We start from the raw sequence: 72,089 nt of genomic DNA on the forward strand, positions 1-72,089 counted from the left end.
TGTGAAACACGATCATTCCACTATTACTGCAGATATTATGGACATTTTATTTAAAACATGGAATTAAATTATGATTGTAGCTCCTTTAATTCAGACCCAAAATGTATTTGCTATAATGTGTGCCATTGCCCAGCTATTAAAATGGACAGGCGACTATTTGAGACTCAGCCTTGAATTTAAATTTTATGGAATGTTAACTTTGATTGTCTTCAATGAAAATTATAGACCTTTCAAACACGGAATGCAACGTTGTATGAAACATTATGGTCAAGTGACTTGATGTCTACGGTGCCAAAGACATTGATAGTTGGGAGTGTCAAGTGTGTTGATATAACGGTAATAATGTCAAAATCACACTTTTAACAAACATCAGAATTGGTAAAAAAAAACAAGGTTATACCCGAGTAGTGCAGCAGTCTAAGGTACTGCATCAAAGGACATGAGGAATCACTACAGACCCGGGTTTGATCCCGGGTTGTACCACAACCTGCTGTGATCGGGAGTCCCATAGGGCAGCACACCAAAGGCCAAGCGTTGCCCAGGTTAGGGGAGGGTTTGGCCGGGGGGGGGGGGGCTTTACTACTCTAGCGACTCCTTGTGGCTCCTGCAGGCTGACCTCGGTCGTCAGGTGAACAGTGTTTCCTCCGACATATTGGTGCATCTGGCTTCCGGGTTAAGCGGGCAGCTGTTAAGAAGCTCGGTTTGGCTGGTCATGTTTCAAAGGACGCATGACTCGACAATATTTGTATTTTTTATTTTACCTTTATTTATACAGGTTTTTCTCATTGAGAACATCTCTTTTCCAAGAGAGACCTGGTCCAATAGCAGCAGGGGAAACAACGTTTCAGACAAAACAACTTACGTACACTAACACAACATTAAACAAAGCTATAAACACTCACACAGTACAACAATAACATTTTACGTTAAAAACACGAAAGTCTTGACTAAAAACAGCTGTCCTAAAAACAATTACACTCTTCTATGATATATACATCGATCAAGTGTTTAAGCTCCACCAACGAAACTAGATCATCAAATTTTAAAATGTTCAGGAGAGAATTCCAGGACCACGGAGCTGAGTAACTAAAACAATTTCTACCATGACCTGTTCTAATTTTTGGTACTGTTAGAAGCAAATGAGAAGGGGACCGTAATTTATATTTATTTACCGACCTGACTAAAAAAGAACAGAGATAAAATGGCATTTTACCCAATATGGCCTTAAAAATCAGTGTACACCAGTGTTTAAGCCTACGCAAGGTCAATGACGAACAGCAAACAGCACTGTAGACATCACAATATCGAAAATGTGGAGAAAAAACGGGGGTAAAATTATTTAAAAAATGCTGAAATTGGTTGTTCCCCACCATTTGCAACATCACTGAGCACCATCACTATCTTTCCTTCATGGATCTCCTGCATGTTTGCATACTCATTACTCATCTCATATGTATATATGTATTCTATCCTATTCTACTGTATCTTAGTCTATGCATTACTCATCTCATATGTATATACTGTATTCTATCCTATTCTACTGTATCTGTCTATGCCGCTCTGACATCGCTCGTCCATATATTTATATATTCTTATTCCTTTACTTAGATTTGTGTGTATTAGGTATTTGTTGTGAAATTGTTAGATATTACTGCACTGTTGGAGTTATGAACACAACCATTTAGTTTGATATTAATGCACTGTTGGAGCTAGAAACACTAGCATTAAGTTAGATATTACTGCACTGTTGGAGCTATGAACACAAGCATTTAGTCAGATATTACTGCACTGTTGGAGCTAGGAACACAAGCATTTAGTTAGAAACACCCCATCGCTTTACATTACTTATGCATTTTCAGTGGCCTGTCTGTGTCCAGACTATGTCAAAGGCCCATCCTGGTAGATCTGACCCTAATGCAGCTTGGAGTGATCAGAGGACAGAAGTCACATTTAGGTGCCAGGTGTAACTGAGGCCATAGATGCTCCTTATCCATTACTTTGAGTGTTTTATATAATGTGACTAAATGTGTTTCTGTGTTGCAGGGGCAGTCAAGAAATGGAACAGCAAGGCCACAGAACATGACATAAGCAGAGCTGTGGGAGACCACCTCAGGCCCCTGGTAGAGCCGGGGGTGGTGTTTACCACTCCACCACGCCTTCAGCAGGCTGGGAAAGTGTGACTGATACCGATTTTCATACTAAGAGGGACCAAGAGCCTGTTGATTGGTCAGTCACTGGGTTAATTTGTTTTACAATAAGCTTTATTTATACAGCACATTTCAGACATGGATGCAACACAATGGCTTCACAGGAAAAAACAATGAAAATAAACAAATATTGAGGATAAAAAAACAACTGAAAGACTAATGAGCATTTCAAAGGAAATGCCATTGATTAAAATATTAACAATATGATGCTACATCCACCCAAAACATAACTTGTTTTTTAGGAGGGGCTCTGAAAGACACTACGGGGGCATCGATTGAAAATTGACTGGTAACAACTGGGACTTAAAAGACACCTACCATGATACCCACTAAATCTGCCCAAGAAGAGGCAAACAAAAGAAAAACCCACACCAAACTTAAAGACAGGAAGCAAACCAAAAAGGTGGTTAAAATAATTTATTACAATCAATACCATTCATACTATTACAAAATCATAATTCTCATTCATTCTTAATTCTATTTACAAAAACATCAAACAAAAACAAACCTCAGGGGAGCATCGTCCCTCCCCGTCATACCTAACCCTTTCCCTATCTCCCCTTCCCTAATCTATCCCCTTACCAAACTCACTCTAACACTCCCAGCCCTAAACCCCCTTTCCACCTCTCCCGTGCCGCATGCTTCCCCCACTTCCTCTCCTCCCTCTTCATCTTCCCCCTCAAATCACCTTCCACCCTTCTCACTATCCCTTCCACCCCCAATCTCTCCCTGTCTTGACTAAATTCTGCCTGGCTTCCCACAGTCCCCTTTTAAAGAGACTCATGAGAAGCCAGAGCAGAAACCTGTCCCTATCTGTTCCCTTTGCTCTCCCTACGCCTCTCTCTAGCCTAGCCCATGTCAAAACAAAATCACTCCTAACCACACCTAGCATCACCCGTGCCCTAGCCCAGACTAGTCCGGCAAAGGCACAGTCCCAGAAGGCATGGCGCACAGTCTCCTCCCTGCCACAAGCAGATCTTGGACAGGTGGGGGATCGCACCAAACTATACCGGTACAAGATGGAAAGTACCGGCAAACGCTTATGAAGGCTCAACCAATTCAGGTCCTTGAGCCCGTTGTCCAGGCCCCGCGCCTGCACTCCCTCCCAGACCACTGACGAGATGCCCGCTACGGGCGCAGGACTCCCTGCCTGCCTGACCTCCTCGTACAGGTGCCTGTGGTCTAAACCTACTCGGGCAACTTCAACCTCGGGGTGCGCACGCAGCCACTTGGCCGCAGGACCAAAGTGCCACGGCAGCTGTTCCGCCCGAGGACCCGTGTTAGACCACACCATTACGCTTCTCGCCTGATACGAGAAGAACACCCGCAGGAGGTAACCGGACGGGTGTATCACTGGCTGAGCAAGCTCCGTCAACAAGAAAGAAACAAAAATGGCATCCAGCTTGAGGGGGAAATGTGGTACCCCCCTACCTCCCTCCCCGATGGGACAGATCATGCGTGCCCTGGCGACCCACTCGCACCTGCCACTCCACATAAACTGAAACACAAGCCTCACTAGAGGCCTCCTCAGACAAGCCGGCAATGGGTAGATGTATGCCAAATACAAAAGAGACGGCAACACATCCACCTTTAGGACCAGGACTTTCCCCATAAAAGACAAATACCTAGCCTTCCACATTGCTAGCTTCCTCTGTACCACTGCGATACGCATGTTCCAGTTTAGCGTCGCTGAGCCGGAGGTCTCAAAATGAACCCCGAGAATCCTCAGGGCCCCTTCACAGAGAGATAACCCCCCAGGCACATCCGTTTTACCGCGCCATCTTCCGAAAAACTTGACGGAAGACTTTGCATGGTTCAGAACTGCTCCCGACGCTCAGGTGAAATCCCCAAAGATGGCAAGGGACCTTGTCAGGCACGAGTCCTTGCACAACAGCAAGGAAGTGTCGTCGGCGTACTGCGTCATCTTAACACGCAGCCCACCACTTCCAGGGATCAACAAGCCTTCCACCCCTGTGTCTGCCCTAATGGCAGCCCCCAGAGGCTCCATGTACAGAACGAAGAGGAGAGCCGAGAGTGGGCATCCCTGCCTGACCCCAGACGAGAGGTCAAAAACGTCACCTAAGTGACTATTTACACTAACTCGACACCCCGCTCCGACATATAAAGTACGGATCCATCCTATAAACTTCTCCCCAAATCCTAATCTACCTAACACCCTGAATAGAAAAGATCTATTCACGCGATCAAAAGCTTTCGCCTGATCTAGCGCTGCTACCATTAAAGGCAGCCCTCTATCTTCAACCCAAGCGATGGAATCCCTGATCAACTGTAGGTTCCATCTTATAGAGCGGCCCTCTACCCCGCACGTCTGATCCTCGTGGACGACGTAGGGAAGGGCTGTGCGCAACCGGTCTGCTAAAACCTTTGCAAGAATCTTGTAATCTACGCACAGCATGGTCAATGGCCGCCAGTTGCCAAGGTCAGTTGCTTCCCCCTTCTTATAAAGAAGTGACAGCACACCAACAGCCATTGATCCCCCCGGGACCCCCGTCTCAAGGATGGCCTTCAAGACTTCGAGAACCACTGGTCCAAGTATACCCCAAAACTTGAGGTAAAACTCAGCCGGCAGCCCATCCATCCCAGGCACCTTCCCTTTTCCCATCCTCCTAAGAGCGCTCTCAACCTCTTCTAGTGAGATCTGGGCTTCCATCACGTCTCTAATGTCCTCTGGCAACCGCCGGGACAAGTGTTCTAAAAACACGTTTCCCTGCTCTACATCTATTTCCTTTCCTTAAATAAACCTTGGAAATGATCAGTTGTCACCCTGACCATTTCCTCTGGTTTACTTACTATACTACCATTTTCTTCCCTAACTCCATGCATTACCTTCCTACTCTGCCTGGCCCTAACCGACTTAAAGAACATAGCGGAACAAGTCTCATTATGTTCTAGAAAGCCACTATGCGCACGCTCCAGGAAAGCTCGAGCCTTCTGCTCCTGCAGCTCCCTGAGCTGCGCCTTTAGGGCTGCGAATCTCTCCCAGTCAATCGACCCGCCGAGGTTGCCTGCCTCGTACTCGAGTTCAATTAACCTTTGGATACGATCCACCTCCCTCCTTTCCTCCCTTTTTTTCCTTCTACAATATCCTATGATAAAAGCCCTAATCCTCACCTTAACTAAATCCCACCACTCTAACACCCCTCGCACATGGACCGGAGGCCGTCAAGCCTCCGAAAGAAACAAAAAAATGCGTCAACGAAAGCCTGCTCCTCCAGTATATCCCGATCTAACTTCCAGTACCCCCTACCGAAGAGGCAGACTGGCGACCCCACCTGCAGGAACACCCCGTCGTGATCCGTGAAGAAAACAGGCAACAGCCGCCCAGACAACTGACCCAAAGACCTGGATACAAAAATGTAGTCGAGCCTCCGCGCAACCCCCCTGGAGTTGCGCCATGTAGGACCGACCATTGCCGGAGTAGTGTGCAGGCCACCATCAACCAGACCATGGCAAGCCATTAGCCCAGAGATGGCACCTGCACTGCTATCACCGCCTACCCCTAAATCTATATTAAAGTCTCCTCCTATCACCAAGTGCCTGTTTGTAACACACAGGGGCGCCAGACAGTCCACCATCTCCCTCCTGTCTGCCGCCACCTGTGGCCCATACACCCCAATTAACCTATATCTAGCTTCTCTAAACTTAACATCTATCCCCAAAACTCTACCCTGCATTATTACAAAAGTGTTCTCTATTTTAACCTCTCTATGCCCACACAAAATCCCTACTCCTGTTGAGTGCACCCCTCCTATGCCCCAAAAAGATTCCCCTTATCCCACTCCCTCTTAAATCTACACACATCCCCACCATCCCTCAGGTGAACCTCCTGTAAAAAACAGAAATCAAACCCCACACCCTCTAAATAACAAAAACCGCCCTCCTTTTAACATTATTCCTTAACCCCTAACATTTAGACTAAAAAAGAAACAGAACTATTAATTTAATTATTAACAACAAATAAAAAAAAAAAAACCAAAAAAAAAAAACAGGAGACTCACCCGATGCTCCCCTGGTCCATCTCCACCGGCGGGGACGTCCTCTCCTCTCCTGACGCCCCCCGTCCTCCATCCCAACCCATGACCCAGGCAGTGTGTTGGGTCCTCCCTCCCCACCCACCATCCCCCTCCCTGTTTGCCTCGGGGCTGCATGTAGGGGACCCCATCTCCTCAAACAGGAGTTGGGATCCCTCTAGCAAACAGCCCACCGACCCCTCACTGGAGTCATCCACTAAAATGCAAGGGGCTGAGGCAAACCGGGAGGACAAATTACCCTCCCCCCCCGCCACTCTCTTAGCCCCCCCTCCCCCTCCACACCCCCTCCCTCTCACTTCCTGCCAAGCTCCCCCTCTTCATCCCTTTCCTCTTTGGTGAAGGAGGTAGCGGGGAGACACAATGTCCCATCCCCGCTAACTCCTCCACCAAATCCCTCATTTCGACCTCGAGGAAGCCTGGCAGGCTGTCCCCCACTCCTTCCCCCCCCCCCCCCTCCCCTCCCAACTCCACTCCTCCCTCCTTCTCCGTCACTGTCCCCGTTCCTTCTTCCACTCCTTCTCGCACCACTGTCCCCTTCTCCCTCTTCTCAGCTCCTCCACGTTCTTCCACCTTTTTAATCTCCTTTTTCCTTCTTTCCATCTTCTCTCCTCTTTCTTTTCGCCTCTTCCTTCTTCCCTTCTTCGTCCTTCTCCTTCCTTTCCCCTGTGCCATCCGTACAATCCGCATGCGTCCTCTCTTTCCTCCCCCCATCCCCCACTCCCCCCCCAGCTGCAGACGCGTATGACCTGTGACGAGCCGGGCAATCATGCCACAGGTGTACTTTCGAGCCACACCCGTGGCAAGCCTTGGGCTCGTCACACTCCTTGGCCTCGTGCTCTTCTGACCCACAAAAACGACATTTCTTGGCGCTGCACGAGGCCAGGATATGGCCGTAGGCCATACAACGCCTGCAGAACGGGGGCTGACGTGCATAGTAGAGTGTTCCCCTGTCAGCCCCCAGAGAGAACATCGCCGGAGGATGGAGGTAGCCATCCACACTCTTCGGGGACTCCCTGAGTAACGCCTGGAAGCCTCTCCTCCCGTTCCAGAAACCCAGGGAGTCCCTGAGGTACCTCGCTGAGGAGACATTGTCCATGTACCTCCCCAGAAAGGCCCTCACTTCTTCGTCCTTCACGTGCGGATTGTACATGGTTACGGTGACCACCCTGAAGTTGTTTCTTGCCAGGCTGGTCACCGTGTAATGACACAGGGGACCTTCTTCTTTCCCTTCCGTCACCGTCTTCATAATCTCATTGTGTTTTTCTTCCAAATATAGGGTTACATCAAACCCCTTCTCCATTGGGTTCCCCTGAAGGCATAGCACATCTTTAACCTTCAATTTTAGGTGCCCAATTAGGATGTTCCTCCCGAAGGTTTCTCTCCCCCAAGGCTCCATCTCTTTTCCCCGCCAAGAAAAGCGCACCGTGTTGGCCAGTCCAATTCCCGGAACCGACGGTCCAGATGTACTTTGCGCCATCTCCTCACGGACGATGGCGCACCCGTCCCACCACCTCAAACTTATAAACAGGAAGCAAAATAACCAAAAAGGTGGAGCAACTGAAGGTGTTGACTCTCCACATCTATCAAGACAACTGGAGCACTGGGCTCTTAAATAGAACCTGGACCAGCTCAGGTGAAACACCTTCCCATTAACGAGATGGACAAGCCAGCACAGGTGTAACACATACTGACTAAGGAGGTGACACCAATCAGTGCGTGCTAACAAGCTATACGTGTTAAAGTTCAACCTCAAAACATAAATGGTAAAACCAAAGGCTGTAACACCTTCCCCCTTAAGAAAAATATATCCTATATTTCTGTTGGACAAGTTTGCTCACCACCAACAGAAAACTTCATTTAAAAAATATTTTTCCCCCACAAGCTTCTAGAACTCTCGTCCACTTGGAACAAAATAAATTGCGATCCCTGGCAGAGCACTGGCTAAACGCAGAACTTGCTGACTGCCCACACTTGAGATAATCAGCAACCAACACCTGCAATATCTGTAGTAACTTTCCACCTCACTGCGGAGCATCTCTCTCTTTTCAGGGTTCACTCGATAGGCATGTTGTTGGATCAGGGCCAAGTCCCCAATGTCATGCATTTGGATTAGCACATCTGAGAATGAATCCTGAAATTCTAAAATAAGGGTAACAACAACAATATAATTATATCTAAAAGCAGGGCAACAATGTCAATATAATTGTACCCAGAAATGGTCAGCTGGTTGCATAAATAATTATGATTACTAAATGTTGTAAATATGGAAATCAAAACCAAATGTACACCCCTTTGTTAATATGTATTGGCAATACTTCACTTAATGGTGAGGCATGGAATAATAAAACATGTCTTTTGTCAGGCTGAATGTTTGAAATATGAGGTGATTTGAGACATGCTTCTTCAGTAGTGGAATAAAGACAATTAGCACTTGAATGTTGTAAAGAAATACTGGAGTGATGTCAGATTGTTAATAAAATTGATTTATAGTCCAATTTATTATACTGCTTTCATGTGTGTATACACACAAACATCTGCAACAATTATCATATTACGTCTTTTTTTTAAAAAGCAGCTTTTTCAACTTGTAGAAAACAGCTAGCTACATTTTGATTAAAGTGGTTCACCAACGCAGTAAGTGTAACACAGCTCTTTTTTTGTTAGTCACCTTTTGTTAAATCTTTTAATTCAGAGACTAGATTTCCCCTGAGGCTAATATCCATATCATTCTGCAATCAATTGAATAGGGCAATAGATAAGGTAGAATATCATTAAAATACTCCTACTACAATGTTAAAACATTCTACATTGTGACATCATTAAAATAATCCCACTACAATGGGTATAGGGGGCAGCATTTTCACTTTTGGATAAATAGCGTGCCCAATTTCAACTTCCTGCTACTCATGCCAGGAATATATGATATGCATATGATTGGTATGTGTGGATAGAAAACACTCTGAAGTTTCTAAAACCATTTCAATCATGTCTGTGACTATAACAGAACTTATGTAGCAGGCAAAACCCCGAGGACTAACTATTCAGAATTGTTTTCTTTTTTGCCTCTGACCGTTCCCTCTGTTGTCTTTGCCAATGGATATTTGATAGGAACCATTTTACAGTTCCTACCACTTCCACTGGATGTCACCAGTCTTTGGAATTTGGTTGAGGTTATTCATTTGTGCAAAGAAGAAGAAGCACATCCTGGAACAAGGTTGCCCTATTGAGAGTTGTACAAGACGTAAAAAGGAGCATGGTTTGTTTACTTGCTGTATTGAATACAGATTGCCCCGTCTACAATTTGATAGATTATTAACGTTTAAAAATATAAAATTTAACGAACGTTTGATTTTATATCATTTGAATTTGCCGCGCTGCATTTTCCCTGTTTTTTTTCTTCAAGTGGGATGCAAGCGTCCCCTATACCATAAGAAGTTAAAACATTCTACATTGTGACATCATTAAAATACTCCTACTACAATGTTAAAACATTCTACATTGTAACATCATTAAAATACTCCTACTACAATGTTAAAAAATTCTACATTGTGACATTATTTCATTGATATCATGAAACAACTCCTTCATGAATGTATTTTCTGATGTTTGATCAGAGATCTTTTATCAGAGTATCTCTTCCCACATTGATCACAGCTATGAGGTTTCTCTCCTGTGTGTGTTCTCTGGTGTATAGTCAGATAGCTAGATGAAGTAAAACTCTTCCCACATTGATCACAGCTATAAGATTTCTCTCCTGTGTGTGTTCTCTGGTGTACAATCAGATGGCTTGATGTAGTAAAACTCATCCCACATTGATCACAACTATAAGATGTCTCTCCTGTGTGTGTTCTCTGGTGTATAGTCAGAGAGTTAGATGTCATAAAACTCTTCCCACATTGATCACAGCTATAAGGCTTCTCTCCTGTGTGTGTTCTCTGGTGTCGAATCAGATGGCTTGATGTAGTAAAACTCCTCCCACATTGATCACAGCTATAAGGTTTCTCTCCTGTGTGTGTTCTCTGGTGTCGAATCAGATGGCTTGATGTAGTAAAACTCATCCCACATTGATCACAGCTATAAGGTTTCTCTCCTGTGTGTGTTCTCTGGTGTGAAGTCAGAGAGCTAGATGTAGTAAAACTCTTTCCACATTGATCACAGCTATAAGGTTTCTCTCCTGTGTGTATTCTCTTATGTAGTTTAAGTGAATCTGATCTTGAGTAACTCTTCCCACAGTCAGAGCAGAAGTGAGATTTCTTCCCTGTGGGTCTTTGCTGGTGTTTCGATGTGGAGAGACTCTTCTCTGCCTCGTCAGCATCATGAGGTTGTTGAGGTCCCCTGGAGGATCCACGACAGTCATGTCTCTCTCCTGTGTGAACAAAAAGTCGGACAGATGGTTTAAGGCCCACAACAGCAAAAATATACTGTAAAAAGGTGATGCCAACAGCGTAGCCATTATGTTGTACAAACAATGACGTCTGTAATGAATGTTCAATATTTGACATTTGTCTTAAGACAGTCAAGTGAACAACAAGTCATATTGTCTTGTTGTCCTCCACTAAGCCTGTGTTGTTGTCGGGCGGGCGGAGTTACGTTGTCCTACAGTAAGCCTGTGTTGTTGTCGGGCGGGCGGGCGAGTTACGTTGTCCTACAGTAAGCCTGTGTTGTTGGCGGGCGGGCAGAGTTACGTTGTCCTACAGTAAGCATGTGTTGTTGTCGGGCGGGCGGAGTTACGTTGTCCTACAGTAAGCCTGTGTTGTTGGCGGGCGGGAGGGCCGAGTTAGGTTGTCCTACAGTAAGCCTGTGTTGTTGTCGGGCGGGCGGAGTTACGTTGTCCTACAGTAAGCCTGTGTTGTTGTCGGGCGGGCGGGCGGAGTTACGTTGTCCCTACAGTAAGCCTGTGTTGTTGTCGGGCGGGCGGAGTTATGTCGTCCTAATGTAAGCCTGTGTTGTTGTCGGGCGGGCGGAGTTATGTCGTCCTACAGTAAGCCTGTGTTGTTGTCGGGCGGGCGGAGTTATGTCGTCCTACAGTAAGCCTGTGTCGTTGTCGGGCGGGCGGGCGGAGTTATGTCGTCCTACAGTAAGCCTGTGTCGTTGTCGGGCGGGCGGAGTTATGTCGTCCTACAGTAAGCCTGTGTCGTTGTCGGGCGGGCGGAGTTATGTCGTCCCTACAGTAAGCCTGTGTCGTTGTCGGGCGGGCGGAGTTATGTCGTCCTACAGTAAGCCTGTGTTGTTGTCGGGCGGAGTTATGTCGTCCTACAGTAAGCCTGTGTTGTTGTCGGGCGGGCGGGCGGGCGGAGTTATGTCGTCCTACAGTAAGCCTGTGTTGTTGTCGGGCGGGCGGAGTTACGTTGTCCTACAGTAAGCCTGTGTTGTTTGTCGGGCGGGCGGAGTTACGTTGTCCTACAGTAAGCCTGTGTTGTTGGCGGGCGGAGTTACGTTGTCCCACAGTAAGCCTGTGTTGTTGTCGGGCGGGCGGAGTTACGTTGTCCTACAGTAAGCCTGTGTTGTTGGCGGGAAGCAGAGTTACGTTGTCCTACAGTAAGCCTGTGTTGTTGGCGGGCGGGCGGAGTTACGTTGTCCTACAGTAAGCCTGTGTTGTTGGCGGGCGGGAGGGCCGAGTTAGGTTGTCCTACAGTAAGCCTGTGTTGTTGTCGGGCGGGCGGAGTTACGTTGTCCTACAGTAAGCCTGTGTTGTTGTCGGGCGGGCGGGCGGAGTTACGTTGTCCTACAGTAAGCCTGTGTTGTTGTCGCGCGGGCGGAGTTATGTCATCCTACAGTAAGCCTGTGTTGTTGTCGGGCGGGCGGAGTTATGTCGTCCTAATGTAAGCCTGTGTTGTTGTCGGGCGGGCGGAGTTATGTCGTCCTACAGTAAGCCTGTGTTGTTGTCGGGCGGGCGGAGTTATGTCATCCTACAGTAAGCCTGTGTTGTTGTCGGGCGGGTGGGCAGGCGGAGTTATGTCGTCCTACAGTAAGCCTGTGTTGTTGTCGGGCGGGCGGAGGAGTTATGTCGTCCTACAGTAAGCCTGTGTTGATGTCGGGCAGGCGGGGTTATGTCGGCCTACAGTAAGCCTGTGTTGTTGTCGGGCGGGTGGGCGGAGTTATGTCGTCCTACAGTAAGCCTGTGTTGTTGTCGGGCGGGCGGACGGAGTTATGTCGTCCTACAGTAAGCCTGTGTTGATGTCGGGCGGGCGGGGTTATGTCGTCCTACAGTAAGCCTGTGTTGTTGTCGGGCGGGCGGAGTTATGTCGTCCTACAGTAAGCCTGTGTTGTTGTCGGGCGGGCGGAGTTACGTCGTCCTACAGTAAGCCTGTGTTGTTGTCGGGCGGGCGGAGTTACGTTGTCCTACAGTAAGCCTGTGTTGTTGGCGGGCGGGAGGGCCGGTAAGTTAGGTTGTCCTACAGTAAGCCTGTGTTGTTGTCGGGCGGGCGGAGTTACGTTGTCCTACAGTAAGCCTGTGTTGTTGTCGGGCGGGCGGGCGGAGTTACGTTGTCCTACAGTAAGCCTGTGTTGTTGTCGCGGGGCGGAGTTATGTCATCCTACAGTAAGCCTGTGTTGTTGTCGGGCGGGCGGAGTTATGTCGTCCTAATGTAAGCCTGTGTTGTTGTCGGGCGGGCGGAGTTATGTCGTCCTACAGTAAGCCTGTGTTGTTGTCGGGCGGGCGGAGTTATGTCATCCTACAGTAAGCCTGTGTTGTTGTCGGGCGGGTGGGCGGGCGGAGTTATGTCGTCCTACAGTAAGCCTGTGTTGTTGTCGGGCGGAGTTATGTCGTCCTACAGTAAGCCTGTGTTGTTGGCGGGCGGAGTTATGTCGGCCTACAGTAAGCCTGTGTTGTTGTCGGGCGGGCGGGCGGAGTTATGTCGTCCTACAGTAAGCCTGTGTTGTTGTCGGGCGGGTGGGCGGGCGGAGTTATGTCGTCCTACAGTAAGCCTGTGTTGTTGTCGGGCGGAGTTATGTCATCCTACAGTAAGCCTGTGTTGTTGTCGGGCGGGCGGAGTTACGTTGTCCTACAGTAAGCCTGTGTTGTTGGCGGGCGGGCAGAGTTACGTTGTCCTACAGTAATCCTGTGTTGTTGTCGGGCGGGCGGAGTTACGTTGTCCTACAGTAAGCCTGTGTTGTTGGCGGGCGGGAGGGCCGAGTTAGGTTGTCCTACAGTAAGCCTGTGTTGTTGTCTGTCGGGCGGGCGGAGTTACGTTGTCCTACAGTAAGCCTGTGTTGTTGTCGGGCGGGCGGAGTTACGTTGTCCTACAGTAAGCCTGTGTTGTTGTCGGGCGGGCGGAGTTATGTCGTCCTAATGTAAGCCTGTGTTGTTGTCGGGCGGGCGGAGTTATGTCGTCCTACAGTAAGCCTGTGTTGTTGTCGGGCGGGCGGAGTTATGTCGTCCTACAGTAAGCCTGTGTTGTTGTCGGGCGGGCGGGCAGAGTTATGTCATCCTACAGTAAGCCTGTGTTGTTGTCGGGCGGGCGGAGTTATGTCGTCCTACAGTAAGCCTGTGTTTGTCGGGCGGGTGGAGTTATGTCGTCCTACAGTAAGCCTGTGTCGTTGTCGGGCGGGCGGAGTTCTGTCGTCCTACAGTAAGCCTGTGTCGTTGTCGGGCGGGCGGCGGAGTTATGTCGTCCTACAGTAAGCCTGTGTCGTTGTCGGGCGGGCGGAGTTATGTGGTCCTACAGTAAGCCTGTGTTGCTGTCGGGCGGGCGGAGTTATGTCGTCCTACAGTAAACCTGTGTTGTTGTCGGGCGGGCGGGCGGACGGAGTTATGTCGTCCTACAGTAAGCCTGTGTTGTTGACGGGCGGGTGGAGTTCTGTCGTCCTACAGTAAGCCTGTGTCGTTGTCGGGCGGGCGGCCGGAGTTATGTCGTCCCACAGTAAGCCTGTGTCGTTGTCGGGCGGGCGGAGTTATGTGGTCCTACAGTAAGCCTGTGTTGCTGTCGGGCGGGCGGAGTTATGTCGTCCTACAGTAAACCTGTGTTGTTGTCGGGCGGGCGGACGGAGTTATGTCGTCCTACAGTAAGCCTGTGTTGTTGTCGGGCGGGCGGGGTTATGTCGTCCTACAGTAAGCCTGTGTTGTTGTCGGGCGGGCGGAGTTATGTTGTCCTACAGTAAGCCTGTGTTGTTGTCGGGCGGGCGGGCGGAGTTATGTCATCCTACAGTAAGCCTGTGTTGCGGGCGGGCGGAGTTATGTGGTCCTACAGTAAGCCTGTGTTGCTGTCGGGCGGGCGGAGTTATGTCGTCCTACAGTAAACCTGTGTTGTTGTCGGGCGGGCGGACGGAATTATGTCGTCCTACAGTAAGCCTGTGTTGTTGTCGGGCGGGCGGGGTTATGTCGTCCTACAGTAAGCCTGTGTTGTTGTCGGGCGGGTGGGCGGAGTTATGTTGTCCTACAGTAAGCCTGTGTTGTTGTCGGGCGGGCGGGCGGAGTTATGTCGTCCTACAGTAAGCCTGTGTTGTTGTCGTGGCGGGCGGAGTTATGTCGTCCTACAGTAAGCCTGTGTTGTTGTCGGGCGGAGTTATGTCGTCCTACAGTAAGCCTGTGTTGTTGTCGGGCGGGCGGGCGGAGTTATGTCGTCCTACAGTAAGCCTGTGTTGTTGTCGGGCGGGCGGAGTTATGTCGTCCTACAGTAAGCCTGTGTTGTTGTCGGGCGGGCGGGCGGAGTTATGTGTCCTACAGTAAGCCTGTGTTGTTGTCGGGCGGGCGGAGTTATGTCGTCCTACAGTAAGCCTGTGTTGTTGTCGGGTGGGTGGGCGGGTGGAGTTATGTCGTCCTACAGTAAGCCTGTGTTGTTGTCGGGCGGAGTTATGTCGGCCTACAGTAAGCCTGTGTTGTTGTCGGGTGGGTGGGCGGGTGGAGTTATGTCGTCCTACAGTAAGCCTGTGTTGTTGTCGGGCGGGCGGGGTTATGTTGTCCTACAGTAAGCCTGTGTTGTTGTCGGGTGGGCGGGCGGAGTTATGTTGTCCTACAGTAAGCCTGTGTTGTGTCGTTGTCGGGCGGGCGGGCGGGTTATGTCGTCCTACAGTAAGCCTGTGTTGTTGTCGGGCGGAGTTATGTCATCCTACAGTAAGCCTGTGTTGTTGTCGTGCGGGCGGAGTTATGTCGTCCTACAGTAAGCCTGTGTTGTTGTCGGGCGGGTTTATGTCGGCCTACAGTAAGCCTGTGTTGTTGTCGGGCGGGCGGACGGAGTTATGTCGTCCCACAGTAAGCCTGTGTTGTTGTCGGGCGGGCGGGGGTTATGTCGTCCTACAGTAAGCCTGTGTCGTTGTCGGGCGGGCGGAGTTATGTTGTCCTACAGTAAGCCTGTGTTGTTGTCGGGCGGGCGGAGTTATGTCGTCCTACAGTAAGCCTGTGTTGCGGGCGGGCGGAGTTATGTGGTCCTACAGTAAGCCTGTGTTGTCTGTCGGGCGGGCGGAGTTATGTCGTCCTACAGTAAACCTTTGTTGTTGTCGGGCGGGCGGACGGAGTTATGTCGTCCTACAGTAAGCCTGTGTTGTTGTCGGGCGGGCGGGGTTATGTCGTCCTACAGTAAGCCTGTGTTGTTGTCGGGCGGGTGGGCGGAGTTATGTCATCCTACAGTAAGCCTGTGTTGTTGTCGGGCGGGCGGGCGGAGTTATGTCGTCCTACAGTAAGCCTGTGTTGTTGTCGGGTGGAGTTATGTCGTCCTACAGTAAGCCTGTGTTGTTGGCGGGCGGGCGGAGTTATGTCGTCCTACAGTAAGCCTGTGTTGTTGTCGGGCGGGCGGAGTTATGTCGTCCTACAGTAAGCCTGTGTTGTTGTCGGGCGGGCGGAGTTATGTCGTCCTACAGTAAGCCTGTGTTGTTGTCGGGTGGGTGGGCGGGTGGAGTTATGTCGTCCTACAGTAAGCCTGTGTTGTTGTCGGGCGGGCGGAGTTATGTCGGCCTACAGTAAGCCTGTGTTGTTGTCGGGTGGGTGGGCGGGTGGAGTTATGTCGTCCTACAGTAAGCCTGTGTTGTTGTCGGGCGGGCGGGGTTATGTTGTCCTACAGTAAGCCTGTGTTGTTGTCGGGCGGGCGGGCGGAGTTATGTCGTCCTACAGTAAGCCTGTGTTGTTGTCGGGCGGAGTTATGTCGGCCTACAGTAAGCCTGTGTTGTTGTCGGGCGGGCGGACGGAGTTATGTCGTCCTACAGTAAGCCTGTGTTGTTGTCGGGCGGGCGGGGTTATGTCGTCCTACAGTAAACCTGTGTTGTTGTCGGGCGGGCGGAGTTATGTCGTCCTACAGTTAGCCTGTGTTGTTGTCGGGCGGGCGGGGTTATGTCATCCTACAGTAAGCCTGTGTCGTTGTCGGGCGGGCGGAGTTATGTGGTCCTACAGTAAGCCTGTGTCGTCGTCGGGTGGGCGGAGTTATGTCGTCCTACAGTAAGCCTGTGTTGCGGGCGGGCGGAGTTATGTGGTCCTACAGTAAGCCTGTGTTGCTGGCGGGCGGGCGGAGTTATGTCGTCCTACAGTAAACCTGTGTTGTTGTCGGGCGGGCGGAGTTATGTCGTCCTACAGTAAGCCTGTGTTGTTGTCGGGCGGGCGGGGTTATGTCGTCCTACAGTAAGCCTGTGTTGTTGTCGGGCGGGTGGGCGGAGTTATGTCATCCTACAGTAAGCCTGTGTTGTTGTCGTGCGGGCGGGCGGAGTTATGTCGTCCTACAGTAAGCCTGTGTTGTTGTCGGGTGGAGTTATGTCGTCCTACAGTAAGCCTGTGTTGTTGGCGGGCGGGCGGGCGGAGTTATGTCGTCCTACAGTAAGCCTGTGTTGTTGTCGGGCGGAGTTATGTCGTCCTACAGTAAGCCTGTGTTGTTGTCGGGCGGAGTTATGTCGTCCTACAGTAAGCCTGTGTTGTTGTCGGGCGGAGTTATGTCGGCCTACAGTAAGCCTGTGTTGTTGTCGGGCGGGCGGACGGAGTTATGTCATCCTACAGTAAGCCTGTGTTGTTGTCGGGCGGGCGGGGTTATGTCGTCCTACAGTAAGCCTGTGTCGTTGTCGGGCGGGCGGGCGGAGTTATGTTGTCCTACAGTAAGCCTGTGTCGTTGTCGGGCAGGCGGAGTTATGTCGTCCTACAGTAAGCCTGTGTTGCGGGCGGGCGGAGTTATGTGGTCCTACAGTAAGCCTGTGTTGCTGTCGGGCGGGCGGAGTTATGTCGTCCTACAGTAAACCTGTGCTGTTGTCGGGCGGGCGGACGGAGTTATGTCGTCCTACAGTAAGCCTGTGTTGTTGTCGGGCGGGCGGGCGGAGTTACGTTGTCCTACAGTAAGCCTGTGTTGTTTGTCGGGCGGGCGGAGTTACGTTGTCCTACAGTAAGCCTGTGTTGTTGGCGGGCGGGCGGAGTTACGTTGTCCTACAGTAAGCCTGTGTTGTTGTCGGGCGGGCGGAGTTACGTTGTCCTACAGTAAGCCTGTGTTGTTGGCGGGAAGCAGAGTTACGTTGTCCTACAGTAAGCCTGTGTTGTTGGCGGGCGGGCGGAGTTACGTTGTCCCTACAGTAAGCCTGTGTTGTTGTCGGGCGGGCGGACGGAGTTATGTCGTCCTACAGTAAGCCTGTGTTGTTGTCGGGCGGGCGGGGTTATGTTGTCCTACAGTAAGCCTGTGTTGTTGTCGGGCGGGCGGGCGGAGTTATGTCGTCCTACAGTAAGCCTGTGTTGTTGTCGGGCGGAGTTATGTCGGCCTACAGTAAGCCTGTGTTGTTGTCGGGCGGGCGGACGGAGTTATGTCGTCCTACAGTTAGCCTGTGTTGTTGTCGGGCGGGCGGGGTTATGTCATCCTACAGTAAGCCTGTGTTGTTGTCGGGCGGGCGGAGTTATGTGGTCCTACAGTAAGCCTGTGTCGTCGTCGGGTGGGCGGAGTTATGTCGTCCTACAGTAAGCCTGTGTTGCGGGCGGGCGGAGTTATGTGGTCCTACAGTAAGCCTGTGTTGTTGGCGGGCGGGCGGAGTTATGTCGTCCTACAGTAAACCTGTGTTGTTGTCGGGCGGGCGGACGGAGTTATGTTGTCCTACAGTAAGCCTGTGTTGTTTGTCGGGCGGGCGGAGTTATGTTGTCCTACAGTAAACCTGTGTTGTTGTCGGGCGGGCGGGCGGAGTTACGTTGTCCTACAGTAAGCCTGTGTTGTTTGTCGGGCGGGCGGAGTTATGTTGTCCTACAGTAAACCTGTGTTGTTGTCGGGCGGGCGGAGTTATGTCGTCCTACAGTAAGCCTGTGTTGTTGTCGGGCGGGCGGGGTTATGTCGTCCTACAGTAAGCCTGTGTTGTTGTCGGGCGGGTGGGCGGAGTTATGTCATCCTACAGTAAGCCTGTGTTGTTGTCGTGCGGGCGGGCGGAGTTATGTCCTACAGTAAGCCTACAGTAAGCCTGTGTTGTTGTCGGGTGGAGTTATGTCGTCCTACAGTAAGCCTGTGTTGTTGGCGGGCGGGCGGGCGGAGTTATGTCGTCCTACAGTAAGCCTGTGTTGTTGTCGGGCGGAGTTATGTCGTCCTACAGTAAGCCTGTGTTGTTGTCGGGCGGAGTTATGTCGTCCTACAGTAAGCCTGTGTTGTTGTCGGGCGGAGTTATGTCGTCCTACAGTAAGCCTGTGTTGTTGTCGGGCGGAGTTATGTCGGCCTACAGTAAGCCTGTGTTGTTGTCGGGCGGGCAGAGTTATGTCATCCTACAGTAAGCCTGTGTTGTTGTCGGGCGGGCGGGGTTATGTCGTCCTACAGTAAGCCTGTGTCGTTGTCGGGCGGGCGGGCGGAGTTATGTTGTCCTACAGTAAGCCTGTGTCGTTGTCGGGCAGGCGGAGTTATGTCGTCCTACAGTAAGCCTGTGTTGCGGGCGGGCGGAGTTATGTGGTCCTACAGTAAGCCTGTGTTGCTGTCGGGCGGGCGGAGTTATGTCGTCCTACAGTAAACCTGTGCTGTTGTCGGGCGGGCGGACGGAGTTATGTCGTCCTACAGTAAGCCTGTGTTGTTGTTGGGCGGGCGGGCGGAGTTATGTCGTCCTACAGTAAGCCTGTGTTGTTGTCGGGCGGGCGGGCGGAGTTACGTTGTCCTACAGTAAGCCTGTGTTGTTTGTCGGGCGGGCGGAGTTACGTTGTCCTACAGTAAGCCTGTGTTGTTGGCGGGCGGGCGGAGTTACGTTGTCCTACAGTAAGCCTGTGTTGTTGTCGGGCGGGCGGAGTTACGTTGTCCTACAGTAAGCCTGTGTTGTTGGCGGGAAGCAGAGTTACGTTGTCCTACAGTAAGCCTGTGTTGTTGGCGGGCGGGCGGAGTTACGTTGTCCTACAGTAAGCCTGTGTTGTTGTCGGGCGGGCGGACGGAGTTATGTCGTCCCACAGTAAGCCTGTGTTGTTGTCGGGCGGGCGGGGTTATGTTGTCCTACAGTAAGCCTGTGTTGTTGTCGGGCGGGCGGGCGGAGTTATGTCGTCCTACAGTAAGCCTGTGTTGTTGTCGGGCGGGCGGGCGGGTTATGTTGTCCTACAGTAAGCCTGTGTTGTTTGTCGGGCGGGCGGAGTTACGTTGTCCTACAGTAAGCCTGTGTTGTTGGCGGGCGGAGTTACGTTGTCCTACAGTAAGCCTGTGTTGTTGTCGGGCGGGCGGAGTTACGTTGTCCTACAGTAAGCCTGTGTTGTTGGCGGGAAGCAGAGTTACGTTGTCCTACAGTAAGCCTGTGTTGTTGGCGGGCGGGCGGAGTTACGTTGTCCTACAGTAAGCCTGTGTTGTTGGCGGGCGGGAGGGCGGAGTTAGGTTGTCCTACAGTAAGCCTGTGTTGTTGTCGGGCGGGCGGAGTTACGTTGTCCTACAGTAAGCCTGTGTTGTTGTCGGGCGGGCGGAGTTATGTCATCCTACAGTAAGCCTGTGTTGTTGTCGGGCGGGCGGAGTTATGTCGTCCTAATGTAAGCCTGTGTTGTTGTCGGGCGGGCGGAGTTATGTCGTCCTACAGTAAGCCTGTGTTGTTGTCGGGCGGGCGGAGTTATGTCATCCTACAGTAAGCCTGTGTTGTTGTCGGGCGGGTGGGCGGGCGGAGTTATGTCGTCCTACAGTAAGCCTGTGTTGTTGTCGGGCGGAGTTATGTCGTCCTACAGTAAGCCTGTGTTGTTGGCGGGCGGGCGGAGTTATGTCGTCCTACAGTAAGCCTGTGTTGTTGTCGGGCGGGCGGGGTTATGTTGTCCTACAGTAAGCCTGTGTTGTTGTCGGGCGGGTTATGTCGGCCTACAGTAAGCCTGTGTTGTTGTCGGGCGGGCGGAGTTATGTCGTCCTACAGTAAGCCTGTGTTGTTGTCGGGCGGGCGGGGTTATGTTGTCCTACAGTAAGCCTGTGTTGTTGTCGGGCGGAGTTATGTCGGCCTACAGTAAGCCTGTGTTGTTGTCGGGCGGGCGGACGGAGTTATGTCGTCCTACAGTAAGCCTGTGTTGTTGTCGGGCGGGCGGGGTTATGTCGTCCTACAGTAAGCCTGTGTTGTTGTCGGGCGGGCGGAGTTATGTCGTCCTACAGTAAGCCTGTGTTGTTGTCGGGTGGGCGGGCGGAGTTATGTTGTCCTACAGTAAGCCTGTGTTGTTGTCGGGCGGGCGGAGTTATGTCGTCCTACAGTAAGCCTGTGTTGTTGTCGGGCGGGGGAGTTATGTCATCCTACAGTAAGCCTGTGTTGTTGTCGGGCGGGCGGAGTTATGTTGTCCTACAGTAAGCCTGTGTTGTTGTCGGGCGGGCGGGCGGAGTTACGTTGTCCTACAGTAAGCCTGTGTTGTTGTCGGGCGGGCGGAGTTACGTTGTCCTACAGTAAGCCTGTGTTGTTGGCGGGCGGGCGGAGTTACGTTGTCCTACAGTAAGCCTGTGTTGTTGTCGGGCGGGCGGAGTTATTGTCCTACAGTAAGCCTGTGTTGTTGTCGGGCGGGCGGGGTTATGTTGTCCTACAGTAAGCCTGTGTTGTTGTCGGGTGGGCGGGCGGAGTTATGTTGTCCTACAGTAAGCCTGTGTTGTTGTCGGGCGGGCGGGCAGAGTTATGTCGTCCTACAGTAAGCCTGTGTTGTTGTCGGGCGGAGTTATGTCGTCCTACAGTAAGCCTGTGTTGCTGTCGGGCGGGCGGAGTTATGTCGTCCTACAGTAAGCCTGTGTTGTTGTCGGGCGGGCGGACGGAGTTATGTCGTCCTACAGTAAACCTGTGTTGTTGTCGGGCGGGGGGGTTATGTCGTCCTACAGTAAGCCTGTGTCGTTGTCGGGCGGGCGGAGTTATGTTGTCCTACAGTAAGCCTGTGTTGTTGTCGGGCGGGCGGAGTTATGTCATCCTACAGTAAGCCTGTGTTGTCGGGCGGCGGGCGGAGTTATGTCGTCCTACAGTAAGCCTGTGTTGTTGTCGGGCGGGCGGAGTTATGTCGTCCTACAGTAAGCCTGTGTTGTTGTCGGGGGCGGGCGGAGTTATGTCGTCCTACAGTAAGCCTGTGTTGTTGTCGGGCGGGCGGAGTTATGTCGTCCTACAGTAAGCCTGTGTTGTTGTCGGGCGGGCGGGCGGAGTTATGTCGTCCTACAGTAAGCCTGTGTTGTTGTCGGGCGGGCGGAGTTATGTTCCTACAGTAAGCCTGTGTTGTTGTCGGGCGGGCGGAGTTATGTTATGTCGTCCTACAGTAAGCCTGTGTTGTTGTCGGGCGGAGTTATGTCGTCCTACAGTAAGCCTGTGTTGTTGTCGGGCGGACGGAGTTATGTCGTCCTACAGTAAGCCTGTGTTGTTGTCGGGCGGGCGGAGTTATGTCGTCCTACAGTAAGCCTGTGTTGTTGTCGGGCGGGCGGGGTTATGTTGTCCTACAGTAAGCCTGTGTTGTTGTCGGGCGGAGTTATGTCGGCCTACAGTAAGCCTGTGTTGTTGTCGGGCGGGCGGACGGAGTTATGTCGTCCTACAGTAAGCCTGTGTTGTTGTCGGGCGGGCGGGGTTATGTCGTCCTACAGTAAGCCTGTGTTGTTGTCGGGCGGGCGGAGTTATGTCGTCCTACAGTAAGCCTGTGTTGTTGTCGGGCGGGCGGGCGGAGTTATGTTGTCCTACAGTAAGCCTGTGTTGTTGTCGGGCGGGCGGGCGGAGTTATGTCGTCCTACAGTAAGCCTGTGTTGTTACGTCATCCTACAGTAAGCCTGTGTTGTTGTCGGGCGGGCGGAGTTACGTTGTCCTACAGTAAGCCTGTGTTGTTGTCGGGCGGGCGGGCGGAGTTACGTTGTCCTACAGTAAGCCTGTGTTGTTTGTCGGGCGGGCGGAGTTACGTTGTCCTACAGTAAGCCTGTGTTGTTGGCGGGCGGGCGGAGTTACGTTGTCCTACAGTAAGCCTGTGTTGTTGTCGGGCGGGCGGAGTTACGTTGTCCTACAGTAAGCCTGTGTTGTTGGCGGGCGGGAGGGCCGAGTTAGGTTGTCCTACAGTAAGCCTGTGTTGTTGTCGGGCGGGCGGAGTTACGTTGTCCTACAGTAAGCCTGTGTTGTTGGCGGGCGGAGTTACGTTGTCCTACAGTAAGCCTGTGTTGTTGGCGGGCGGGCGGAGTTATGTCGTCCTACAGTAAGCCTGTGTTGTTGTCGGGCGGGCGGAGTTATGTCGTCCTACAGTAAGCCTGTGTTGTTGTCCTGTGTTGTTGTCGGGCGGGCGGGGTTATGTTGTCCTACAGTAAGCCTGTGTTGTTGTCGGGTGGGCGGGCGGAGTTATGTTGTCCTACAGTAAGCCTGTGTTGTTGTCGGGCGGGCGGGCGGAGTTATGTCGTCCCTACAGTAAGCCTGTGTTGTTGTCGGGCGGAGTTATGTCGTCCTACAGTAAGCCTGTGTTGTTGTCGGGCGGGCGGAGTTATGTCGTCCTACAGTAAACCTGTGTTGTTGTCGGGCGGGCGGACGGAGTTATGTCGTCCTACAGTAAACCTGTGTTGTTGTCGGGCGGGGGGGGTTATGTCGTCCTACAGTAAGCCTGTGTCGTTGTCGGGCGGGCGGAGTTATGTTGTCCTACAGTAAGCCTGTGTTGTTGTCGGGCGGGCGGAGTTATGTCATCCTACAGTAAGCCTGTGTTGTCGGGCAGGCGGGCGGAGTTATGTCGTCCTACAGTAAGCCTGTGTTGTTGTCGGGCGGGCGGAGTTATGTCGTCCCTACAGTAAGCCTGTGTTGTTGTCGGGCGGGCGGAGTTATGTCGTCCTACAGTAAGCCTGTGTTGTTGTCGGGCGGGCGGAGTTATGTCGTCCTACAGTAAGCCTGTGTTGTTGTCGGGCAGGCGGGCGGAGTTATGTCGTCCTACAGTAAGCCTGTGTTGTTGTCGGGCGGGCGGAGTTATGTCGTCCTACAGTAAGCCTGTGTTGTTGTCGGGCGGGCGGAGTTATGTCGTCCTACAGTAAGCCTGTGTTGTTGTCGGGCGGAGTTATGTCGTCCTACAGTAAGCCTGTGTTGTTGTCGGGCGGGCGGAGTTATGTCGTCCTACAGTAAGCCTGTGTTGTTGTCGGACGGGCGGAGTTATGTCGTCCTACAGTAAGCCTGTGTTGTTGTCGGGCGGGCGGAGTTATGTCGTCCTACAGTAAGCCTGTTTTGTTGTCGGGCGGGTGGGCGGGCGGAGTTATGTCGTCCTACAGTAAGCCTGTGTTGTTGTCGGGCGGAGTTATGTTGTCCTACAGTAAGCCTGTGTTGTTGTCGGGCGGAGTTATGTCGTCCTACAGTAAGCCTGTGTTGTTGTCGGGCGGAGTTATGTCGTCCTACAGTAAGCCTGTGTTGTTGTCGGGCGGGCGGAGTTATGTCGTCCTACAGTAAGCCTGTGTTGTTGTCGGGCGGGCGGAGTTATGTCGTCCTACAGTAAGCCTGTGTTGTTGTCGGGCGGGCGGGCGGAGTTATGTTGTCCTACAGTAAGCCTGTGTTGTTGTCGGGTAAGCCTGTGGTTGTCGGGCGGGCGGGCGGAGTTATGTCGTCCTACAGTAAGCCTGTGTTGTTGTCGGGCGGAGTTATGTCATCCTACAGTAAGCCTGTGTTGTTGTCGGGCGGGCGGAGTTACGTTGTCCTACAGTAAGCCTGTGTTGTTGTCGGGCGGGCGGAGTTACGTTGTCCTACAGTAAGCCTGTGTTGTTTGTCGGGCGGGCGGAGTTACGTTGTCCTACAGTAAGCCTGTGTTGTTGGCGGGCGGGCAGAGTTACGTTGTCCTACAGTAAGCCTGTGTTGTTGTCGGGCGGGCGGAGTTACGTTGTCCTACAGTAAGCCTGTGTTGTTGGCGGGCGGGAGGGCGGAGTTAGGTTGTCCTACAGTAAGCCTGTGTTGTTGTCGGGCGGGCGGAGTTACGTTGTCCTACAGTAAGCCTGTGTTGTTGGCGGGCGGAGTTATGTCGTCCTACAGTAAGCCTGTGTTGTTGTCGGGCGGGCGGAGTTATGTCGTCCTACAGTAAGCCTGTGTTGTTGTCGGGCGGGCGGGGTTATGTCGTCCTACAGTAAGCCTGTGTTGTTGTCGGTAAGCCTGGCGCGGGCGGAGTTATGTTGTCCTACAGTAAGCCTGTGTTGTTGTCGGGCGGGCGGGCGGAGTTATGTCGTCCTACAGTAAGCCTGTGTTGTTGTCGGGCGGAGTTATGTCGTCCTACAGTAAGCCTGTGTTGTTGTCGGGCGGGCGGAGTTACGTTGTCCTACAGTAAGCCTGTGTTGTTGTCGGGCGGGCGGGCGGAGTTATGTCATCCTACAGTTACGTTGTCCTACGGTAAGCCTGTGTTGTTTGTCGGGCGGGCGGAGTTACGTTGTCCTACAGTAAGCCTGTGTTGTTGGCGGGCGGGCAGAGTTACGTTGTCCTACAGTAAGCCTGTGTTGTTGTCGGGCGGGCGGAGTTACGTTGTCCTACAGTAAGCCTGTGTTGTTGTCGGGCGGGAGGGCCGAGTTAGGTTGTCCTACAGTAAGCCTGTGTTGTTGTCGGGCGGGCGGAGTTACGTTGTCCTACAGTAAGCCTGTGTTGTTGGCGGGCGGAGTTACGTTGTCCTACAGTAAGCCTGTGTTGTTGGCGGGCGGAGTTATGTCGGCCTACAGTAAGCCTGTGTTGTTGTCGGGCGGGCGGAGTTATGTCGTCCTACAGTAAGCCTGTGTTGTTGTCGGGCGGGCGGGGTTATGTTGTCCTACAGTAAGCCTGTGTTGTTGTCGGGTGGGCGGGCGGAGTTATGTTGTCCTACAGTAAGCCTGTGTTGTTGTCGGGCGGGCGGGCAGAGTTATGTCGTCCTACAGTAAGCCTGTGTCGTTGTCGGGCGGAGTTATGTCGTCCTACAGTAAGCCTGTGTTGCTGTCGGGCGGGCGGAGTTATGTCGTCCTACAGTAAACCTGTGTTGTTGTCGGGCGGGCGGACGGAGTTATGTCGTCCTACAGTAAACCTGTGTTGTTGTCGGGCGGGGGGGGTTATGTCGTCCTACAGTAAGCCTGTGTCGTTGTCGGGCGGGCGGAGTTATGTTGTCCTACAGTAAGCCTGTGTCGTTGTCGGGCGGGCGGAGTTATGTCATCCTACAGTAAGCCTGTGTTGTCGGGCAGGCGGGCGGAGTTATGTCGTCCTACAGTAAGCCTGTGTTGTTGTCGGGCGGGCGGAGTTATGTCGTCCTACAGTAAGCCTGTGTTGTTGTCGGGCGGGCGGAGTTATGTCGTCCTACAGTAAGCCTGTGTTGTTGTCGGGCGGGCGGAGTTATGTCGTCCTACAGTAAGCCTGTGTTGTTGTCGGGCAGGCGGGCGGAGTTATGTCGTCCTACAGTAAGCCTGTGTTGTTGTCGGGCGGGCGGAGTTATGTCGTCCTACAGTAAGCCTGTGTTGTTGTCGGGCGGGCGGAGTTATGTCGTCCTACAGTAAGCCTGTGTTGTTGTCGGGCGGAGTTATGTCGTCCTACAGTAAGCCTGTGTTGTTGTCGGGCGGACGGAGTTATGTCGTCCTACAGTAAGCCTGTGTTGTTGTCGGACGGGCGGAGTTATGTCGTCCTACAGTAAGCCTGTGTTGTTGTCGGGCGGGCGGAGTTATGTCGTCCTACAGAAAGCCTGTTTTGTTGTCGGGTGGGTGGGCGGGCGGAGTTATGTCGTCCTACAGTAAGCCTCTGTTGTTGTCGGGCGGAGTTATGTTGTCCTACAGTAAGCCTGTGTTGTTGTCGGGCTGAGTTATGTCGTCCTACAGTAAGCCTGTGTTGTTGTCGGGCGGAGTTATGTCGTCCTACAGTAAGCCTGTGTTGTTGTCGGGCGGGCGGAGTTATGTCGTCCTACAATAAGCCTGTGTTGTTGTCGGGCGGGCGGAGTTATGTCGTCCTACAGTAAGCCTGTGTTGTTGTCGGGTGGGCGGGCGGAGTTATGTTGTCCTACAGTAAGCCTGTGTTGTTGTCGGGCGGGCGGGCGGAGTTATGTCGTCCTACAGTAAGCCTGTGTTGTTGTCGGGCGGAGTTATGTCATCCTACAGTAAGCCTGTGTTGTTGTCGGGCGGGCGGAGTTACGTTGTCCTACAGTAAGCCTGTGTTGTTGTCGGGCGGGCGGGGTTACGTTGTCCTACGGTAAGCCTGTGTTGTTTGTCGGGCGGGCGGAGTTACGTTGTCCTACAGTAAGCCTGTGTTGTTGGCGGGCGGGCAGAGTTACGTTGTCCTACAGTAAGCCTGTGTTGTTGTCGGGCGGGCGGAGTTACGTTGTCCTACAGTAAGCCTGTGTTGTTGGCGGGCGGGAGGGCCGAGTTAGGTTGTCCTACAGTAAGCCTGTGTTGTTGTCGGGCGGGCGGAGTTACGTTGTCCTACAGTAAGCCTGTGTTGTTGGCGGGCGGAGTTATGTCGGCCTACAGTAAGCCTGTGTTGTTGTCGGGCGGGCGGAGTTATGTCGTCCTACAGTAAGCCTGTGTTGTTGTCGGGCGGGCGGGGTTATGTTGTCCTACAGTAAGCCTGTGTTGTTGTCGGGTGGGCGGGCGGAGTTATGTTGTCCTACAGTAAGCCTGTGTTGTTGTCGGGCGGGCGGGCGGAGTTATGTCGTCCTACAGTAAGCCTGTGTCGTTGTCGGGCGGAGTTATGTCGTCCTACAGTAAGCCTGTGTTGCTGTCGGGCGGGCGGGAGTTATGTCGTCCTACAGTAAACCTGTGTTGTTGTCCGGGCGGGCGGACGGACGGAGTTATGTCGTCCTACAGTAAACCTGTGTTGTTGTCGGGCGGGGGGGGTTATGTCGTCCTACAGTAAGCCTGTGTCGTTGTCGGGCGGGCGGAGTTATGTTGTCCTACAGTAAGCCTGTGTCGTTGTCGGGCGGGCGGAGTTATGTCATCCTACAGTAAGCCTGTGTTGTCGGGCAGGCGGGCGGAGTTATGTCGTCCTACAGTAAGCCTGTGTTGTTGTCGGGCGGGCGGAGTTATGTCGTCCTACAGTAAGCCTGTGTTGTTGTCGGGCGGGCGGAGTTATGTCGTCCTACAGTAAGCCTGTGTTGTTGTCGGGCGGGCGGAGTTATGTCGTCCTACAGTAAGCCTGTGTTGTTGTCGGGCGGGCGGAGTTATGTCGTCCTACAGTAAGCCTGTGTTGTTGTCGGGCGGAGTTATGTCGTCCTACAGTAAGCCTGTGTTGTTGTCGGGTTATGTCGTCCTACAGAAAGCCTGTTTTGTTGTCGGAGGCGGGCGGAGTTATGTCGTCCTACAGTAAGCCTCTGTTGTTGTCGGGCGGAGTTATGTTGTCCTACAGTAAGCCTGTGTTGTTGTCGGGCGGAGTTATGTCGTCCTACAGTAAGCCTGTGTTGTTGTCGGGCGGAGTTATGTCGTCCTACAGTAAGCCTGTGTTGTTGTCGGGCGGGCGGAGTTATGTCGTCCTACAGTAAGCCTGTGTTGTTGTCGGACGGGCGGAGTTATGTCGTCCTACAGTAAGCCTGTGTTGTTGTCGGGCGGGCGGAGTTATGTCGTCCTACAGAAAGCCTGTTTTGTTGTCGGGTGGGTGGGCGGGCGGAGTTATGTCGTCCTACAGTAAGCCTCTGTTGTTGTCGGGCGGAGTTATGTTGTCCTACAGTAAGCCTGTGTTGTTGTCGGGCGGAGTTATGTCGTCCTACAGTAAGCCTGTGTTGTTGTCGGGCGGAGTTATGTCGTCCTACAGTAATCCTGTGTTGTTGTCGGGCGGAGTTATGTCGTCCTACAGTAAGCCTGTGTTGTTGTCGGGCGGGCGGAGTTATGTCGTCCTACAGTAAGCCTGTGTTGTTGTCGGGCGGGCGGGCGGAGTTATGTCGTCCTACAGTAAGCCTGTGTTGTTGTCAGACGGGCGGAGTTATGTCGTCCTACAGTAAGCCTGTGTTGTTGTCGGGCGGGCGGAGTTGTCGTCCTACAGTAAGCATATGAAAATCATAATTGGCACACAGATTAGCAGAAATGGTCAGATAAATTGGCATTCCAACTGGAAAAGGTTGCAGACTGCTGGTGTAGTCTGTCTATCTGTAGTCTATAAGTCTATTACTGCAAACTTCAGGAGCAGAACGTTAGAATTTACGAAGTCCAGCAGCCGGAGGGGGGACAAACTACCTGCCCTCCAGGACACCTACACCACCCGATGTTACAGGAAGGCCATAAAGATCATCAAGGACAACAACCACCCGAGCCACTGCCTGTTCACCCCGCTATCATCCAGAAGGCGAGGTCAGTACAGGTGCATCAAAGCTGGGACCGAGAGACTGAAAAACAGCTTCTATCTCAAGGCCATCAGACTGTTAAACAGCCACCACTAACATTGAGTGGCTGCTGCCAACACACTGATACTGACACTGACTCAACTCCAGCCACTTTAATGATGTAAAATATATCACTAGCCACTTTAAACAATGCTACCTTATATAATGTTACATACCCTACATTATTCATCTCATATGCATACGTATATACTGTACTCTATATCATCTACTGCATCCTTATGTAACACATGTATCACTAGCCACTTTAACTATGCCACTTTGTTTACATACTCATCTCATATGTATATACTGTACTCGATACCATCTACTGTATCTTGCCTATGCTGCTCTGTACCATCACTCATTCATATATCTTTATGTACATATTCTTATCCCCTTACACTGTGTATAAGACAGTAGTTTTGGAATTGTTAGTTAGATTACTTGTTGGTTATTACTGCATTGTCGGAACTAGAAGCACAAGCATTTCGCTACACTCGCATTAACATCTGCTAACCATGTGTATGTGACAAATAAAATTTGATTTGATTTGATTCATGCATGGCCAGTCCTTATATTCATAGTGTAGTGAATTCTGGGGGTAGCCTTGAGCTGAACTCAAACCTCGGTCCAGCGACTGTCAAGTCAACACCTTATAACTGTTATGCCAAGATGTCTGAACTTCTTGACGAGGTAGCTAGGTGTTGGTTTACGGTTGCTACAATAGCTTTCTCTATGAATGTGAGAGTGGTTACATTTCTCCAGCCCCCATCCCTCAGCTGTTTTCCAAACAGCCATTTTGTTGCTGTTTAAATACTAGGTTCCCTTTAAAAAACTACACATCAATCAACCAATCTGCAGTTGAAACAATAACAAAGCAGTCATTCCACAACTTTTGGTAATTAGATGATGGTGGGCCTGGAGAAATGTAACTACTCTCAAATTCATAGACAGATCTATGGATGCAAGGACTGACCATCCAAGATATCAACATGATAGTTTTAACCATGTTGAGGCTGTTGATTTACATTTTTTCTAAACATTGGAGTAAACATTTTGGGTTCTGATGGGGTATAACAGTTGAACTAAGCTCATGAGGCATGTATTATATTCTTCAATAATTAATGGCTATAAATAAATAATTTAAAAGTCGAAATATGGATGTAGCAATTGCAGATTTCCCCTTTAACACCAAACATCAGTTCAACAACTGCAGAGTTTGTACCTCTGTATTTAAGATAGTACTTACCAGTGGTAATCACGGCCCGGTTTCTCAAAACCATCTTATGGCTAAGTTCATATTTAGAACCACTGGATGCCTTAAATTGAGTTTGGGAAATCGGGCCCAGATATCCAGTTTCCTCCTCTTCCGATGAGTCCGTAATCTCCCTCTCCTCTTTCACTTCAACAACTGAATCCTCCTCATCTTTTACTGTAACATCCTCCTCCTCTTTCACTCTGAACGCCTCTTCTTTCACTGTAACGTCTTTCTCTTCTTCTTTCCCTGTAACAGCCTCACCCTCTACTTGTTTTTGTATTGTAACATCCTTCTCTTCCTCCTCCTCTTTGACGAGAACTTCTTTCTCAGTCCAGCAGACCGCCTCTTCTTCAGCAGGAAGAGAGTAACTTAGTGAACTCATGGTCGGAGATGTTAGCTAGCTAGGCTAATGCTAATGCTAACTTAACCAGCCCGGCAGCTGAATAATAACAACAACACCGTAAATATAACATGAAATAGGATTACTAACTAGACGACATACGAGGGTTTAAAACACAGTGGGTAATATACACTAAAGCGTCTAAAGAGCTTTATTGGTTCGGCTATTTTGTCTAACAAGCTACCGAGGTGTCTGACCAAGTTTTGCTGCTGCTGAAAGAAGCGTTCCGTCCACTAGATTTTACGTCACACCAGCAGCATCGCCTTAAATTCCCAGACCGCCATCTGCTGACTGGAGTGGGTAACGCAGTTGTCTGAACCTCTGTGATGGAGATGTGCGACTTTAAGACAATGACGCTGGTATGACGTAAAATATATATTATAATGTTCAGACAAAAAGTTAGTGTAGGAAGCATGAGTTTTTACTCACCTGTGTAACAACACAGTGTGGTTAAAGACGTAATAACTGAGTTGTATTGAAGATCTGGTTACCTATACGCACAACCAGTTATGTTTTTGTGTTATCACATATGTATTAATTTATTTCGGGATTCTGGGTAATCCACAGCAGATTTATGGAGAATTGCTGTGGGTGAGTTCAAAATGGAAAAGTCCCGGGATAGAAATATCACTCAGTGATAAAGGTATGGGATTCTGGGTAATCCACAGCAGATTTTTGGAGAATTTGAAAATTGAGTGGTCCTGGGATAGAAATGTATAAAGTTGACATTACATCATAAAATCCACCTTTTAAATAATACATTAGCTATTTATGTTTTAGTAACTACTGTTGTTGGTTTGGCGTCAAATAAGCCTCTCATTATATGTTTCTTGCCAAATCTCAGTTTTCCATGTGGGTTTTATGCTAAAGTTCCCTCTTTCAAATTGGTATCTAACTGGAAAATGCATCTTCTTTAGGAGTGCTATTTTTACCCTGTCGACTACTGATCATTCATCCACACTGTGTGTCTCATCAATGCAGGTCATTTATGACAAATGTATAAAGTACATGTTTTATAAACTCATGAACACCAGCCAGTTTATTAGCCCGGTTTTGTTATTTTAGGTGTATTATACTTCTTCACCACCAGATGGGACGTTGAGTAATTTTCAGGTTATATTTTGATACTAAAATGGATGACAGTGTATTCTGATGTAGTGAAGATGAGACACATGGAAACAATGTAATCATTGTATTATAGTAAATAAGGAATTAGTAGGAATTGTTAAATCCACTATACGATCACAATGACTTTGATAGACATTTCAATAGTTTTTTTGTTAGTATATTATAGGGCAGATTTATGTAGTATTGCTGTGGGAGTGCTATTTATATCCCGTCACTACTGATCATTCATCCATACTGTGTGTGTCCCATCATTTCAGCTTTGGAAATAAATTAACTATCCATTTATTGCTCCTTTCTGTGTTGACTGACTGATTTGAGAGACCAGGATGGTCACACTAGGTCGATATCTAGCTCAAGCTTCACCTCATGCTTTTCATGAACTGTGTGGTTGTGTTATCTAGTGGGAACCCGATAGCAGGGTAGGCTCTGGTACCTTCTTGCCGTGGGCACAAAACAACAGAGGAAATTAACACGGTTGCTCCTTTATGTTTTGTCAACTTTTCGGTAGGGATGTTACGTTTTATACCGGAGCTACGAGGCATGCGTCCAAATCGCTAAACAGTCAACTTCAAAGCAGTGTGCAGCCTGTATCACTTTATCAGCAGCATGTGATCAATGACTTCTGAATATTAATTTTGTCCATCATTCTGTATGTCTTTGATCTTTTGATCTGCAAACACGTTTAGGTTTTGTTAGTTTGGTTCTAAATGGTCTCCGTGCTGGTTGGCTACAATGGTTAGGCTAATTGCTATTTGGCTAAATAGCTAACGTTAGCTGGCTGGCTAAGATAACTGCATACTGTATAGCTACCATTCTTTGATTAGTTGGTTAGATGGCGTTGTGTATTTCCGAAACATTGGTTTACTTTAATCACTCAAGTCATGATTGCAAACGATTGGTTAAATTTGAAGTAAAACGTTTGAAGTTATTTCTGTTGCAGTTTACAACATAGGGAATAGGCTGGTCCTCCATATGACATCACACCTGACTTTATCATTTTAATGAATTCTGATTGGTTTTATGTAACAACTCCAAAAATAGAACAATTAGGTTAACTTTGAATTGGGACTTTAAAAAGAAATGTTGATCTTTTATAAACAATACAAAACATACAAACGACGACATCACACCTGCCCAGACCCACTAGAACACACCTCCATCTCCATTAACTACATCACACCTGCCCAGACCCACTAGAAGACATCTCCATTAACTACATCACACCTCTCCAGATCCACTAGAACACACCTCCATCTCCATTAACTACATCACACCAGTCACACCACACCAGTCATCCTGACATGACAATGCCACCAGCCATACTGCTCGTTCTGTGCATGATTTCCTGCAAGACAGGAATGTCAGTGTTCTGCCATGGCCAGCGAAGGGCCCGGATCTCAATCCCATTGAGAACGTCTGGGACCTGTTGGATTGGAGGGTGAGGGCTAGGGCCATTCCCCATTCCCCCCAGAAATGTATGGGAATTTGAAGTTGCCTTGGTGGAAGAGTGGGGTAACATCTCACAGCAAGAACTGGCAAATCTGGTGCAATCCATGAGGAGGAGATGCACTGCAGTACTTAATACAGCTGGTGGCCACACCAGATACTGACTGTTACTTTTGATTTTGACCCCCTCTTTGTTCATGGACATATTATTCCATTTCTGTTAGTCACATGTCTGAGGATCTTGTTCAGTTTGTATCAGTTGTTGAATCATATGTTCATACAAATGTTTACACATGTTAAGTTTGCTGAAAATAAATGCAGTTTGATAGTGAGAGAATGTTTCTTTTTTTGCTGAGTTTATGTCCTATCATTTTGTTGGACAAGTTTGCTTACCACCAAAAGAAAACAACTTCCATTTCACATAATAATCAACTACAATGCTTCACCTTCTACAATATAAACATGGTGTCGACTGGCTGTCAACAATTAAAAACAAGAAAAAAACATTTTTCCCCACAAGCTTCTAGAACTCCCGTCTTCCTAAAAACACACTAGCTTCTAGAACTCCCGTCTTCCTAAAAACATACTAGCTTCTAGAACTCTCGTCTTCTAAAACTCACTAGCTTCTAGAACTCTTGTCCCCTTAGAACGAGTCCAATCAAAACTCATCTCCAATAAAGAAAAACGTGTGAAAATAAATTGTGATCCATGGAATTAATTATGTATACTAAATGTTACATTAATTATAAATATGAAAACCAAATGTACACCCCTTTGTTAATATTTATTGGCAATAATTCACTTAAGGGTGAGGCATGGAATAATAAAACAAATGTTTGAAATATGAGGTGATTTGAGTCATGCTTCTTCAGTAGTGGAATAAAGACAATTAGCACTTGAGTGTTGTCAAGAAATGCTGGAGTGATGTAGGATTGTTAATAAATTGATTATAAACTAATTTATCATACTGCGTCCATGTGTATAGGCTGCAAGTACCTTGAAATTAAGTTGTTTTAGTCATTGAAAAAAAAAAAAATTCAACTTTCATATTCAACTACAACCGAACGCATATTGGACGTTGGGCATAGCCTTCTTTTCAATGTCTTTCCAATTACATGTGTTTTCTTCTCCCCCCCCAAGTTTCCAAATCAATAACTGTCACAAGAATGTCTAGTTCCAATGATATGAACTCAAAACTCACAATCTACTTTGACCAATTCCCCAGTCAGACTGCTGGGGGTTGTAAAGCCCCTTCATAGAAGAATTGGACAAAGTCCCAGAATTTCTGCAACAGGTAAGTTCTTTATTCAGAGAGCTCTGAAAATCATACAAGCACATAGCCTTTTATACCTCACATTTGGTCATATAAATACCCCTACTCTTCTCAAACACTGTCAATGCTGTTTACAAGTATTCTCCAACACATACATTGCATACATACATACATGTCCTGAAACATGTTACATAATCTACTGCATGCCTAACGGTTTCTCCCCTCCCTGGGTGGGGAGACCTCCTTCCTGTTATCAGTTTTACAGTGTTCACAAGTTGTCTGTCACAAGCTGTCTGTTAACAGTTCCTCTTTTCCTTGAATGTCTCACTTGAATTGCTAAATAGTAAAGTCTTAACTTGTCCTACGCACACACATTAGAGAATTACAGTCTATTAATTCTAATTCTTTACACAGTTATACGTTTCAGGGTGGAATCCTTTAGTCATCACCTTAAACATATAAATTCCATTATAAATAACCAATATGCAGAAACAGTTTGTGATATATTGAACGCCTAAACATAAAATGTGCTGTATACACAACCATCTGCAGCAATAATCATATTACTTGAATTTTTCTTAAACAAGCACCTTAAATAAACTGCACAAGCACCAGAAATGCTGATATCAATTAGGGGGAATCAGGTTGTACGTGATGTTGAAACGAACACAACTAAAAAAACAAATGGAAATGGGAGATATATTTCACCTCACTGGCTACATTTTGGAGTGATGCATTTAAATTTAGGCGTCACTAAACAAAGGAACGCAACACTTATTTGTCATCACTCATCGATATAATGTTGAAATCAATTGTGCGAAAGGAGGGAGATGAGGTTGCACGTCCTGTTGAAACTAACACAGCAAAATCCACACGGAATCTGGGAATAATGTGTACATCACTGGTTAGAGGACAACTTGTAGAAAACAGCTGGCTACATTTTGATTCAAGTGGGTGGCCAACGTGGTAAGTGTAACAACTCTTTTTTTGTCACTGTTTGTTAAATCTCATAAATAGTACTCTTTCAATTCAGAGCCTAGATCTTCCCCTGAGGCTAATATCCATTTAATGTTGAAATTAATAGAATAGGGGGCAAACGTTTAGGGTTCTACATTGTGACATCATGAAAATAATCCAACAATGTTAAAACATTCCACATTGTGACATTTCATTGATATCATGAAACAACTCCTTCATGTAGTTTCTGATGTTTAATCAGAGATCTTTTATCAGAGCACTTCTTCCCACATTGATTACAGCTAAAAGGTTTCTCTCCTGTGTGTATCCGCTGGTGTGTAGTCAGATAGCTAGATTTCTTTCTGTGTGTATTCTCTGTAAAAGATGGTCTCTTCCCAAATTGATCACAGCTATAATATTTCTCTCCTGTGTGTATTCTCTGGTGTAAAGTCAGACGGCCAGATGAAGTAAAACTCTTCCCACATTGATCACAGCTATAAGGCTTCACTCCTGTGTGTGTTCTCTTGTGTACAATGAGATAGCTAGATGAAGAAAAACTCTTCCCACATTGATAACAGCCATAAGATTTCTCTCCTGTGTGTGTTCTCCGGTGTATAATGAGATAGCTAGATGAAGTAAAACTCTTCCCACATTCATCACAGCTATACGATTTCTCTCCTGTGTGTGTTCTCTGGTGTAGTGTCAGATGGCTAGATTTTGCAAAACTCTTCCCACATTGAGCACAGCCATATGGTTTGTCTCTTGTGTGTAATCTTTGATGTATTTTAAGTTTTACTGAAGAGTTTAATCTTTAGTCAGAGCAGCAGTGAGATTTCTCTCCTGAGTGTACTCGCTGGTGTATTTCAAGTTCTGATGAAGATTTGCAACCTTTCCCACAGTAAAATAGAGCATAAGTTAGATTTCTTTCCGGTGGGTCTCTGCTGGTTTTTCTTGAGGAGTTCTAATCTGGAGAGACTTTTCTCTTCCTCATGATGTTGTTGAGGCTCCACGATAGTCACATCTTTCTCCTGTGTGAACAGCAAGGTCAGACAGATGGTTAAAGGCCCACAACACCAGAACTCCACTATTTATTTGAGGTAAAAGGTGATGCCCAGAGCATCCCCATGAAGTTGTACAACAATTGACGTCTGTTAAATTATTTTACAATTGTCTTAAGACAGTCAAAACCTAAGCAGTGTGGCAGATGACCTTTGGTCTCCAAAAAAGGCCCCTTTCTGTGTTTGCTAAAATTGCAGCATGAGGGCGATGCACACACAACTAGTCTACCTGGCCTGTGCGCAAATGTAGGCCTATAAATGTGCCCATTTGGGGATGTCTGATAGTATTTCTGATTGTCTTAACGCACCACCACTAATGAGCTGAGGAGCTTCTCAAAGCAAATTTATTTTCACCTCAAACAGCAAGTAAACAAAGTATTTTTTATTTTATTTCACCTTTATTTAACCAGGTAGGCTAGTTGAGAACAAGTTCTCATTTACAACTGCGACCTGGCCAAGATAAAGCATAGCAGTGTGAACAGACAACACAGAGTTACACATGGAGTAAACAATTAACAAGTCAATAACACAGTAGAAAAAAAGAAAAAAGAGTCTATATACAGTGTGTGCAAAAGGCATGAGGATGTAGGCAAATAATTACAACTTTGAAGATTAACACTGGAGTGATAACTGATCAGATGGTCATGTACAGGTAGAGATATTGGGGATGAGGTAGGTAAAAATGGGTGGGCTATTTACCGATAGACTATGTTCAGCTGCAGCGATCGGTTAGCTGCTCAGATAGCAGATGTTTGAAGTTGGTGAGGGAGATAAAAGTCTCCAACTTCAGCGATTTTTGCAATTCGTTCCAGTCACAGGCGGCTGGAACTGGAACGAAAGGCGGCCAAATGAGGTGTTGGCTTTAGGGACGATCAGTGAGATACACCTGCTGGAGCGCGTGCTACGGGTGGGTGTTGCCATCGTGACCAGTGAACTGAGATAAGGCGGAGCTTTACCTAGCATGGACTTGTAGATGACCTGGAGCCAGTGGGCCTGGCGACGAATATGTAGCGAGGGCCAGCTGACTAGAGCATACAGGTCGCAGTGGTGGGTGGTATGAGGTGCTTTAGTAACAAAACGGATGGCACTGTGATAAACTGCATCCAGTTTGCTGAGTAGAGTATTGGAAGCTATTTTGTAGATGACATCGCCGAAGTCGAGGATCGGTAGGATAGTCAGTTTTACTAGGGTAAGTTTGGCGGCGTGAGTGAAGGAGGCTTTGTTGCGGAATAGAAAGCCGACTCTAGATTTGATTTTAGATTGGAGATGTTTGATATGAGTCTGGAAGGAGAGTTTACAGTCTAAACAAAGTCTAATCAAAATCAATTGCAAATGAGAATAGTTCCTCAAAGTATTTGAAAAATATTTCCAGCTCTCGCCCTTTCGATAACCACTCGGCACGAAAGGGAAAAATATAATGCTCTGATCCAGTGGAAATGTCATAAAATACCTGATTACTTCTTATCCCTTTCACAAATAGCCGACAACGGTGTCTGTCCCAAACTCACTGGCGCGGGAAACTGAGAGCCCAGAATATTTCATACAATGTTTCAAGTTCATTGTAGACAGGCCATGTGATTTATAGTATATTTATTTGCAGTGTTTTTATTTGTTGGCTTTATGTAGACTATTTGTTTACATAGTTGGCAATGGCAATAAAAGTTACTTATAATTTTAATTTAGATAGAATGTAGATTAATCACAGCCAATGATTTTGAGATACTATTATACATTTAAATTAATTATAAATTATTAAATGATCTGTTCCACGAAAATGTGCATATGAAAATCATAACTGGCACCAGATCAGTAGAAATGGTAAGATATATTTGCACTCCAAATGTAGGTTGCCGACTACTTGTGTAGCCTATTACCAACAACTTCAGAATTTACAAAGGCCACCAGGAGGAGGTGGTTCGGTTAGAGTCTTTTCTCTTCTGGTTAGACTATATTGATGTAATGGCATGAAAATAAACTGGCTGAATATTATACAATGACTTATCAACAGCTCTAACAATTTGACCTCCACAGGAAATCTACACTGGTCATTCTAGAATATACTATATAGCCGAGAAACCTGGTTAAACTATCATTATGACATCATGGATGAATTCTAAAATATACTATATATCCTAGAAACCTGGTTAAACTATCATTATGACCTCATGGATTAATTCTAGAATATACTATATAGCCTAGAAACCTGGTTAAACTATCATTATGACATCGTGGATGAAATCTAGACTATACTATATAGCCTCGAAATTAAACTATAATTTTCACCTCATGGATGGCCAGTCTTTGTATTATTAGGGGTTCTGAAGGAGTACAACAGTTGAACTAAGCTCATGAGACATGTGTTATATTCTTCAAGAATCAATGACTATAAATAAATCATTTAAAGTTTTAAAAAATGGATGTAGCATTGCAGATTTCCCCTTTAACACCACACATCAGTTCAACAACTGTAGAGTTTGTGCCTTTGTATTTAAGACAGTACTTACTAGTGTTAATCAGGCCCCGGTTTCTCAAAACCATCTAACGGCTAAATTCATTGTTAAAACCATTGGACGCCTGAAGATGCGTTTGGGAAACCGGGCCCATATATCCAGTTTCCTCCTCTTTTTTGGATGTGACAGTCACCTCCCCCTCCTCCTCTTTCACTCCAAAAACTGCATCCTCCTCTTCTTTTACTGTAACATCCTCATCCTCTTTCAATCTGAACGCGTCTTCTTCTTCTTTCACCGTAACAGCCTCACCCTCTACTTGTTTTTGTATTGTAACTTCCTCCTCCTCTTTCACCAGAGATTCTTTATCCGTCCAGCAGACCACCTCTTCTTTATCAGGAGTAGAGTAGCTTAGTGAACTCATGGTCGGAGATGTTAGCCAGCTAGGCTAAAGCTAACTTAACCAGACCGCTAGCTGACTAATAACAACACCGTAAATATGACATTAAATCGGTTAACTAAGTAGACGACAGTAGTGAGTTTAAAATACAGTGGCTAATAAACACGAAAGCGTCTAAAGAGCTTTATTGGTTCGTCTATTTCGTCTAGCAAGCTACCGAGGTGTCTGACCAACTGTTGCTGCTGCTGAAAGAAGCGTTCTGTCCACTAGATTATACGTCACACCAACAGCATCGCCTTAAATTCCCAGACCGCCCTCTGCTGACTGGAGGGGGTAACGTAGTTGAGTCAAATGTAGATTATATCTTCAGATAACAAGTTAAAGTGTAGGAAGCATGAGTTTTTGCTCACCAGTGTAACAATACAGTGTGGTTAAAGACTTAGTAAGCTAGTTGTAGTCACTTTATGGTTACCTATAAGTACAAACAGTTATGTTTTTGCGTTATTACATATTTATTAACTTATTTCGGGAAATCTTCTAAACGACCCACAATGCACTATTTCCCAACGTCATATGGATGATCAACTCTGTGCTGCAGAGTTTGTTTGCCAGTGTAACTACCGTGCTAAAGACAGTTTCAAGTTGGATATTCAACAGATATTAGCGCTTTCAAACCTAAATATCGTTCAAACCACTTGAGCCACAGACTCCAAATAAGTGTCATGATGTTGGAAATATTGCGCACAACATTGCACAGTTCTTATTTTCACGATTTGGACATTAATTTGCTTCCCAAAGCTAATAAACATGTGGAAATGTGAGCAACATTTTGTATTCCTAGTTGAATTAGTTAGAGAGCATAAACGAAGTACAAACTTTTTTTACATTAAAATTTCAATAGTTCCTTGGTCATGTGATCTACTGACTTCAAACAAGGTTCAGAATGTCCACTGACTACCCTTCTATATTGCACACCCTTTAGTTTGTCCATTTTCATCTCACATGGTTTTACATTATTTATTTTTTAAATAAAAAATTCAATAGCTCCTTGGTCATGTGACCTATTGTCTGCTGACTACCCTTCCATATTGCACCCTCTTGTTTGTGTAGTGTAAAATCACAAGGTGTAACGTACATTTTTCACAGTTTCAAATTTGCAATAGCTCCTTGGTCATGTCAATTACACACCTAAGAAGCATGCAGTATATATACACCCATATTGCATAACCTCTAGTCATGTCTCTTCTATATTGTTGCACATTAATATTAGTTGGACAGTTATGGGGTTCAGTCCAGTGTTGTGTTTACCCTTTTCTTGAATGTTTATCTGCAAAAATTGGTAGTTCTAAGTACTTATTTTCCCTGTAGGAGAGAGACAGATAATATCTCCTTTTATCGTTAATATCAACCATAAAATAAAATAGCAAAGTACGAGAGTCATACTATTAATCGTCCAAAGCAGGGATGGAGAGTGAGCTAGTGAGGTAGGCTGCAGTGGGTTTGCTGGTCAATACAAATACTGAACAGGGATGGAGAGTTAGCTGTGTAACGGTTTTGACTTGAGGTTATTATTTATAGGGGTGCCAGGTAGGTTGTGCCTACCAGAGGAACATGGAGAGTTTCTCCTTTTAGTTTGGGTGGGGATGAGTCCCATCTGGTCCGTCAAGTCTACACCAATACAAAGGACTTATGTAAAAGTCAGGATGGAAATAAACTTTAAATGTAACCACATCATAAAAATTGAAACATTGGAAAGAACTTCAAAAACAACTATATTCTTTTAATGGGTTGTATTAGCAACAACAATGATTACACACATATAATAATATCACAATGAGTTCTGGTTCCTCCAGAAATGTCCTTACCTCGGGCCTAAAAAGAGTCCAGCCCTAAAGGTTCAGTGAACTCAAGTGACTTTTGTCACGCAATGTTTGTCCGTTCATTCCGTGTAGCGTAAACCCAGTATTAAACATACAATCAATATAACAATTATTTTACCACAGAACTTTAAAGCGTATCAACTCTTACTAAGTCCTCAACTGACAACTAACTACATAAATCAAAGTATACATCGCATCAAAACAAATGAAATACCGTATACAAAAAGGTGGTAGTCAGTCGGTTTCAGACAATCCAATTGAATAGATCTCCAGCGGAGAAAGGCCACGAAGAACGGAGAGGTGTAGTCCATGGACGCAAAGAGTGGATCCGATCCTGGGTAAACTCTCTTAGGCTACAAAACACACGTTTAACGGCAACAAAACAAACGGAATAGAGAAGCTTTCGGCACTGAGGGTTGAACAGACATCCTCATTCACGTCTCCATCACAACCCCCTTTTGCGCAGCTGATGCTGGCTATTTAATTGGGAATTAAAGGAAAGCGCCCTCTTTTGGAAGGAGCTGCACTGAGACGGTTCAGAATAATTCAGGGCCGTCACAGCTGGTGAGGTAGGCTGCAGTGGGTTTGCTGGTCAATACATATACTGAACAGGGATGGAGAGTTAGCTGGTGAGGTAGGCTGCAGTGGGTTTGCTGGTCAATACATATACTGAACATGTAACCACAGTAATGGTGGCCAGAAAATCAATGATTAAAAATGTAACATTGACAAATTAAACAGAAAATGTAGACCTTTAATCTTTTCCAACATGTCAACCGACACTCAACTTCAAATAAGTATGAAACATTTCACCGTATTAACGTTCTCTTTATCCCTGGTTGATGTACATGTCAGTGTTAACTTTCTCTTTATCCCTGGTTGATGTACATGTCAGTGTTAACATTCTCTTTATCCCTGGTTGATGTACATGTCAGTGTTAACGTTCCCTTTATCCCTGGTTGATGTACATGTCAGTGTTAACTTTCTCTTTATCCCTGGTTGATGTACATGTCAGTGTTAACTTCCTCTTTATCCCTGGTTGATGTACATGTCAGTGTTAACTTTCTCTTTATCCCTGGTTGATGTACATGTCAGTGTTAACTTCCTCTTTATCCCTGGTTGATGTACATGTCAGTGTTAACTTTCTCCTTATCTCTGGTTGATGTACATGTCAGTGTTAACTTTCTCTTCATCCCTGGTTGATGTACATGTCAGAGCCTCTTCAGTGTGGATGGGGTAGAGCAGACATTTTCAACAACAAAGACTGCACTTCCAGATTGTGTTCTTTACTTTGTTGAACTCTTTTGTCTTCATTCCGAAGGCACAGCACATGGAACCTCAGTTGGCATGGAAAACATTCAATCAAAACAAAACAAAGTGTAACAAGTTATATATAATATCAAATATCAATGCAGAATGACGAATTAGCCATCCATTGTGTTATATCATAAATTGTCTTATATGCCGTCACTGTTGTCAAAAGATTATAAACATGTTAAGTAAAGTTACTAACCCAGTCAGTCTTTGGGCCACATCCAGGTTCTTCATCAGTGGCACACATGAAGCAGGCTTTTTTTAACTCTGAACTCATAGGCATGAACTGAACATATGGCTGTCCCACACAACTACATACAAATAAAGAATTTACATTTACTTTGAATTAAATGTCATTACATACCAGACATTTTTAGTATATCCTCAGCCATTTATTTCTGCAGTTGCTCCATGTGTTTTTGAAGGTTCCATATCAATTTGGGATGTTGGGGAAGTTCTGTGCAACTTCCTTGGCCATCTACACCAAAAAATTAAATAGAGTTTTTGACCTAATTGTCACATAACAGCTAACCATTCATTATTGAAAATCTAACTATCAAATCTGCATTACAAAGACCCCACAGCTGAAGGTGTGTCACGATTTTCTTCCTGGGAAGGAGAGGCGAACCAAAACGCAGCGTGGTTATAGTTCATGGTTTTGTTAATAAGAGAACTAAACATGAACAGAATACAAAATAATAAACATGAAAACCGAAAAAGTCCTAACTGGTGCATAAAACACAAAGACAGGAAACAATCACCCACAAAATACCCAAAGAATATGGCTGCCTAAATATGGTTCCCAATCAGAGACAACATTAAACACCTGCCTCTGATTGAGAACCAATCCAGGCAACCATAGACTTACCTAGACACCTAAACTGAACACAACCCCATAAATCTACAAAAACCCCTAGACAGACAAAACACATAAATCACCCATATCACACCCTGGCCTAACCAAAATAATAAAGCAAACAAAGATAACTAAGGCCGCACACCTAAACCCATAGGGGAGGGTTTGGGTGAGCGTCTGTCCACGGTGGTGGCTCTGGCGCAGGACGTGGACCCCACTCCACCATAGTCTTAGTCCGCTTTTTTAGCGTCCTTTGAGTGGTGACCCTCGCCGCCGACCTTGGCCTAGTAACCTGGCGGCTCTGGCAGATCGTGGATGACTGGCGGCTCTGGAAGATACTGGCTGACTGGCGGCTCTGGAGGATCCTGGCTGACTGGCGGCTCTGGTGGATCCTGGCTGACTGGCGGCTCTGGCGGATCCTGGCTGACTGGCGGTTCTGGCGGATCCTGGCTGACTGGCGGCTCTGGCGGATCCTGGCTGACTGGCGGCTCTGGCGGATCCTGGCTGACTGGCGGCTCTGGCGGATCCTGGCTGACTGGCGGATCCTGGCTGACTGGTGGCTCTGGCGGATCCTGGCTGACTGGCGGCTCTGGCGGATCCTGGCTGACTGGCGGCTCTGGCGGATCCTGGCTGACTGGCGGCTCTGGCGGATCCTAGCTGACTGGCGGCTCTGGAAGATCCTGGCTGACTGGCGGCTCTGACGGATCCTGGCTGACTGGCGGCTCTGGCGGCTCATGACATATGGGAGACTCTGGCGGCTCATGACAGACTACTCTGGACGGCTCTGACTTAGAATACGTGGACAACTACAAATACTTAGGTGTCTGGTTAGACTGTAAACTCTCCTTCCAGACCCATATCAAACATCTCCAATCCAAAGTTAATTCTAGAATTGGCTTCCTATTTCGCAACAAAGCATCCTTCACTCATGCTGCCAAACATACCCTTGTAAAACTGACCATCCTACCAATCCTCAACTTTGGCGATGTCATTTACAAAATAGCCTCCAATACCCTACTCAACAAATTGGATGCAGTCTATCACAGTGCAATCCGTTTTGTCACCAAAGCCCCATATACTACCCACCATTGCGACCTGTACGCTCTCGTTGGCTGGCCCTCGCTTCATACTCGTCGCCAAACCCACTGGCTCCAGGTCATGTCAAGACCCTGCTAGGTAAAGCTCCGCCTTATCTCAGTTCACTGGTCACGATGGCAACACTCATCCGTAGCACGCGCTCCAGCAGGTGTATCTCACCGATCATCCCTAAAGCCAACACCTCATTTGGCCGCCTTTCGTTCCAGTTCTCTGCTGCCTGTGACTGGAACGAATTGCAAAAATCGCTGAAGTTGGAGACTTATCTCCCTCACCAACTTCAAACATCTGCTATCTGAGCAGCTAACCGATCGCTGCAGCTGTACATAGTCTATTGGTAAATAGCCCACCCATTTTCACCTACCTCATCCCCATACTGTTTTTATTTATTTACTTTTCTGCTCTTTTGCACACCAATATCTCTACCTGTACATGACCATCTGATCATTTATCACTCCAGTGTTAATCTGCAAAATTGTATTTATTCGCCTACCACCTCATGCCTTTAGCACACAATGTATATAGACTCCCCTTTTTTTTCTACTGTGTTATTGACTTGTTAATTGTTTACTCCATGTGTAACTCTGTGTTGTCTGTTCACACTGCTATGCTTTATCTTGGCCAGGTCGCAGTTGCAAATGAGAACTTGTTCTCAACTAGCCTACCTGGTTAAATAAAGGTGAAATAAAAAAATAAAAAAATAAAACATTCATACCCTCTGCACTTTTCCTTTCGGCATGGTTAATACCAGCCTGGTGCCCGAACAAAATCTTTCTTTACCCCTCTCTAATAAATACCTCTACAAACTAATATGAAGAAACAGTTTGTGATAAATTGAAAACCTGAACAGAAAATGTGCTATATTTTACCTTTATTTAACTAGGCAAGTCGGGTAAGAACAAATTCTTATTTTCAATGACAGCCTAGGAACAGTGGGTTAACTGCTTGTTCAGGGGCAGAACGACAGATTTGTACCATGTCAGCTCAGGGATTCGACCTTGCAACCTTTCGGTTACTAGCCCAATGCTCTAGGCTACCCTGCCGCCCCATATACACAAACACCTGCCACAATAATCATATTACTTGTATTTTTAAAACAAGCTCCTAAGAACTGCACAAGAATCAGAAACAATTGTTTTGATAAGTAGCAATAAATCACTGATATCAATTAGGGGGAAATCAGGATTACGTGCTGTTGAAACTAACACAACTAAACAAAACACATGGAAATGGGAGATATCTTTTACCTCACTGGTTAGAGGACAACCTGCAGAAGACAGTCAGCTACATTTTGGAGTGATGCATTTAAATGTAGGGGTCGCTAAACAAAGGAACACAACACTTATTTGTCATCACTTATCGATATCACGTTGAAATCTATTGCACGAAAAAGGGGGAGATGAGATTGCACGTCCTGTTAAAACTAACAGCTCAAAAACCACACAGATTCTGGGAATAGTGTGCAGATCACTGGTTAGAGGACAATTTGTAGAAAACAGCTCGCTACATTTTGAAGTGTTGCATTTTGATTCAAGTGGGTCACCAACGTGGTAAGTGTAACACAAATCTCTTTTAGTTAGTCACTTTTTGTTGAATCACATAAATAATACTTTCAATTCAGAGCCTGGATTTTCCCCTGAGTCTAATATCCATGTCATGTTGAAATCAATAAAAAAAGGGGACAAACATTTAGGGTTCTACATTGTGACATCATTAAAATACTCCTACAATGTTCAAACATTCTACATTGTGACATTAATTAAATCATTGAGAGATCCTTCCCAACCTCTACTCTAACTTCCTGTCTACCCAGATCTAGGGATCTCTTATGCTTGTTTTTGGAACAAAATCCTCATCGTCTAAACCATGGATCAAATTACCACTCTCCGCATACTCAGGTAGGACGTGCTGTATCAGGAATATGGCACCCCCGATAAGACGGCGCAGACGAACAGCTTCCATGTGAAGCCCCACCCTCTCCCCGAGAACACATCACTAGCAAGAGCCAGACACACCTTCACTTCTATGAACAAAAACAGGGGTGATAGGACAGGGAGGATTACTTCATTCGAGAGATGGCCCCCGGAATTCTGTTAATTCCAGTTCTCCTCTCGAACACTGTTTATTGTTCGACAGTGTCAAAGTGTCTTAACCTCCCGCCGTGCAATATGAATCCGGGTAGCTCTTTCAGCTAGCTGTCACCAGGAGTCCTTGGTATGGTCCCCCCAACAAGCCTCTGGGACTAGATTGAGTGACTTCACCAGTAGTTCACCTGTAATGCATAAAATCCTGGATATACAGGCTTGGTTAACAAACAGTTTCTCATGTTTTATCTGATTATGTCTTTAACTTCTATGCCTATTTGTTAGCCATTTTTTATTATTTTTTATTATTAGTTTCTTATCCAATAGGCCACTAACTTAACCACCCCCCTTTTGATACCTGGCTCTGCCCAGGTAACAACCTTATATACCCTAAATAATGACTTAGGTAGGATTAGTAAATTATCCTTATTTTCTGACATTATCATGTATGTGCAATTCTCCCTTGGGCATCCATTCATCTCAATCCTGTATCAATTCTCTGTCAAATGTCTTATCTAGTTTAAGAAGTATCTGTGCTATTTATATATGTTCTTAAATATATATATTTACCGATTTAAACAGTAATTCCTTTCTCTCCTATCTCTCACAATGCCACTAAGCGTCTCACTGTTTGACTATCTAAAATCATTGATTTTAGACAAACATGTCTATAAGTGGCAATCTCTAAAGTCCTTACATTTCCTTAACCAATCTATCTTAATCCTTACAATAATCATAAATCACCACAGATGTCCTATATTCCTGTTAAATTTAATAATATTTAAAAAACCTAATAGTTAAACAGAGCCTAAACAAATGCTAACCATATCAAAATCCTTCCTACACTTACAAACTCTTTCCTTCAGGGATCCTCAGTAATCTATCTGACAATAACATGAATTGAATATATGTTGCATAGTGTGGAATACCTTATCTACAGTAATTGATCACCCCTATTTATTCTCAATGATAAATATAAATATTTTCTGTTGTAATATCAAATCCATAATAGCCAATTCAAAAACTTCACAGCTAATATTGTAAATCAGAATCCTGAAACACTTTCTCTTCAGTGATTCAAACAAATAATTCTAAACCCCTAACTAAAACTCCATTATAATTAATTTACCTTAAAATTAGTAACCCAACTGACCACAATTCATTATCCAAATGGCACTCCCCCAGGGCTGATCAGACCCCAAAAGATAGCCATGATAAGGTCAATAGGTCATACCACCCTTTTATAGTCATGTTTCCATACAATATTAGACATATTAAAGAACCCTTTATCCTTAAAATAAAATAAAATCACTTGTGTAATTAAAACCCATAAAATAAAAACTCATAAGGTTCCATATGTGAGTGTGCCTCTTTAAAATACCTTTGCACTAAAACAAATAGTTCTAACAAATGTTTTATGTGTATATATTTGCAAACCTTAATGGATAATATCAACTTCCAGGCCTTTTTCAATTTGGTCGTTTATGGCCGCTATCTCCCCCACTATCCCCAAAATTATAATCCCAGGAAACTTCTAAAAGTGAGAAACCTAAACCTCAATTTTCCCAAAAGAACACAAGACGCCTAACTAGCATTCACTATGCTACTTCGATTCAGAAACTCAAAAGTGAACTATAAACTAAATCTAATGATAATTCCCCTTTGACTCAAATCATTAATCATAAGTTTTAAACATCATCTATGTATATGTTTACTAAAATGAACATGCTACCCTTAGATACATTGGATAATAATGTTATCAGTAATTGTATTACTTTTTCCCTCTGCCGCAAATGTCGTACATTTCTCAGTGTAAGAAATCCCAGATATTTAATAAAAATGCAGTCGCATTCTCCCATGGCTCCTTCAACTTACATATTTTAGATAACTTCCATCCGTCCCGGAATAAGGAATCCTACTTAAACACACCAGAATACAATGTTTAACTAAGTTAAAACAATCCCTAAAATTGACCTTAACCAAATAAACAAACCACTTTTATCAGCAAAAAAACAAACTATACAAGAAGCTCACTACTATAATGCTTCAGATGACAAAATTACTCAGACTCATGTTTACATCTCAATAAAACAAATCATCATCTGCCTGCCCCTGTTACAGATGTCTACGTATCAGGGGAAAGCTCAAATAACCAAATTCAACCTAGCTAATTTCCCGAAACATATGCAATTATGTTTTTCTATAGAGGTTGCTTTTCAACATAAATACCCTAACATGGTTCCACACAATGGAAACAGTGCTCAAATTCACTGGTGTTACATAAACAATCAAACCAGGAATCAATAACCATCAGAATCCATTATCACGATGTCTTACGATTCAGACATCCAGTCTCCCTGTCTCATAGCCTAATACAGTCCAAATAAATGCCACAAATCTATGATGCCCACCAAGCGAATCAGCTGCTCGTTTTTAGCATCTTTCTGGAACTTCTGAACAGTGACTCAAAACAATAATGCACGCATTTTCCTTCTAAAAGACAAACAATTTTCTCCGTTACCCCTAGTCACAACATAATTTCCGTGGCGACAAAAGTGACTTGCGAGTGATGTCATCAACAAGCGCTCAACTTCGACCCAATCCGTAACGACTTTCAATGAATTGTAAATAATTGTTGTTCGATAAACCAAACCTAATTTATCACATCTGTTCAAATCTTGAATTATAATTTACAACACCAACCAATATCTCTAAATTCGCTAATTTTATAAACATTTCGATGGGCATAAATTGTAATTGTCTCTTCGTTATTATTTAGAGTTCATTTTGATTTAAGTAACTGTCTCGTCTTTGACTTAGCATTTTAATTACGACTCTATTCCCAATACGTTATTCACTTGTCTAATTAAAACTCCTAATAATCCATATGTGAGTTTAAGATATCTTGTCTCTGGTAACAGGGAAATCCCCTTAACCCAAACTTTTACTGACAACAACGAAACCTAATAATTATGATAATCCCTTCACATCATTCGTTTTAAATCCCTCGATGTTTCATGTACCTCATTCAGTCTATCTTCACCTAACCAAAAATCAATACTCGGGAAAACAATCACAACTTTTTACGTTTAAACTATTCTTACCTATTTTATAGTCCAAAGCATTGCGCTATATAGCCCCATTGAATGCCTAGCAATTCCGTTGCTAGCCGTAGCATCTTTTCAGACTTTCCTTATGATATTTCTCCTTTAAAAAAAAAATATTTGGAACTTTTAGCCACTTTTGAAAAGTAACTCTAAGCTATAATGCATGCATTTTCCCTCTAAATGCCACAACCCATTTTATCGTATGTCAGTCGATTCATAAAGAGCTATAACATCCGGATAGCACAACATTGTATCTATCTCTACGTTATTCCCTACATTTAACTTTAGGTGACTTTCTCTTCTATGATACATTTATTTAAATACGACTCCCATCTCAATACATTATTCCACCAGATCATTTTTGGCAAAATAGCGTATTACATCAATGGTCTCGCCATTATTTTTAATGACTTATTTTTTCAATTCAATCTAAAACACATATTAACGTTTCAGTTCAGATTTTATACAAACACTGGCGACCGTATTTTTCAAGCAAAACATGCAAATGGATGAATTACAATCTAAAATCAATTTTAGTCTATCGGTTTCAAAGCTGAAATAAGTACCTTGGTGTCCCGCTATTAAAATGATTGTGTTTCCCCGCCAATAATTATATTATTATAATTGTCTGTAGTCGCAAAACTTCGACACAGAGAATTCCCAGAAAATCATCCTAATTTAAAACCCTTCCTGACTATATTAGTAATATCAGCTTCTATTCAGGTTCTTTATCTGAGTCAGATTTTGGATGCCTCCCTTCCATTCTCTTTGTTCTCCTATTACGGTAATCTCCCGTTAGTTCCGACACTTCCTTTGAGGAATTTCCACCCATTCTTAATCCTTACCGTTACTAGTAGCCATGGTATTTAATCACTTATCTATGCCTTTCTATATTTAATTTTAAATTCTATGTGCGTGTATTTCTATGAATTTGCAATTTACCGTTACTTAGTTACTTTAGTTCCTTTTCTGTCTGACTGTGTGTGTCTCTTTAAAGATAATCAGTATGTATTGTCCTTCCTGTAAACCACGTCTATAGATGACTTTTGATAGGACATTACATTTCACCCGTAGGATATTCTCCTTGACTTTCAAGGTTAATATCTCATATCTCACTACTCTAGACTAAGTTAACCTCTCCTTTAGATATTAATTTCTTTCAGCATTGTACAGCTTCAATTATTCTGTTCGCCTAGAATTACCCTGCCTTCTCACCAAGCCTAATTTATCCTCACCTGTTTTATATATATCTATCTACTACTTCTTGATAGTCAGACTACTTCCCATATACAGATAGACTACTCAGGTTCAAACTTTATTTAGGTATGTTTTTTGAATTAATGGCTATCCTATTTGTACGGAACAAGCGTCCTAATTCTCCAATGCGTACTATATCTCTCCTTAATAACATTCTGGCTTGCAAAACCAGGATTTATTAAGCTCTAGTTTATTTATGGTAGTGCACCTTACCACAGGTCAATTTCAGACCTGTTTCCTTCCTATCGATTTTGGTTAAAACCCAAGGTAAAAACCCATTGTATTTGTTCAGAATATTCAAGCACCTATTATTGTTCAAATCCAAACTCCTTTATAACATTTAATCAAGAAATATCCTAAATAATCCCTCCCAAATTCGAGAATAAAGGCTACTGACCTGCTGCCGACTGGGAAAAGCACTGTTCGTTTGGATCTGTCACCGTCCCTGTCTTCTGGGGTGAATACCGGCCTGTTTTTTTTTTAAACCTCAATTCAGAGGCCAGGTCTTTAATTTAACAGGACCAGACCCGTTCGTGCACAATTTATTCGGCCTACGACCTCCAGATGGCAGGGACGGATATTTAGATCCCGGCTTCGAAGGACCAATTTGTTAAAGGAATTAAATTTCTCTGTTTTAATACCCAATTAAAATTAAACACTCTGTCCATTCATAAGGACTTGTAAGACCCTTATTCTATAATAATAGACAGAGCCCAGTCTCAAAGTCAATCAGCAGAGTTTATTCACGAGAGTACTGAATACGATACAGTTTTACCACAGGTTATAAACTGAAAATGACGTCTTTAGTTCCAGCCCCAACCAGTGCCATCTCCGTTCCAGTACAAAGGCTGTATCTCAAGCCTTCCCACATCCATCTCCCTACCAATTTAATGTAATTTACGAGTCAAGGTTTTCTCGTGTAGATAAGCATTCTAGCCAGTCTGATTCATTTGTACCAAGGAACAGACAGTCATTGTTCTAACTCTTGACCACATTCACACACATTATATTCAGTACTGGGATCAAGAAAGAAAATTCATACATATACAGTAACATAATAGTATTCTGATTAGTACATATACAGTAACATAATTGTATTCTGATTAGTACATCCTGATTGAAATGTATACATAATTAGTCATTATAGATAAAAATTCCCTTAACAATTATGTATTGTTACACCATGTAGGAGCAGTATAGACCTAGTCTGTTCATTATGTACATATACAAAGGTTCTGAATACTTTACAAATGTATATTGCCGGCAGAGTTTTCTACCACTGGCAGAGTTTTCTACCGTTGGCAGTTTTGTATACAGTCATGTGATACATGGTATAGAAAAGTCCAATCTTAGGGGAATACATGAGGCACTATACTGTGTCTCTGCAGGTGTCTATCTGCTCAAATCCACTGATACAGGTGCCCCTCCACCCTCTGGTGGGATGGATCATGTCTACAGAGAAACAGATTCAAATACTTAGATTTGTGTGTATTGGGTATTTGTTGTGAAATTGTTAGATAATACTTGTTAGATATTACTGCACTGTCAGAGCTAGAAACACAAGCATTTCACTACACCCGCAATAACATCTGCTAAACACGTGTATGTGACCAATAAAATGTGATTCGATTTTGATTTGAAATAAATCCTAAATAAGTCCTATTTATCAAAAGTGCTTTTGGCTGGAGTCAAAATGACTCCAAAGGATTTGAATTTGTTAAGTCCATTTTGATACAGAAACACTAAATCATGGATAAGATTTACTAACAACAAGTTGATTGACAAAGTGTTGAAACATTTAATAGAATTGAATAAACCACATTTTGGCTATGATAAAAGATATGCCTCTGGGGTCAAAAAGATCCATGTTAGAAGTATGGTTCAATGAAAATATGTAGTGGGTGTAAAGGTTTGTTTTAAATTCTCACTCATTAAACACGAATCAATCAACACCTGCTTCTCTTTGAACGACTTAATATAATAATCAACGTTTATGAAATAAATGAAAATACAAGCGTTGCCCACTCCAGTCAGCAGATGGCGATGTGCGTCTTTTAGGTTCAGGCGACGCTGCCAGTGTGACGTATAATCTAGTGGACGGGACGCTCCTTCAACAACAGCTAGTCAGACACCTCGGTAGCTTTCTAGCAAACACAGCTACAACATTCACGCTCTTTACACTGTTTTTGTGTATATTAGTCATTGTGTATTAAACACACTTATGTCGTATGTACTTGTTGGCCCATTTGCATTATATATATATACGTTGTTTGTCAGCTAGCTGGTTTGCTAAGTTAGCTTAGAACTAGGCTAGTCGCTAATGCTAGCTAGCTAACATCTCCGACCATGAGTTCACTAAGCTACTCTCCTCCTGATAAAGAAGAGGTCTGCTGGACGGAGAAAGAAGTTATCGTGAAAGAGGAGGAGGAGGAAGAGGGCTGTTACAATACAAAAACAAGTAGAGGGTGAGGCTGTTACCATGAAAGAAGAGACGTTTCAGTGAAAGAGGAGGATGTAGTTTTTGGATTGAAGGAGGAGGGGGAGATGACTGTCACATTGGAGGAAGAAGAGGAGGTTGGAGATCTGTGTAACACTAGTAAGTACCATATCTGCAGTCGTTGAACCAATATTCAGTAATGGAGTTCTACACTTTGTTGTTCTGTAGGAATGGCGGAAGCTACACTTACCTGTAGAACATCAAGAGTGGACCATCAACAAAACGTTAACAATTGATCAAATACTTCCAATGACAATGCCTGAAATATTGTATTCCTCAATATCTACTATTAGCTTAGCCCAAGATGGACTCTTAGAGGGGCAATCAGCAGTTGTTACATTTTGGGACTTATACATTAATGATATGTACTAGAGGTCGACCGATTAATCGGAATGGCCGATTAATTAGAGCCGATTTCAAGTTTTCATAACAATCGGAAATCAGTATTTTTGGGCGAGCCTTTTATTTAACTAGGCAAGTCAGTTAAGAACACATTCTTATTTTCAATGACGGCCTAGGAACGGTGGGTTAACTGCCTTGTTCAGGGGCAGAACGACAGAGTTTGACCTTGTCAGTTCAGGGGTTCCAATCTTGCAACCGTACAGTTAACTAGACCATCGCTCTAACCATTGCACTCCACGAGTAGCCTGCCTGTTATGCAAATGCAGTAGAAGCCAAGGTAAATTGCTAGCTAGCATTAAACTTATCTTATAAAAAAACAATCAATCATAATCACTAGTTATAACTACTATCCAGTTTAGCAGGCAATATTAACCAGGTGAAATTGTGTCATTTCTCTTGTGTTCATTGCACGCAGAGTCAGGGTATATGCAACAGTTTGGGCCGCCTGGCTCGTTGCGAACTAATTTGCCAGAATTTTACGTAATTATGACATAACATTGAAGGTTGTGCAATGTAACAAGAATATTTTGACTTATGGATACTACCCGTTAGCTAAAATACCGAACGGTTCCGCATTTCACTGAAATAATAAACGTTTTGTTTTCGAAATGATAGTTTCCGGATTTGACCATATTAATGACCAAAGGCTTGTATTTCTGTGTGTTATAATTAAGTCTGATTTGATAGAGCAGTCTGACTGAGCAGCAGCAGGCCTGTAATCATTCATGCAAACAGCACTTTCGTGTGTTTGTGAACTGTGAAATGGCTAGCTAGTTAGCTGGGTGTGCGCTAATACTGTTTCAAAAGTCACTCGCTTTTAGATTTGGAGTAGTTATTCCCCTTGCGCCGCAAGGGCCGCGGCTTTTGTGTAGTAATGGGTAACTATGCTTCGAGTGTGGCTGTTGTCGATGTGTTCCTGGATCGAGCCCAGTTAGGGGCGAGGAGGGGGACGGAAGCTATACTGTTACACTGGCAATACTATAGTGCCTATAAGAACATCCAATAATCCAATATATGAAATACAAATGGTATAGAGAGAAATAGTCCTATAAATACCATATTAACTACAACCTAAAACCTCTTACCTTGGAATATTATGTTAAAAGGAACCACCAACTTTCACATGTTCTCATGTTCTGAGCAAGGAACTTAACCATTAGCTTTTTTACATGGCACATATTTTACATGGCGCACATTTTACATTATTATTATATGTTTATATTGCATATTGGCACATATTACTTTCTTCTCCAACACTTTGTTTTTGCATTATTTAAACCAAATTGAACATGTTTCATTATTTATTTGAGGCTAAATAGATTTTATTGATGTATTGTATTAAGTTAAAATAAGTGTTAATTCAGTTTTGTTGTAATTGTCATTATTACAAATAAATAAAATAAAAAATTGTCCGATTTATCTGTATCGGCTTTTTTGGTCCTCCAATAATCGGTATCGGTATTGGCGTTGAAAAACCATAATCGGTCGACCTCTATGTACCCATCTGTTTCTTGAAGAAATCACATATAAATGTCTCAGGAGCTTAGATCAACTTTCATACCCCATCAGAACCCCAAATATAATTTTTTTTTAAATTCCAATGTTTGTCATTAAATATAAACAAACACTGTATTTCCTCAAAACATGGTTAAAACTATGTTGATATCATGGATGGTTGCATTTCTCCAGCCCCATCCCTCAGCTTTTTACCGAAATGGACAGGGAGTACGCTTTGTTATTGTGTCTACTGCTGATTGCTGCTCCCGTTACTCCTCAAGGTACAAGGACTGTATGTTTTTCAGAGGTAGACTGGCTCTGGCAGCTAAAATAGTCCAATATAACATCTAAATGTGAATCGATTCTCAATTGCGATACGTTTCTAGGAACATAAGTCGCTGTACTTTCATATTACATCAAAATAATTTCACATAATACTTTCATACCACATCAAAATAGGTAACCAGCCGCGACGCCCCAAAAGGTAAACCAAATTTGTTTCTTGTCATTTCTCCTTCCTTCAGGCTTCTTTTTCTTCTTTGGACTTTATATGGTGGTTGGCAACCAACTTTAAGGTTTGTCAACATCTATAAATAGATTAAACTTGTCTTTGCAGCTTCCAATCAATTCCAAACCCAAACTTTGGAAAGTCATTTCAAATTGATGGTTTTCTCATTGTAAACTTTTCCAAACTAACCAGATGAAGCAACTTCAGGTTAATTAAAGTTTAATTCCCAAATAGCTCCTTACAGGTGATTTATCATTAAATTGATCAATCAAAAATAGGACAACTTTTCCTTTACATTTTTCTAATAATGTGCAAGCTATCAAAAGAGGTGGTCACCACTCCTCGGGTAATTAGTGAACCTCCACCCATAAAAGGATTGTTCTCTGACCTCTGCAGCGATACCAACCCTAATTATGCCATTAGCAAAAAAACAACCGAAATTGCGAACACTCTCCAAAACTAACCATCAAACACAGGCTTTGTGACGATTCTCCCCACTTTTGCACTGATGTATCGCCATAAAAATGTGGCATCGGCCCAATACCACAGTGCACAGCTGAAGCACGTGCCAGACATGGCGAACACGAGGGGACAGGTGGAGAGAACTGAGCTATTGACAAAAGCAGGAAATGAAAACATTCTGCTAGTCGAGGAACTGCGTTTGAAATCTGATCAATTAAAAGTAACTGCAAATACTTATGACGATGAATGAGCACAAACTCTTCAACAAAATCGTTGTCTCCAGGAACAACTCGATTTAGCCAAAACTAAATAACGAGGGAGTCCACTCCAAACTAGATAAATCTGTTGAGTTATCTACAAACAGGAGCGAGCAATTTGATAACTTGCAGGCAGTTTTGTTGAACGTTAGTCAGAGTAACATGGTTCTACTCAAAATTCTGCAGACCAAAGACAATCAATTGATGAACACAATGACTAAGTTGGATGACAAATCAGCAGAACTCATTGAAGTCGCTGACCAAATGAATGATGAAAGAACTCGGGTGATGAAGATAGAAGTCTTGCTTTCTAAGCAAGCGGAAGAAATCTCCTCACTGAATCTCTCCCTCCGTACTCAAGACCTCTATCTGTAAACCATGACAGATACGTTTGAGACTGAAAGGAGCAAGTGCGACACGTGTCCAAAATCGCCTCTTCGCCAACAAAGCCAAAGCTTGGCTTCTCCTCCTGGCCTTTCGGGCCCCACTTTCCCCACAGGTTGAAGCCAACCCTCTCCGCCCGCTTGACGCGGAATACTTTGACAAACTCGTCAAGAATATTATTATATTTATGTTAGACCACCACCAAACCAAAGAAAAAATGCAGCCATTTTTTCCAGCCAAAGATAAAATCACAAAAGCAGGATTAGAAATTAAATGATTCACTAACCTCTTGAAAATCTTCATCAGATGACAGTCATATGACACGTTACACAGTACATTTATGTTTTTGGTAATATGCATTTTTATATCCACAAATCTCGGTTTACATTGACGCCATGTTCAGAAATTCCTCAAATATCCGGAGGAATTATAGAAAGCTACGCCAGATAACAGAAATACTCATCATAAACTTTGACTAAAGATACATGTTCTACATATAATTAAAGATACACTGGTTCTTAATGCAACCGCTGTGTCAGATTTTTTTTAAACGTTACGGAAAAAGCCTAACATTGCAATAATCTGAGACGGCGCTCAGACGTAACATTATTTCTCCGCCTTGTTGGAGTCAACAGAAATACGAAATTACAACATAAATATTCCCTTACCTTTGATCTTTCATCTGAATGTAGTGCAAGGAGTCCTAGTTCCACAATAAATCGTTGTTTTGTTCCATAATGTCCAATACTAGTGTCCAAGTAGCTGCATTTGCTATCACTTTCAGCTCACGTGCCCAAAAACTGACTGCTGGTCCAAGATAACTTACACAAAAACTTCCAAAAGATATATTCCAGGTCGAATAAACTGGTCAAACTAAGTAGAGAAGCAATCTTCAGGATGTTATTATCATATATATCCAATAACGTTCCAACCGGATCATTCGTTTTCATCTGGGGCCAATTGGAACAGCCGTAGCACCCACAGAGAAATGCGCCACAGCAAAATGGCATTCTGTTGCGACACCGACTATTTTCCCTCCCATTAGGTCAAAGTTCACAGCAAATGCTCCATTACACTTTCTACTGAATGAGGACATCTAGTGGAAGGAAGTAGGAAGTGCTTCCAGATCCATATCTTATTGGGATAGGAGGGGGCGATGACGTCAAAGTTGCCCCAACTTTCCGAATTTCAAAACTTGTTTGGAAGATTGCCTGCCCTATGAGTTCTGTTATACTCACAGACATAATTCAAACGGTTTTAGAAACTTCAGTGTTTTATATCCAATAGTAATAATAATATGCATATATTAGCAATCTAGGACAGTTTGATGCAGTTCACTATGGGCACGCAATTCATCCAAAGTGAAAATACTGCCCCCTATCCTCATGAAGTTTAAAAGTGGAACGATGCGACACTACACTTCGAGGGGTCACTCAGAGTACCTCGCCTCTCACATTGAGAGTCATGCTGAAACTACACTTCAAGGACGTATCGCTCGTTCACCCTGTGTATGTTACCAGCCTCGAAACTGTACCCCTGCTACTTGGAGCAGACTTGATGGATCGGGTTACTCCCATTGATGGATTGGAAAATCAACCAGGTATGGTCACAGGCTGCAGTGCCTTCTCCACCGAACCACACTGTCCTCCCCTAACGATAGCTGCAACGCAGTCATTCAAGAGGGTTATCTGTCAAAAGCACCCCTTAGGAAAAATACGTTTAGAAACCTCTTGGTGCAGAATCCGATCCAAGGAGATATTACGATATCTTGACACATTCCATCAGCCAATCTGATTGACCATTCTTGTCATGATTTCGAGCCAGCTGTCTCTGTGAATGAGCAACTTCCCTCCTCCCTGCAGTCGTGCGAATGCAAATGAATTACTTAAAAATCATACAATGTGATTTTCTGGATTTTTGTTTTAGATTCCATCTCTCACAGTTGAAGTGTACCTATGGTAACAAAGTACAGACCTCTACATGCTTTGTAAGTAGGAAACACTGCCGATTTAGCAGGTTATCAAATACTTGTTCTCCACACTGTACAACCATCAGTTAGTGCCACAACACCGCTCATTTGGGAGGAAATGTAATGATATATTTCATGAGTGTGTGTGTGCGTTGTTAACATCTGCCTAAGTTACTGCCCAATTCTTCCAGTCTGGACGACGGGTCCGGAACGGCGATCCCAATCTGGACACCCACTGCCGAGCCATGGAGCAGACTTCATTCATTTGCAGACACCCTACCCGGGTTGACCACCAGATAGTCCACAACCAGGACAACCCACGGTCATTTTTATGTTGGTTTGCAACATGCAGGTTAATCGCAAGATTGAACCCAACATGGGGGGACTGTCATTGTGTTGGCCTGGGGGTAGGTTTATGACAGTCATAAATACTCTTCCCCCCTTTTTCCTCTCTCTACCCTACTGAAGTTACATTTGAAAACTCCTTGGTTAACATAGAGATTCTGGGAACATCAGAAGGGGGGTGAACTATTTTCTGGTAATCCAACCAATTGAGCATATGAGGTGGTACTTAATGAATATGATGTCAGTTCGGTTGTCATCTGAGACATTCTCATTAATGATAAGATGACAATTGTCATCTTCTGTTCATCCAACCCTTACATCACAGGGGGGTCAAATACAGACTTATTTTGGTTTTAATAGGAGTGCCATCAGAGAATGGACTGTTTGAAGTAAGACCGGAATGGAGCCCAAGCCTCATTAAACAGTTTGGGGTTCCCCCGTGAATTGAATTGATTTTATCTTCTGTTGTTCAATTTAAATGTTTGAATATGGAAGTATTTGTGATGGGATGAAATGTGATTTTTAGCTTCTAAAATGTGAGAATTGGGTTTTCATAAGGTTCGGGCTCTGCTCAATCAGTGGCCCGCCCCTGTGAAGGGACATGGGTTATAAAACTTTTCAGACACACCCTTCTCGCTCCACTATATAAAGCCTTGACGAATATGTAACCTCCGGTTCCAAGTACGTGAGGTCTGCAGCCTCTGCGTTAAAAGGAAGAACATGTCAACTACAGTACTAAGCCAACCTCAGCGTGAGCTTTGGTTGCGAATGGTATGAACTTTGAACTCTTATTCACTACAGAGTGATACCTCCTAGCCTTTGAGTTAGCAACAGCAGCTGCAAATGAGGGTTAGGACAGAACAGACAGTGTCCCTTCTATCACACAACGACGTTACTACAACGTATCCAATTGACAACCAGAGACATTCTTCAAAGGACTCGGTTTGGCAACACGGCCTTCCGTCTACCACCAACATACCGAAGCGCAGCTCAGAGTAAATATTTATTGCATTTTCCTTTTCCAAATGGGCGGTAATTTAGAATGCATGAGATACTGTATTTATGATAGCACAGCTTCACTTTGTTCCTGTCTTCCCGCTCTTTCACTCAACCCAGCCCCTTTTCCTTTGTGTAACAAGCTGTCATATCTGTTCCGCCCGCTAGGGACGTTTTTACTTTATGACGTCATTTTTAATAAAGTTATGAGTCATTATGTGTATATGAAATTCTGTATGATTAGTTAGGTATTTAGTAAATAAATAAATAACTAAACCCAATTTTGTATTGCTGATTCAACATGTTAGCCAGGGTTCGTGATGAATACTTATGTCATGCAATAAAATGCAAATTAATTACTTAAAAATCATACAATGTGATTTTCTGGATTTTTGTTTTAGATTCGGTCTCTCACAGTTGAAGTGTGCCTATGATAGAAATTACAGACCTCTACATGCTTTGTAAGTAGAAAAACCTGCAAAATCGGCAGTGTATCAAATACTTGTTCTCCCCACTGTATATTCCTACTATTACATATACTATACTCTACTTCTATATTCCTACTATTATATATACTATACTACTATATTCCCACTATTATATATACTATACTACTATATTCCTACTATTCGGTGCCTTTTGGACCTCATCACTTTTGGAAAAAAAATTTTTTAAATAAAAAGTTGTCCTCATGAGAGCCAGTTTTCATCATAGCGCTTCATGGTTTTTGCGACTGCACTTGAAGAAACATTTAAAGTTCTTGACATTTTCTGCTTTGACTGACCTTCATGTCTTATTTGAGCTGTTCTTTCTATAATAATGACTTGGTCTTTTACCAAATAGGGCTATCTTCTGTATACCACCCCTATCTTATCACAACACAACTGATTGTCTCAAATACATAAAGAAGGAAAGAAATTCCAAATTAACCTTTGATTTGAATAACTTTTGACAAGGCACACCTGTTAATTTAAATGTATTCCAGGTGACTACCTCATGAAGCTGGTTGAGAGAATGCCAAGAGTGTACAAAGCTGTCATCAAGGCAAAGGGTGGCTAATTTGAAGAATCTCAACTATAAAATATATTTAGATTTTGTTTAACCCTTAACAACATGATTCCATATGTGTTATTTCATAGTTTTGATGTCTTCACAGGAGACTTTCTCACTTGACTGTCTTAAGACAATTGTCAAATAATATTAACATTCATTAAAGACTTCTATTGTTGTACAACATCATGGCTACGCTGTGAAAATATCTTTTCAAAATCATATACATTACAATCACACCATAGAACACACACAGGAGAAAAACCTTATAGCTGTACTCAATGTCGGAAGAGTTCTGTTACATCTTACTATTTGACTATAAACCAGAGAATACACACAGGAGAGAAACCTTATGGCTGTACTCAATGTGGGAAGAGTTTTGCTCAGTCAAGCTGCCTGATATCACACCAGAGAACACACACAGGAGAGAAATCTTATAGCTGTGCTCAATGTGGGAAGATTTTTGCTACATCTAGCAATCTGACTATACACCAGAGAACACATACTGGAGAGAAACCTCATAGCTGTAATCAATGTGGGAAGAGTTTTGTTCAGCCAAACAACCTGATATCACACCAGCGTACACACACGGGAGAGAAATATCATAGCTGTGATCAATGTGGGAAGAGATACTCTCATAGAAGATCTCTGATCAAACATCAGAAAATACATACATGAAGTTGTTTCATGATATCAATGAAATAATACCACAATGTAGAATGTTTTAACATTGTAGGAGTATTTTAATGATGTCACAATGGCATGATAATGATGGCAAAGTTGTCTAATTACTATGTCATCATATTTCCAGGCCACTATAGATAATTGCAGCTAGCTAACAAGCCTTTTCACTGTTGTTTAAGCTGCAGATTCAGTCAGAATGTCACAATGTAGAACCCTAAACGTTTGTCCCTTGTTTAATTGATTTCAACATGATATGGATATTAGCCTCGGGAAAAATCCAGGCTCTGAATTTAAAGAGTACTATTTATGCGATTATTATTTTTTTTTTAAACTCTGTTTATTAAGTTTTACAGACAGACAGACAAGACAATATAAATAATATACTCAACTAGAAAAAAATACAAATAATACATTTTAAAAAATAGCTTTAAAGATACCATACTTTAGACAAGTTAAACACACCAGGCAGAAGGCTACAAAGGTTAGAGGGCAATCTATAGTACAGGGACAGAGCAAACACCTCACCATTGTTCCTGTAAACAGTCAAGGGATAGGGGTGGAGAAATGCAACCACTCACAGACAATCACGGCCACAGACCGACCATCCACTGGACCAAAAATAACAAGTTTACAATGCTTTAAAATAAAAAAATGAATAATAATAATTTTATGTAAGTGTGAACAAAATGTAAAAATTAAAATAACTGGGAAAAACAAGCTCACACTTCAGTCTCTGCCCTGGCAAGATGAACAAGGCATCCGCAGGTCACAATCAATAAACACATCAACTTTAATGCCCCCCCAGAGAAAACACAAAGAAAAGCTCATCCAACCCTTACATCACAGGGGGTCAAATACAGACTTATTTTGGTTTTAATAGGAGTGCCATCAGAGAATGGACTGTTTGAAGTAAGACCGGAATGGAGCCCAAGCCTCATTAAACAGTTTGGGGTTCCCCCGTGAATTTAATACATTTTTTTCTAGTTTCAGAGAGCACAACACATCTCTCAGCCAATATTTATAAGATGGGGGGGAGCTGCCATCTTCTAGTTCTGTAGTGTTAGCCGTCTAGCTAAAAGAGTTGTATAAGCAACGGTGTCCGACTGGATTCTTGACAGGGGGTTACCTATGGGCGGTACTCCAAAAAGGTCTGTAAGGGGAGACGGATCTATAACAGTGTCATATATATATCAGAGAAACATTTAAATATTAATTCCCAGAAACCTGACAGTTTATGACAGTCCCAAAACATATGCAACAGTGTGGCTGGTTCCATTTTACATCTGACACAGGTAGGGGGCCAAACTTGGAAGAATATTCTCTGATTTTGATCCTACCTGTGTCAGATGTAAAATGGAACCAGCCACACTGTTGCATATGTTGGACGTATGTCCACGTTTCCGTTTATCACACAGTCTTCATAGATCGATATCTAGGCTATAAATGGACCGATTTAATCGAAAAAAAGACCCAGTATTGATTATGGGACATCAAGGAGTGCCAACAAAGAAGATGGTCAAAGGTAATGAATGTTTTATATTTTATTGTGCGGTTTGTGTAGCGCCGACTATGCTAATTATTTTGTTTACATCCCCTACGGGTCTTTTGGGGTGTTACATGCTATCAGATAATAGCTTCTCATGCTTTCGCCGAAAAGCATTTTAAAAATCTGACTTGGTGCCTGGATTCACAACGAGTGTAGCTTTAATTCAATACCAAGCATGTGTATTTTAATGAACGTTTGCGTTTTAACTAATACTATTAGCGTTTAGCGTAGCGCATTTGCATTTCCAGAGCTCTAGTTGGGACGTCTGCGTCTCAAGTAGGAGCAAGAGGTTAAAGAAGGAATCAATCAGCAAAGGGTCTTGAGGGCATTCAGAGGTGTATAGCGCAGAGTAAAATGGTTTGAATTGGTTATTTATCTCTATGTATAACTGTGGTGGCACCAGACGGGGTCCTTATCTGTGGGATTAAACGTGAGGCCTCAGATTTACGGATCTGATGTGCAAGGAGTTTACCGGCCTTGTCGTCTTGTTCATACACTTTGCATCGAGCTCGCAAGAGTAACTGTTCAGCTTGCCTGGTAGAAAGCTCATCAAATTCAGATTGGAGTAGTTGGCGCTCTTTATGCAGATCAGAGGAAGGATCCGTAGCATACTTCTCATCCAATGTGGCTATGGACTCGCTCAGGTCCCGAAGTCGCTGAGAGCGAACTCTGTTTTGGTTGGCTGTATAAGAAATAATTTGGCCACGTAGGTATGCTTTGAGAGACTCCCATATGGTAGAGCAGAACATACCTGGTGTTGAATTAGTTTCTAGGAATAAGGTGATTTCAGAAGAAATGAAATTGACAAACTCCTTATCTGAGAGTAAAATGGGGTTGAGGAGCCATTGATAACACATAGGAGGTCGCTGGTGAAACTCTAGTTCAAGCACTAATGGTGAATGGTCTCAAATAACAATACTCTCGTAAGTACACTGCCGAAGGTTAGGCAGAAGTTTTTTGGTCAAAAAGAAGTAATCAATCCAGGAGTATGTTTGATGAACATGAGAATAAAAGGAATACTGTCTATCTGTAGGATGTAGGAAACGCCAGGCCTCAAACATAGCATATTTCTGAAGAAAGGATTGAATAAGTAGGGCACATTTAGATGGGCCTGTAGTTGTTTGTGAGGACTTGTCAAGAACTGGGGACATTTTACAGTTGAAATCCCCCCCCTAAAATCAACAAATGAGAATCTAAATTGGGTATAGCAGACAAAAAGGAAGAAATGAAACTTGTGTCATCCCAATTGGGAGCATAAACACTAGCCCAAACAAGAGGGGTAGAAAACCGTTACCGGTTACTATGACGTATCGTCCCTTAGGATCAGCAATAACCTCAGAAGCTACAAAGGGAGTAGTTTATCAACCAAAATGGCAGCACCTCTTGATTTACTATGAAAGTTCGAGTGGACACTTGACCAACCCAGTCCTTACGCATCCTAAAATGCTCACCAGTCCTCAAGTGAGTCTCTTGTAGAAATGCAACATTTGCATTCAAACCCTTTAAGTGTGTCAATACCCTTTTACGCTTCACCGGGTTATTAGCCCCTTTGATGTTCCATGAAATGTACTTGATCGCATTATTTCGGCCCCTCTGGGCATTCCCGTTATTCAACCCTGTCATTAGAGCATAGAATGGAAAAGCAATGAGCACCCAAAAACCCCAGAATAACTTGTCTCAGAGTAATAATGTACGGTGGTAGATGTTTGGAAAAAGTACAGAAAAAAACTAAAAAGACAGAATGACAACATTAGAACTGAACAATTCAACCTCCCCCCACCCCTCCCCCCATCCCAGACAATACCTCCCCAAACGAGGTACAAGCCTAAATAGAACTCTTCGCACAGTATGCCTGTGAGAGTGCGGCCTTAAACCTAAACCCACAGTCCCACTCTTTAAAGTCACGTTTTGTTAGTGGATCAAAAAGCAAAAAGAGAGATTTTTTAAATTAAAAAAATTAAGGTGAATCCCTTGTGTAAACAAAATTATAAAAGCACCACTTGTAGATGTGTATAATTATATTATCAGTCTTATAACAGGCATTGAAAGAGAAAATAAATAAAATGTTTCAAGGCTCTCAGCCAAAAACCTAATTTGAAGTAAGGAAATCGTAATAAGACAATCAATAATAATAATAATAATAATAATAATAGTTGTCTAGTTGACGCTGAGATAGCTTACAACCAATACCAAAAAACTACATGTGTGCAACGTTGAACGTTTGCTGGGCATAAATGACACTCAAAACTTTTAAAATTGAAGTAAGACCCCAAAAAACGTGTAGCCTCGGGAAGCATTTACTGTTTACTGGGTCAATGCAAACGGATGCAGTAAACAAATAACCAAAAATATTTTGAGTCACTGAGACACTATGTAAACAAACTGAATAGGTGAGCGAGACAGCCTGGAAACACAGGAGTTAAGTAAAACCTTCATACAATGAAATTAAAATGAGTGAATGCTTGTAAGGCAAGCACACTAGATGATCAAAACATTAGATCACATCAAATAAGCCTGAATGGGTTCGCCAACTATACAAGACTAGCCTGTTATAACTAAACATAATTGTACCACAGGTGGGTTACTTACTATCTACAGTTCGCATGCAACAGTTGCTGAACTGTAAGCAAGTTCAAGACTTCTTGATGTGACGTTGAATGTGAGCCATAGCCTCATCCGGAGACTCAAATGTGTAGTCTTTACCGTCATGAGAGAGCCATAAACGGGCCGGGAATCGCGGTCCAAACTTCACACCTGGATGGTCCCGTAGTAGTCGTTTGGCCTGTCTGAAAGCTGCGCGCTGCCTGGAAACAGTGGGGGGAGTAGTCCTGGTAGATGGATAAGCTCTGTCCTTGAAAGCTCAGAGTGGTATTGCGGGCTCGTCGGAGAATCTCCATCTTCTCATGAAAAAAGTGCACTCGAAGAATTATGTCATGGGGCCTCTCCCCATCCCAGCACGATCAATCAGGGGCTTTTCATCTAAGGCAAGAACATCCTTCAGCAGCCCTGAAGCGAAATCCGTGGCGTGAGGCATGTCCGCTGACTCTGGGACCTGTACAAGTCTCAGGTTATTGCGGCGAGAGAATCCCTCTAAACTCACACAGCTCTCCTTCACCTTTTTCAAATCCTCAGCCAGGCGTTTCACGTCAGCCTCCAGGGATGTAGTTAAGTCAGAGACATTGGTAGCGGTCTCCAGTGCTGCGATCGTTGTAGTGTGCGACGCCGTTGTTGCTTTGAGTGATGTAATTTCCGGCACCGTCTCGTTCCGCAGGATGGTTAAATCTGCTTTTAAAGTATCAGAAACCTCCTGTATTCTAACCCTTCCAATTTAGCCAAATGTAATTGAAAAGATGTCGTTTTTTTCAATGAGTTGAAAACAACTTCATTTCAACATACTTGCAGCCTATACACATAGACACAGTATAATAAATTGGTCTATAATCAAATTTATTAACAATCCTACATCACTCCAGTATTTCTTGACAACATTGAAGTGCTAATTGTCTTTATTCCACTACTGAAGAAGCATGATTCAAATCACCTCATATTTCAAACATTCAGCCTGACAAAATATACATGTTTTATTATTCCATGCCTCAACATTAAGTGATTTATTCACAATACATATTAACAAAGGGGTGTATATTTGGTTTTGATATTTCATATTTACAATTCATGTAACATTTAGTAATAATTATTTATGCAACCAACTGACCATTTTTGGGTACAATTATATTGACATTGTTGCCCTGCTTTTAGAATATCAGGGTTAATTCTCAGATGTGCCAAACTTATAGCATGACATTGGAGACTGGGCCCCGATCCGACAACATGCCTATCTAGTGAACCCTGAAAAGAGAGAGAAGCTCCGCAGTGAGGTGGAAAGTTAGATATTGCAGGAGTTTCCTATTGAAATCAGACATGTCCTTGGTAAGGACAACTTGGGTGCAGATTGTCTAAAGGGTGAGCAGTTAGAAAGATTTGTGTTGTGCGTTTAGGCAGTGCGTTGCCATGGATCACAATTTATTTTGAATGCCCGTTTTTCTGTATTGGAGGTTAGTTTTGTTTGGTCTCGTTCCAAGGGGACAAGAGTTCTAGAAGCTGGTGAGTTTTAGGAAGAAGAGAGTTCTAGAAGCTTGTGAGTTTTAGGAAGAAGTGAGTTCTGGAAGCTCATGGAGTTTTTCCCCAAAATGTATTATTTAGAAATGTGTTCATCTTGTTTTTAAATGTTGACAGCCAGTAGACACCATGTTAATATTGTAGGAGGTGAAGCATTGTAGTTGATTATAATATGAAATGGAAGTTGTTTTCTGTTGGTGGTACGCAAACTTGTCCAACAAAAATACAGGATAGATTTGTTGTCTAAAGGGGAAGGTGTTACAGGCTTTGGTTTTTCCATTTATGTTTTGAGGTTGGAGGTTAGCATGTAGTAAAGGGGATAACTAGTCAATTGTACAACTGAATGCATTCAACTGAAATGTGTCTTTGGTGCACTGATTGGTGTCACCTCGTTTGTCCGTATGTGTTACACCTGTGCTGGCTTGTCCGTCTCATTAGTGGGAAAGTGTTTCACCTGAGCTGGTCCAGGTTCTATTTAAGAGCGTCTGGCCCAGTGCTCCAGTTGTCTTGATAGATGTGGAGAGTCAACACCTTTATTTGCTCCACCTTTTTGGTTAAAGATGTTTTCATTTCAGGTTGAAGCTTCTTTCTGAAGAGAGCTTATTTTTTTAAATGAATCAATACAAGCAAACAAGATCGATTCCGGGGATTGGTATGGCAAATACCTTACGATTTGCCTGGACTGAAAAGGAGATGGAGCCGTGGAGTAGAGAGACATTTGGAAGGACCATTTTGATGGGATGCCTCAGGATAGAGGTGAAGGAAGTGCTCTGCCTTCAAGGGAACCCGAATGAGAAGGCTTTCGATGTGACGTTTCACAAAGAAGAAAAACATGACGAAGTAATGAAGATGGCAAAGGAAGCAGAGAAAACGGGACCCCTGTGCCATTATGCGGTGACCAGCCTGGCGAAGAACAACTTCAGGGTGGTCACCGTAACCATGTACAATCCGCATGTGAAAGATGAAGAGGTGAGGGCCTTTCTGGGGAGGTACATGGACAATGTCTCCTCAGCGAGGTACCTCAGGGACTCCCTGGGTTTCTGGAACGGGAGGAGAGGGTTCCAGGCGTTACTCAGGAGGTCCCGAAGAGTGTGGATGGCTACCTCCATCCTCCGGCGATGTTCTCCCTGGGGGCTGACAGGGGAACACTCTACTATGCCCGTCAGCCCCCGTTCTGCAGGCGTTGTATGGCCTACGGCCATATCCTGGCCTCGTGCAGCGCCAAGAGGTGTCGATTTTGTGGGTCGGAAGAGCACGAGGCCAAGGAATGTGACGAGCCCAAGGCTTGCCACGGGTGTGGCTCAAGAGTACACCTGTGGCGTGATTGCCCGGCTCGTCACAGGTCATACGCATCTGCAGCTGGGGGGGAGCGGGGGATGGGGGGAGGAAAGAGAGGACGCGTGCGGATTGTACGGATGGCACAGGGGAAAGGACGGAGAAGGATGAAGAAGGGAAGAAGGAAGAGGCGAAAAGAGGAGAGAAGATGGAAAGAAGGAAAAAGGAGAGATTAAAAAGAAGGTGGAAGAACGTGGAGGAGCTGAGAAGAGGGAGAAGGGGACAGTGGTACGAGAAGGAGTGGAAGAGGGAACGGGGACAGTGACGGAGAAGGAGGGAGGAGTGGAGGTGGGAGGGGGGGGATGGGGGAAGGAGTGGGGGACAGCCTGCCAGGCTTCCTCAAGGTCGAAATGAGGGATTTGGTGGAGGAGTTAGCGGGGATGGGACGTTGTGTCTCCCCGCTACCTCCTTCACCAAAGAAGAAAGGGATAAAGAGGGGAGCTTGGCAGGAAGTGAGAGGGAGGGGGTGTGGAGGGGGAGGGGGCTAAGAGAGTGGCGGGGGAGGGGGGGTAATTGTCCTCCCGGTTTGCCTCAGCCCCTTGCATTTTAGTGGATGACTCCAGTGAGGGGTCGGTGGGCTGTTTGCTAGAGGGATCCCAACTCCTGTTTGGGGAGATGGGGTCCCCTACATGCAGCCCCGAGGCAAACAGGGAGGGGGGATGGTGGGTGGGGAGGGAGGACCCAACACACTGCCTGGGTCATGGGTTGGGATGGAGGACGGGGGGGCATCAGGAGAGGAGAGGACGTCCCCGCCGGTGTAGATGGACCAGGGGAGCATCGGGTGAGTCTCCTGGTTTTTTCTTTAGGTTTTGGGGTTTTTATTTGTTGTAAATAATTAAATGAATAGTTCTGTTTCTTTTTTTAGTCTAAATGTTAGGGGGTTAAGGGATAATGTTAAAAGGAGGGCGGTTTTTTGTTATTTAGAGGGTGTGGGGTTTGATTTCTGTTTTTTACAGGAGGTTCACCTGAGGGATGGTGGGGATGTGTGTAGATTTAAGAGGGAGTGGGATAAGGGGGAATCTTTTTGGGGCATAGGAGGGGTGCACTCAACAGGAGTAGGGATTTTGTGTGGGCATAGAGAGGTTAAAATAGAGAACACTTTTGTAATAATGCAGGTAGAGTTTTGGGGATAGATGTTAAGTTTAGAGAAGCTAGATATAGGTTAATTGGGGTGTATGGGCCACAGGTGGCGGCAGACAGGAGGGAGATGGTGGACTGTCTGGCGCCCCTGTGTGTTACAAACAGGCACTTGGTGATAGGAGGAGACTTTAATATAGATTTAGGGGTAGGCGGTGATAGCAGTGCAGGTGCCATCTCTGGGCTAATGGCTTGCCATGGTCTGGTTGATGGTGGCCTGCACACTACTCCGGCAATGGTCGGTCCTACATGGCGCAACTCCAGGGGGGCTCGACTACATTTTTGTATCCAGGTCTTTGGGTCAGTTGTCTGGGCGGCTGTTGCCTGTTTTCTTCACGGATCACGACGGGGTGTTCCTGCAGGTGGGGTCGCCAGTCTGCCTCTTCGGTAGGGGGTACTGGAAGTTAGATCGGGATATACTGGAGGAGCAGGCTTTCGTTGACGCATTTTTTGGTTTCTTTCGGAGGCTTGACGGCCTCCGGTCCATGTGCGAGGGGTGTTAGAGTGGTGGGATTTAGTCAAGGGGAGGATAAGGGCTTTTATAATAGGATATTGTAGAAGGAAAAAAAGGGAGGAAAGGAGGGAGGTGGATCGTATCCAAAGGTTAATTGAACTCGAGTACGAGGCAGGCAACCTCGGCGGGTCGATTGACTGGGAGAGATTCGCAGCCCTAAAGGCGCAGCTCAGGGAGCTGCAGGAGCAGAAGGCTCGAGCTTTCCTGGAGCGTGCGCATAGTGGCTTTCTAGAACATAATGAGACTTGTTCCGCTATGTTCTTTAAGTCGGTTAGGGCCAGACAGAGTAGGAAGGTAATGCAGGGAGTTAGGGAAGAAAATGGTAGTATAAACCAGAGGAAATGGTCAGGGTGACAACTGATCATTTCCAAGGTTTATTTAAGGAAAGGGAAATAGATGTAGAGCAGGGAAACGTGTTTTTAGAACACTTGTCCCGGCGGTTGCCAGAGGACATTAGAGACGTGATGGAAGCCCAGATCTCACTAGAAGAGGTTGAGAGCGCTCTTAGGAGGATGGGAAAAGGGAAGGTGCCTGGGATGGATGGGCTGCCGGCTGAGTTTTACCTCAAGTTTTGGGGTATACTTGGACCAGTGGTTCTCGAAGTCTTGAAGGCCATCCTTGAGACGGGGGTCCCGGGGGGATCAATGGCTGTTGGTGTGCTGTCACTTCTTTATAAGAAGGGGAAGCAACTGACCTTGGCAACTGGCGGCCATTGACCATGCTGTGCGTAGATTACAAGATTCTTGCAAAGGTTTTAGCAGACCGGTTGAGCACAGCCCTTCCCTACGTCGTCCACGAGGATCAGACGTGCGGGGTAGAGGGCCGCTCTATAAGATGGAACCTACAGTTGATCAGGGATTCCATCGCTTGGGTTGAAGATAGAGGGCTGCCTTTAATGGTAGCAGCGCTAGATCAGGCGAAAGCTTCTGATCGCGTGAATAGATCTTTTCTATTCAGGGTGTTAGGTAGATTAGGATTTGTGGAGAAGTTTATAGGATGGATCCGTACTTTATATGTCGGAGCGGGGTGTCGAGTTAGTGTAAATAGTCACTTAGGTGACGTTTTTGACCTCTCGTCTGGGGTCAGGCAGGGATGCCCACTCTCGGCTCTCCTCTTCGTTCTGTACATGGAGCCTCTGGGGGCTGCCATTAGGGCAGACACAGGGGTGGAAGGCTTGTTGATCCCTGGAAGCGGTGGGCTGCGTGTTAAGATGACGCAGTACGCCGACGACACTTCCTTGCTGTTGTGCAAGGACTCGTGCCTGACAAGGTCCCTTGCCATCTTTGGGGATTTCACCCGAGCGTCGGGAGCAGTTCTGAACCATACAAAGTCTTCCGTCAAGTTTTTCGGAAGATGGCGCGGTAGAACGGATGTGCCTGGGGGGTTATCTCTCTGTGAAGGGGCCCTGAGGATTCTCGGGGTTCATTTTGAGACCTCCGGCTCAGCGACGCTAAACTGGAACATGCGTATCGCAGTGGTACAGAGGAAGCTAGCAATGTGGAAGGCTAGGTATTTGTCTTTTATGGGCAAAGTCCTGGTCCTAAAGGTGGATGTGTTGCCGTCTCTTTTGTATTTGGCATACATCTACCCATTGCCGGCTTGTCTGAGGAGGC

At 45.1% G+C, this 72,089-nt stretch overlaps 2 protein-coding genes across 2 annotated transcripts; both read right to left on the minus strand.

Annotated features, from left to right (window-relative positions):
• Positions 1 to 9,843: 9,843 nt before the first annotated feature.
• On the minus strand, positions 9,844 to 30,695 carry LOC121841591 (zinc finger protein 239-like). The gene is made up of 2 exons (XM_042310865.1): positions 30,064 to 30,695; positions 9,844 to 10,625 (listed from the first exon to the last, which is right to left on the minus strand). The coding sequence occupies exons 1-2, from the start codon at positions 30,452 to 30,454 to the stop codon at positions 9,844 to 9,846; spliced, it is 1,173 nt and encodes a 390-aa protein (XP_042166799.1). The 5' UTR covers positions 30,455 to 30,695.
• A 3,639-nt stretch (positions 30,696 to 34,334) lies between these two features.
• On the minus strand, positions 34,335 to 42,609 carry LOC121841554 (zinc finger protein 2 homolog). Its single transcript, XM_042310644.1, has 2 exons — positions 42,575 to 42,609; positions 34,335 to 36,085 (listed from the first exon to the last, which is right to left on the minus strand). The coding sequence occupies exons 1-2, from the start codon at positions 42,607 to 42,609 to the stop codon at positions 35,497 to 35,499; spliced, it is 624 nt and encodes a 207-aa protein (XP_042166578.1). The 3' UTR covers positions 34,335 to 35,496.
• Positions 42,610 to 72,089: the final 29,480 nt, after the last annotated feature.

Source organism: Oncorhynchus tshawytscha, linkage group LG32 (assembly GCF_018296145.1).
Source record: "Oncorhynchus tshawytscha isolate Ot180627B linkage group LG32, Otsh_v2.0, whole genome shotgun sequence".
Taxonomy (NCBI): Eukaryota; Metazoa; Chordata; class Actinopteri; order Salmoniformes; family Salmonidae; genus Oncorhynchus; species Oncorhynchus tshawytscha.

Excerpts from the sequence above, each read along its gene's own strand:
- LOC121841591 (XM_042310865.1), bottom strand. The coding sequence starts at position 30,454 with ATGAGTTCACTAAGTTACTCTCTTCCTGCTGAAGAAGAGGCGGTCTGC. Across the intron at positions 10,626-30,063 it reads CCGGGCCGTGATTACCACTG|GAGAGAGACATGACTGTCGT; the intron begins GTAAGTACTATC and ends TTGTTCACACAG.
- LOC121841554 (XM_042310644.1), bottom strand. The coding sequence starts at position 42,609 with ATGAAGAACCTGGATGTGGCCCAAAGACTGACTGG. Across the intron at positions 36,086-42,574 it reads GTGGCCCAAAGACTGACTGG|ATTAAACTCTTCAGTAAAAC; the intron begins GTTAGTAACTTT and ends CTCTGACTAAAG.